Source organism: Polyodon spathula, chromosome 6 (assembly GCF_017654505.1).
Source record: "Polyodon spathula isolate WHYD16114869_AA chromosome 6, ASM1765450v1, whole genome shotgun sequence".
In the NCBI taxonomy this organism is placed as follows: Eukaryota; Metazoa; Chordata; class Actinopteri; order Acipenseriformes; family Polyodontidae; genus Polyodon; species Polyodon spathula.
Genome location: NC_054539.1, coordinates 12,498,226 through 12,559,173, shown reverse-complemented (window position 1 = coordinate 12,559,173; position 60,948 = coordinate 12,498,226). Strand labels below are relative to the sequence as shown.

The 60,948-nt window shown below is 39.0% G+C and overlaps 2 protein-coding genes across 2 annotated transcripts in view; both read left to right on the top strand.

Moving 5' to 3' along the window:
- The first annotated feature begins 2,721 nt into the window (after positions 1-2,721).
- On the top strand, positions 2,722-14,192 carry LOC121316642 (tubulointerstitial nephritis antigen-like). The gene is made up of 12 exons (XM_041251682.1): positions 2,722-3,191; positions 5,634-5,928; positions 8,312-8,385; positions 8,610-8,699; positions 8,846-8,960; positions 9,462-9,585; positions 10,246-10,393; positions 11,530-11,710; positions 11,970-12,015; positions 12,324-12,447; positions 13,817-13,862; positions 14,076-14,192. Exons 1-12 carry the CDS (start codon positions 2,722-2,724, stop codon positions 14,190-14,192), a joined length of 1,830 nt encoding a protein of 609 aa, XP_041107616.1.
- Positions 14,193-42,349: 28,157 nt separating this feature from the next.
- Positions 42,350-60,948, top strand: part of LOC121316848 (protein FAM83B-like) — a 22,498-nt gene continuing 3,899 nt past the window's right edge. Inside the window, exons 1-3 of the mRNA XM_041252117.1 lie at positions 42,350-42,527; positions 49,443-49,946; positions 58,753-58,917. Of these exons, the coding sequence (XP_041108051.1) occupies positions 49,500-49,946; positions 58,753-58,917 (612 nt within the window). The 5' untranslated portion in view covers positions 42,350-42,527; positions 49,443-49,499. The remainder of the gene's footprint in view (positions 42,528-49,442; positions 49,947-58,752; positions 58,918-60,948) is intronic.

The following is a 60,948-nucleotide window of genomic DNA, read 5'->3' as shown; positions in this document are numbered from 1 at the left end:
TTGGGCTTTTAAACAAGGTCGGGTTCGGCATAGAATTTTATTGTGCTCGCCGCGGACGGGAAGGACTGCAGCACAACGCAAACTGACACGGGAGCCTTTTAGACCACTGTGACAGAGATCGAATGATTCTTGATGTGTTAGATCTCCCTCCCGACCTGTGAGTGCACTAAGTACAAGGAACAGAGTACCCTTAACTAAATGGCACAACAATTTATTCCTTAGGGTAGGTGGAAGTCGGTCATTTAGGAAGGCGGCTGAGTTACGGCACCCAAGCTCAATGACTTGGACAGGAGATGGCGTGGCATCCGTGGATTGAAGGAGCGGATGCGCTTGTTAACCTAGGGGTCATGAGCGAGGGTATAAATAGGGGGCGTAGTGAAAGTGATCTTTTTCTTTGTATATGGTTATCAAAACAACCTAGAAAGTAACTGTGAGTGTTTGTTAGTTTGTCTTGTAACGCTATTTGTTTTGTATTGTCTGTTTCAAGATTACTAACATGATCCGGACCTGCAGCCGCAGGCCAACATCAAACCCGGATATCGCCACTCACTTTTCACAGAGGAACTGTCTTTGCACCATGAACACTTAATTCACGTACTGTAAGAACTGTGTCTGTGTTTGTGTTTTGTGTGGGTGAGGAAAGACGGGACTTTTTGGTTGCGGGTCAAACCCGTGGGATTAGAAACAGGAGTGATACACGCCGCTGTACCACTTCCATCATTATTATTTACAGGTTTTTTGCCCTAAGGCTCTGGACATTATATTCATTAATAAACACCCTTGCACCTGTGAATCACTGCCTGTGTGAATAATCCGCTCTGCCACATCCACATATGTAATGCTGGTTTACAATCTAGGGAAATTATGCCTGTTACCAGCCGTCAATGTGAAAACAGCCTCTGAAATTATTGGTCAGTTTCTCTTGAAAACCCAAAACCTGAGTAGGATCATTTTCTACACACATACACACAAAAATTAAAAACATTTGGAAGCTCCTCCCTTGATGTCAAGTGCCAGTGTAGTGTTTAGCTGCTCTGTGAATCCTCCTTCAGATGTGGGAAATCAGTCTGCTTTCAATTCCCAAATGCCATTTTACTATAAAAGGGAATGTTCAATGTAATATGAATAATAATATGTGTGTGTGTGTGTGTGTGTGTGTGTGTGTATATGTGTATATATATATATATATATATATATATATATATATATATATATATTATATATATATCTATTTATTATATAAATTATAAAAAACCATTATGTAATTTAATTTTTTTTTTTTAAAAGCCTTTTATAAGCAAAATAACCACTCCAGGGTGTGTGGTAAGAATGGTCCTACCGCACATCCTGTTGTGGGTTATTCCTTACGTAAAAAGCCACCATATCATAGAACTCCGAGGTGGATTTTTACAATCTGAATTAACTACAGTAGTATGTACTTTATTTTTTTTGTATAATACCAGCACTAAAAAAGAAACACACACAAATAAAATTAAACTAAAGTTTTCTTTACTAAAAATCACAAATCAAACAAAAAATTACTTTTTTATAATAATTAGTCTCTGTCAGAATAATTCTTGGATTTTTCTTTTGGCTAACATCAGAGCATTCATAACATTTCACACTAACTTTAAAATTCTTAATAATACAGTTATGCCCAAAAATGCCCTGGAGACTGTAACTTAGTGTTTCCTGTGAATGGTCATTAGGTGGTGCTGCGGCACTGACTGTGCCTTTGTCGTTGTTCACTTTGAATTTGAAGACGACCAACAACAATAGTTTTGGGATATGCTGGCACAGGTCAGGTATTTACTGAGCATTTTATGTTGGAGCTGCCATTAGGTCCTCAGTCCCGCCTACCGAGGGAATAAGTAGTCACTCCACGGAGATCAGTTCTCTTTTGCTTCTCAAAATCAGGTAGGTATACTAACCTCTCCAGTTGTGTGGTTGAATCTGTATGAAAGAGCTCTCACTACTGGTTTTCTGGTAGCTCCCCTGTAATTTATTGCTGGAAGTCGGCTTGCCACTTCCCCGGAATCAGAAACTCGGCTTCTGAAGACTGAGCTATAAACACTTAGCAACTCTCCTGGCGACTGTAGTCTGTTTTTCTTAACCCTACAGCTCTGCTGTTGTGTGCATTTTTCATCTGATTTTTGCAGCTCGGCTCTGCCGTGCCCGCTGTTGACTCAACACTGCTGGGCTGACTTGGCCCGCAGACTTACCCTTCTGTTCAGCTTCTACTGTGTATGTCAGAGTGTGCTTCCTCCACTTGGCCTGATTCCAGCCCCAAGGTCGAGTAGATTCCACAGATACATTGACCCATCCACCTCGCTGCACTGGGTCTTAAAATAAAAAAAAAAAAAGTTTCTTGCTATCTTTTTTCTCTCTATACTGTCTGTAGGCTGTGCTCCACTCCACTGTTGCTATGCGCTGCTCCGGTTGTGTGACTGCACATGGTCCAGACTAGACACCTGGCCCAGTACCCTCGGTGCTTACAGCCTCAGTACTCTGTGCCTCAGTGCCCCAGAAACTCAGTGCTTAAACAGGCAGGCTTCAACCCCCAGTCCTTCCCGGTGTTTCCGGATTCTACTTTTGCAGCCTGGTGTAAGCCTCTCTTGTAGGAGGTTTTGTCTAAGGACCCTGCATGCCCTATGCCCTCCAAGCCAATGCAGGATAACAGATGCCCACCTTAAAAAGTTGTATGTAGCTGAAGCGCAAGTAATGCACCTGGCCAACAAGGCAGGTCTCCTCATGGCCTACCTGGATGGTATTTTGCAATCAGCACCCCTCCTGGAACAATTAGCTTCAGAGCTGCACTTGGTCTCAAGCACGCTGCTGCAAATATCAGGTTTCCAAGGGCAAGCCCTGGGCCAAAGCCTGACAGATCTTGTAGTGGCACGCAGACAGCTTTGGCTGTCACAGGCCAGGGTCCCGGATACAGATAAGTTGGCCTTGCTGGACACACCTATCTCCCCTAGCCATACATTCGGGCCAGCAGTGGAGGAGATCCTGCAACACTCCCATCGACAGGTGGCCGCGATGCTCCCTTCTGGTGCGCCGGTGCGGGAGAGGATGAGACGTTGTTGTCAACCCGTGACACAGACTGTGAGGCATCGTCTTCAGGCTTCTGCAGCAGCTAATATCCAGGGCCAACTGCAAAGACAGGGAAACGCCAGTTGTGGGGCCCCAGAGTAACAGCGCCACGGGAGGTAATTCCAACGCTGTCCTAGTCATTTTCCAAGGCAGGCTCCACTCCTGCTCCAGGAGTGCCAAAAAAGGACTGTGGCCGTCGCCCCATCCTAGACCTGAGACACTTCAACGGGTTCTTGAGGGAGAGAGAGGAGGTTCCAAATGGTCACACACCGTTACATCCTCCAGTCTGTCCATCGGGCGACCACTGTGGGCTTAAAGGACGCGTATTTTCACGTCTTTATTTGTCACGTACACAGGAAATATCTCTACTTAGCCTTTTAGGGAAGTATCATCGAGTTTTCCATGCTGCCATTGGGCCTCTCCTTAGCCCCCCGTATGTTCTCAAAGTTTGTGGCTGCCATCCTAGCCCTGTGGCTGCAAGGATCTTGGATGTTGAACTACCTGGATGAATGGTTGATTTGCTACCAGTGGCCCAGTGGAAAAGAGCAGTGGCCCACACGACGATTGTGACGGAGCATCTGGCGAGACTGGCTTCACCCTCAACGATGCCAAAAATCAATTAATACCTGTACAAAGTGCGGTTCACTTGGGTCTCCGGCTGGATTCCCTTACAATACGAGCCTACCTGTCAGACGACAGAGTGGCCGCCATTCACAACTGTCTAACCCTGTTTCAACAGGAATCGACAACTGGTGTTGTGCCAGAAATGATTGTGTCTGATGGCCACAGCTTCATCAGCCATCTAACTGATATCTACTCCATATGCGCCCAATTCAAGTGTAGTTCAATGCATTCCGGCTACAGTCCAAATGCAACAGACACCATCGGCTGACCGCGTCTTGCGTATGCAGGGAGGCCCTGCACTGATGGAGGCAAGCCTCTCACCTGCGCAAAGGCGTAAGGATGGGAGTGATCCACAGCCGTCAGGTGGTGCTGACAGACGCAGTCAACTCGGGTTGGGCTGTGCTCTGGGCAGGCAGGGGAGTCCCCGGGTCCTGGTCGGGTCACTGGATATCCCTGCACATAAATGCGCTAGAACTGCGAGCGGTTCACCTCGCTCCCCAGCATTTTCTCCCAGTGCTCCAGAGGAGACATGTCCTTGTCCACACGGACAACATATCTGTAGTAGCATATGTCAACCGTCAGGGAGGACTTTGGTCCGGGGTTGCACCACGTAGCCTTTAGGCTATTGATCAGTGCAAAAAGTAACCTGCCATCCGTCTTCTAGCTGGGCTACTCCACATACATTCACCAGGTTCTACCGACTTAACATGGTAGATTCCTCAGTGCCTTCATTAGGAACAAGTGACCTTAAGGTTGAACGCTCACACCGCAAACATTAGTTTGGCAGAAGCAAGATGTCCCTCGTCTGCTGTCTCCACTCACACTCCCTCACAATGGCTTTGATATGCTTTACCAAAAGTATTGTTGTCGGTCGACTTCGAATTGAAAGGGAACGATAGGTTACAGATGTAAACTTGGTAAACCTGAAAGACAAGACGAACAATAAACCTTGCGAGGTCTCATCACTCGCATTCACGTGTTTGATGCTAAAGAGAACTCGATCTCTGTGGAATGGCTACTTATTCATCACTCCCCGGAGGGGCCTATCAGCAGCTCTGACATAAAATGCTCAGTAAATACCTGACCTGTGGCAGGCATATCCCAAAAGTATTGCTGTTGATCGTCTTCTCTTTCAGGGAACCGGGGTTACATCCGCAATCTAAGGTGTTCTTTCTCTCTCTCTTCCGGTAAATCAAGAGGACAGTTTTTAACACATAAGCCTTCACTGCATTGCCTACTTGAAACTGTCAAATTACTTTGAAACTGGCAGATATATAAAAAAAGTCTGAAAGTTTTCATTCCACTGATGTCAGATCGCGTCTGTAGTAATCAGATATTTCACGCGCAATCTGTCATCGTAATAGTGACTGCAGGCTAGTACTAACGTCAATAGTAGTCTATAATCAGAGAATTAAGCACAGGATTTTATAGGGAAATATCAGTCACACTGGAATTATACACATATTAAATTAAAGGGAAAGTCACTAGATTCCACCAGTTTATCAATTAAGAAAACATAAACTACTGTGGAATGTAGCATTGGCACTGCAAATTTAGCATATAGAAGTATTCATTATTGTTGTACACAAATACAATCAATATTCTAGAATCCCAACACCTTTACTGATCATTAGTTAACTTAAGCAAGGTTCAGTTTTTATGATACTATTTAAATTTATGGTGTTTGATAACAGTTTAGGAGCATGTGTAGGACAAGCATGGTTAAAGTTCAGCACAATAAATCCTAAGGTGCCAGCCTACTTATTTCTAGTGCCATTCAGGAGAGTCTGTTCATTAAAAAAAAACAAAAAAAAAAACAAAAAAAAAAAACATATAATGCCAGCTAAGTGTGTACATTTATTGCTGTTGGTTCTCATAACAACATTTTCTCTGAAGTCCTGTGTGTTCTCCAAAAGAAACGACACCATTAATGTCCACACTCAAAGAAGAGTGCGGTCTTTGCCTACAGGAAGGTATTGTGCAAAACACGGCTGCTGTCCTGGAAGAGATGATGACTGCATTGTTGCTTTTCCTGAGAGGAATGCCATGTGTTACTGTGATTTATTCTGTGGCAGATATTCAGTGGGAGCCACTGACTGCTGTCCTGACTTTTTGACTTTCTGTCTGTCTGGAGATCTAGCTCCAACATCAGCTACAGAAAAAACTCCCACATCAACCACCAGCCATCAACCAAGTAAGTTCACCCTGCAAGTCTACTAATTTGTTTAGCAAAACATGTTCAATGTAATGGTTCTAAAACAACTCAGCCTAGGAAACTTTAATTATGGTTAATCTGCAGTTTTAGAAGCAAATCACAGAATTCTTTTTTTTTTTTAATGTACTTTGTAAATGGTCCAGTACTTTGAATGATTAAGGTAGTTATGTTTTGCATATATTGCTGTCAGGACATATCAGGATTTCTGTACCAAAAAATGCCAGTTTGTAAGGTATTACAAAATTATATTTTATGTTCTCATGCATACATCCACTAAGTAATTGACTGTATGTTCACCTTTAATTTATAGTTTAAGGCTATGCAAATTGTCATGCTTATAACTTGAGAATGTCTGGATTAAAAATCCTATTTTATATACTGTGCACACAAAAAAACAATCATTAAGAAATTGCAATCCTTGGATTAAAACCAGGGTTTTTCAATTAATCTATATTATAATTGTCTAACGTTGAATTTCAGAAAAAAAAAAAAACATTACCATGCCTACTGTCATGGTAAATAAGATAAAATAAAATAAAAAAATAAAATAAATAATTTGCAGTTTCATTGTACCAGCCTATTGAGACAAGCATATACTAGAGACAACAAAGTTAACTTAAAGTTTGCTAAGCAAATAATTACCATTTAAACCATATCTGATTTACACCTTAACCCCAAACTGTTGCAGAAATATATATAAAACATATACACAAAATGATTTTTTTTTTTTTTTTTTTTTTTTTTGCCTGCATACCTACAACTGTATAAATACTGAGGCTATAATCATAAACTTGTTTTAGAAATAAGTGACATTTGGCTAATGTTAAGACATGTTTATAAACTCTAAAGAATGAACTGAAATGCAGGTGCAATACCCTATTAACCATTTACCAGAGGAAGCTTGTCACAAACAACTGAGAGCATTTTCAAGCAATTGCTCATGTTTTATTGAGGCCACGTCATACATACTTGTCAGCATTGAATGAGGACAGCCAGGTGCATGAGGGATATTAAGCCCTGCAATTCTGATCTACATTCAATCTGCTCATCATTCAACTCAATTGCAGTACTGTGGATATGAAGTTACAGCAGATCTCCTTTACTGGTTAATAAGATATACAATAGATGCATTTTCTTAAGGGGAAACTGGCCAGTTACTGTAAATCTGATGAGGAATGAGAGGGGACACCTTAATGCTCAACAGTAAAAAAGCAGTTCCTCTTGGTGCTGTGCACTATTTATCAAACTGACAGTTTTATTTGTTTAGGACCTAAAATGCTCCCCAGGCTTTTAGTATGCTTTTTATAGTTAAGGATACAGCATGTTTTTGGCAGATATCTGATTTTCCATATTTTTATATCAGTTTGCCTATTGAATTCCAGCCGTGTACACTTTTAATGAATTCTTTTTTTTAATTAATTCTTTTTTTTTTAAATGTCTTTCATAATAACAGTTATTGCAATAACATTAACAGAAATAAAGAATTCCAAAAGACAACACCACAAAACAGGACCACATGGCAAAACTGGTCCACTACAATCGCCTTTTGCAGATTGGTCTTCTTGTCGGGGGATGTGGTACACGTGTTTACCACATGTGGCAAAGTGGGATGTGATACGTGCAGGTGCAATAATGCAACAAGAAACGGCAAACAAAGTACGGGTGAAAAGGGGTTCTGTTTATTTTAATCCAGGGGTACCTGATGAACAAACAGCAACAAGCAATGATGGCTGGCAATACACCAGCAATGTGTCTTGCACAGTAAATGATGATGGGTTGCAGTCCCGTTTACAATTAACAATAATCCCAATGCTAATACCCAAACACAAACACGGTCACCTCTCCCAGAGTGCTGTAGTGCTGGTAGTGCACGTTCAATGTTATTTAGTGAACAGTTAGTGCGTTGTTGTCTGGGTTTTGTGCTCTGGATTGTGTTTAGCATAACCACAACAGAGGAACAGATTACGTTGCTTCGTCGCCTATTTATACCGTCACACATGACCCCTTGGTAAATAATTACAGCCGCTCCTCCAATCCGCAGCTGCCATATAATTTCTCTTCCAGGTCGATGAGTTAGTGCACTGAAGCTCCGCCCCCTTTCTAGATGACCGACTTCCTTTTAAATCTAGGATTGAAGGCCAAACAGTCCAGGGTACCCTGTTCCCGTTACTTAGCGCCTTCACAGGTCGGGAGGGAGAATTACCACTAAAGATTGTTCTAATTAAGTCACAGTTATGTACATAAATATAGGAGGATATGATTATTTACAAGGGAAGTCATTAGTTAAAACTTATTTCAAAACCAATGAATTGCATTTTGTTTTCTGGTTCTACATGAAGTAAGACCATTCTAATGTGAGCTGCCTTTATTTAATGCAAGTTTTTTTCAGGATGCATTAAAGATGGAATGGAATATGAAGAAGGATTTTCAATTAAGGATAACTGCAATTACTGGTAAAGATGATTTCACAGGAAAATGTTTTGTTTATTAGCTGCTAAAGAAATGACACTGGCATATATATTCAAAATCATAAATACAGAAAACAAGTTTGCTTACACAAGGTATATATGGTAGGAAATGAATATATTAGGTTAGCAAATTAGCTTTTTAAGTGTGAACTGGAAATAATGTGCTTGTGTATATCACAAAAAAATAAGTTATTTTTTTCTCAATTAAGCATATGTAAACAAAATGCATGGATATGTACAAAGAAGGTGTGCCTTGTTCGTCAAGAGATGATACAGTCTATCAATAGCAGGCATGTTGGGTAAGTAACTATTAATACTTTATTGTCTTCACCTAGCTTCTGTAAAAACAACATTACGGTATTGTTGCTATTGTAGTTTGAATGTCTTGAATGTGCTAAGGAACAATCTACTGTGTATACGTTGACATTATATTACTTTTTTGTAGCTGGACAGCCAGTAACTACAGTAATTTTTGGGGTATGACTCTTGATGAAGGCATTCGGTATCGACTTGGCACTATCCCTCCGTCTGCAACCATTTTAGAGATGAATGCGATTAAAGTAAGTTCAATGTAGCAGTCATACACAGTACAAATGACAATGGAAAACCAGTTAACAAAGTGTGAACTTCAAATTGTTAAGAAGTAAGCAAGCTCTAACAGTTTGATACCAGTAATTAATAATAAATCACAGGTTAATTATCAAGGTCAGAAAAGATATCTGTATATTCTTCAGGCTGGTTATTATAATTGGATATACTTATGTCCACATCTCATCAGAAATTAAAACAGTGATTAATATTGCCTTGAGGGGTATCCCAAAGGAAATAAATCTATAAAGTCATATACAATTATGTCATTATTAAACTATTTTAAATTGTGTTACCCTGATGGCAGTATTACAATGACCGTGGAAGCACAGGCATAAATGTCGAATATTCTCAGCTCATAGGGGCTATTAATACATATTTGCGCCATGGTGCTTTCTATTATCTCAAAACAGATGCCACTGGAAGCACAGGCTGTTATTTTACAATGTCTGTGTATGTTTTCTCATGGACAGGTTATTGCAGATTTAAAGTATGGCATGCCCGAGTTCTTCATTGCCTCCTACAAGTGGCCAGGTTGGATCCATGGACCACTTGACCAGCACAACTGTGCTGCTTCTTGGGCTTTTTCAACAGCAAGTAATATGTTCTACTGTTACAAGGCTCAAACTTTTGTATTAACTTTTTGGGACCTCGTCACACAATGTTAAAGACTCTTTAAAGGAATGCTTTGTTAAGGAATTTTGTTGCACCTGAAACTAAATTCCACATCAAATTCTGGTTAATCATTAATCAAATTTACTTTGACTTATTTTTATAGTTAGGCCTTTTCAACTGTTTAAGCCTCTGCATATTATGTTATAGTGTACAGGGCTCTAAATATGGCAGTTTAAACTGCTTGAGTCTGTGTTGGACAGCAGTGGTTATTTGTGTTCAACATGTACAGTTCTTGAGGTTTCTCGACATTAAAAACTTTTTGTTATTGTTGCTTGAAACATATAGAAAATACACATTCCGCATTTTACATGATGAGATGGATAAAACGTATATCAACTATCAAATCTCTTAAGTGGTGGATACAATCATTGCTTTCTCCAACTGACTAGCTGCATCAGTTTTTATGCATATTATGATTATGACAAGAACTGTGTAAAACCCCCGAAGGCATCGAACAGCTACCAGACAGATTCTCAATTACTTAAAAACTGTGAAAACTTAAAGATCAAATATAAAATACAATTACAAGTCTATACACTACTTGTAAATAAATGGTATTGATTTCAGCATGCTTTTTTTCAGCTGTTGCAGCTGATAGAATAGCAATCCACTCCATGGGTCGTAGAAAAGCTAACCTCTCCCCTCAGAATTTAATATCGTGTACCAAAAACCAAAATGGCTGCAATGGAGGAAGAATTGACAGTGCATGGTGGTACTTAAGGCACCATGGGTAAATATCTTTGCTTTTAGTTTAATCAACCAACAGAGTTAAGTATTTTTCTTTGTATGCCTTATTTTCCCAATTTTTATAGGGCTTAAAGAGTAAGTAGCAGGGTTTGGAAAAATATAAGGTTGCACATCCCCAGGTGATGCTACAAGTGTTTAAATAACATACCTGTCATTTTTCTTTTTATTGTTAACAACTTTTTATACTTATAACTTGAAAGTCTGTTTCAAGGCTGTTTTCCAAATGGCCGCTCTGGTGCACGGATTATTACCCGCATTGTCAGACAGGTAACACAGCATTAACGATCCGTGATTTGGTACGGAACAGAAAAACCAGAGCACTTTTTTTTTTTTTTTTTTTTTTTTTTTGCAATTGCTCTTCCCACAATGAAGTGCAGCAGAGCGGCCATTTTGAAAATAGCTTTGAAACAGACTTTAAAGCTATAAGTTTAAACAGTTGTCAGGATGTTAACAATGAAAAGGAGAATTACAGGTACATTATTTAAACAGTTGCAGCAGCACAAGGGGATGTATAACGTTATATTTTTATGAACCAGCTGCTTACTCTTTAATGGCTTTTATGAAAAACACAGTAAAATCATACTGAAGTTGTGTCCCACATTACTAAAGTTTTTAAATAGTTCAGTAAATTAGGATAAAACTTCAAGTGAAATTACAACTTCTGTTTAGTTTTGTCATTATTGCCTACTAATGAAAAAAGATAAAATACACGTACATACATTTTTGGGACATGTTGCTTAGTTGTATTTTCTATGAAACAACATAAAATGTTTTGAAAACAAATGATTATGTTTTCTTTTTATTATAGTGTGGAATACATTTTTTAAAATAACACTGAAGATAAAAGATAGACAACAAAAGTCAAAGGTTCATTTAAAAAAGTGACATATAAAATGTAGTTTTCAGTCAAATACTACAGTTTTAGACAGCAAAAAACTTTAATTATATTTTATTGGGAATCCAAGAAAAAAACCCGCTAAATTCACATTAACTTTTATAAGGACAACAAAAACACTATTTGAGGGAAACTAACATGTCAATATCTATTGGCAGGAGACTTACAGCACACATGTAAACACGATAAACACCATTTATTGTATTTCAATATTTTCTTTCTAGTTTAGTGTCAAATGAATGTTACCCTTTTTCAATGGACTACAAATATGGAAATGATATTTGCATGATGGCAAGTAGACCTGCTGGAAATGGAAAAAGACATGCTACCAAGACCTGCCCAAATAGTGTTGTGAATTCCAATGAAATATCCTTGTGTACTCCTCCATATAGGATTACATCTGATGTAAGCATAATTTTCTTATACAAATATATATTAACTTTTCCCATCGTCCATTACTGAATGAAAAAAAAAAAGAATAATCCTACTATATTGTGCATCCATTAATGATAACCTGTAATCAATAACCAAATAATTAATTAAATAATGGTGTTTATTCTTAGAAACTAACTGCTGGTTGAATCTTAACAACAATGATAGTGGCAAATCTCTATACACTGTATGCACGGTAGCCTTTAATTAACCTCTGTCGATTGATATCTAGGAAACCGAAATAATGAAAGAAATCATGGAAAATGGACCCGTCCAAGGTAAACCATTTTTGAAACTTATTAGTTTTTGTTTTTATTATTATTATTTAAGAAAATTTTCATTGGTAGGTTTATCCTCATCATTAATATTTGAATATATATATATATATATACTATATATATATAGATATATATATATATTATATATATATTATGTAAAAGATCGTGTACCACGAAGGAACATGGTGCTTCCTTGTAATCTTGTATTTTTTTCAGCATAAAAAACTACAGTATATTCATAATATTTTGTAATCCCCCCCCCCCCCCCCCCCTTTTTTTTTTTTTAACAATATATTTTTTATTTACAGCTTTGATGCAAGTACATGGAGACTTTTTTCTGTATAAAGAAGGAATTTACAGATACACCAATGTTGCAAAAAGAATTCCAGAAAATGATGAAAAACAGGGCACCCATTCAGTCAAACTAACAGGGTTAGTATACAATAGTATTCCTAGTTCCTTTGCCAAAATTCCATTATACTTTGTAGTCATACAGAACATTACTTTGTCCAGTCCTACAACATTAGTACCAATCAGACAGAAAAACCCAATGCAAAGGGTGCCAATAGAGGTTCAGACAGGACCCATTAAGAAACAAACTGAGATCAAACCATTTTAATCTGTCAACCCCAACTGGTATAGAGGCTGTCAGAAATCTAATTGGTTTAAAGGAGGAAGACCTGATAAGGGAATAACAGATAGAGGCAGATATCAAACATGGAGCTGCAGAAAATGTTGAATCAGCAAACAAACACCAGAAATAAGCAACTGGCAACCAGGTTTCAAGTGTATTTACTTCTTCATTTTGACCTTTTTCACCGAGGTCCGGATGCAGGAAAATCTACTTTTGAAGCTTGATTCATGGTGTAAACATAGCATTAGTCAATAGTATAGCAGGTAATGTCTGCTGCATCTGGTAGGCCTTATTCATATAGAACTGGAGATAAAAAAAAAAAAAAAATCCTTTAGATATTTTACAGGACTTGGCTGTTTGTGTACAGAAGAGTATACAAAGAATGTATGCTGACAGTTCAAGCCTGGGGTGAATTATTTCTGTCTGGAACAAAATAGTTGGAATCAATAAGATACATTCTAGATTTGATTAGTTCAATATTAAAGCAGGCAGAAATGCAACATGAATGCTTTGTCTTCTTCAAACAGTATCTCAAGTAAAACTACCATGTTTGTGACATTTTCAGTTTGAGTAACTTTACTTTGTTAACTCTAATCCCAACCCTAACCATGTAGCTGTATTACAAAGCATATACTGCATGTCCTTATCTAATAGTTGTGTGTTGGGTTGTGATTATAGAAAAGGGACAACAGTGTGAAATGTAAGGTGTTTAAAATTGATCTGTGTATAACTCCAATTATTACACCAGGGGTATGAACCTTCAGGTTTGAAGCAAAATGGACTATGTAATAAGGTTTAATTACACAAAGTACAGGTCTACACTTTTCCTATGGGTGACCTTGTATAAAAAGGGATGATAAGTTATTTTAAAAGCATAACAGAATTGATACTAAACACCCAATATTTTTAGTTGATGCATGTTTAATGACCTGCAAAGTAGTGAGTTAGTGATCCTTTTAAGAACACAAGAAGAAAGTTTACAAACGAGAGAATGCTATTTGGCCTATCTTACTTGTTTGGTTGTTGGTAGCTTATTGATCCCAGAATCTCATCAAGCAGCTTTTCGAAGGATCCCAGGTGTCAGCTTCAACAACATTACTGGGGAGTTGGTTCCAGACCCTCACAATTCTCTGTGTAAAAAAGTGCCTATTTTCTGTTTTATTTTAGCTGGGGACATCAAAAAGGACCAGATGGAAAGAAAGTTAAGTTTTGGGTGAGTCAGATATATATATATATATATATATATATATATATATAATATAATAATAAGATATATACATACTAATTCTCTAATGCATTCTGTACTGTAAATATTTATTCTAATAATTATTCTGTCCAACCATTATTTAATAATATTATACTGTACCAGTAGCATATACAATGCCTTATTACTAGTATAACTTTAAAAATAATTTTTCTTTCACAGATTGCTACAAACTCTTGGGGAAAGTGGTGGGGAGAAAATGGAAGTTTTAGGATTGTGCGAGGAGAAAATGAGAGTGGTATTGAACAACTAATTATTGGTGTATGGGGTCAGAATTAACCAAATTGATACTGTTACATACTTGTTTTGTAATTATTTTACACATTCATTTTATAATTTTGTTATGTATTCATTTTAATATTGTGATTATCGTGTATTTGTTATTGCATCGTGCCTCAGCAATATCCAGCAATCAGCGTTGTGCTATTGCAAACACATATTTTTGTAGTTTGATAAGATATGCATGAATGTTATGCTGTACTATAAAACAAATTATACCACACGTTTAACCAATTTATTGTTTTACCAATTTTGTAAATGTTTTTAAAATAGCATTTGCTTTATTAACTGTTGACAATTCCCAGTAATATTTAATAGCACATAAGTGTACAATATGTGCCATAACATAGGCTGCTTCATGCTGTAACACACCGAACAAATATTAAATGACAAGATATTTATTATATTTCCAAATGATTAAAGTTATGCAAAGTTCAGGTAGGAAATCAATAAATACACCTGCAAATGTGGTCAATTGACTGGTAGAAAAATTCAAAGACTGGATCAAGGAGGTAAATTACATATTGTAAAACCTCCAGTCAGTTGGCACAGTAACTACAACCAGTAGTATTTAAGTCATGTACATTTAAATCTACCTCTCACTGCATTTTGTGCTATGCTTTTGAGCTGACCTCCTTCCCAACCGTCCTTTATCATTCAGCCTCTTACGGCCCCAGAGTGGAATTATTAACATTTGTGTTACAATAGTTTCAGTTGTCATCTTCCCAGTAGCACACTTGGTAACTCAAGGCAAAGTGGTTTATATGAACACACAAAACACTCAATTACCAGCAGAGTGTGCCAGACAGCTTTAACAAATTAGCTGCAGTATTGATTTTTAAAGTCTTCCCTTAGTCAGCATGTTCCCAGGTAGTTTTCATCAGATCATGGGAAGGGGGGCACTACACACACACACACACAAAACTACAACAGGATTCTGCATTTCTGTATTATTTTCAAGTGGTCTTTGCATTAGCATTATCTAGTGAACACCATTCTGTATTGACAGCAAAACAAAATATAACTTATTGCACAGCAACAGATTATATTGTTGAAAATGTTGTTGACAAATGTACAGCCAGTAGATAGACTGGTAGTTAGTTACTCTTAACATTCTTTATCAGCGTCTCCATATGGTATTAAGATGTGAAAACATTTGTTTTAGAATATACAGAATTTACTTTTTGTGTTGTCTTATCGTTTTGTGTTTCTAAAGTTATAGTATTCAACAATAAAATTCAGCATTTACATTTAAAGGTTAGTCATTTCTAAATATGTATTCAACAAGGGTTTAATTATCTAAGGGATTACCCTAAAAAAAAAAAAAAAAAAAAGAATGTTGCATGAGAAATGCTGGGTAAATGGGCATATAGTTTTCTAGTGCTCTCCCTGTGAACTGGCATTTGTAAAATGTGTATTTTTGTTCGTTTAAGGCTGAATATTTTATAACATTCAATTTTTGGAACGATCCAATAAAAAGGCACAGTTTTGCATCTTTTCTCTGTTGTGGGTCATGGTAAAATGATGATCTTATTAAAAAGTGTTCGTTGGATTTTCACATTAATCAAAGTTGCCTTGAAAAATGAGACTCAGTTTATTAACTTATAATCACTTCTGAATCACAGTACTTGCCCAACTTCCCATGCAATAAAAGTATTACTATTAAAATTACTTTTATTAGTCAGTGTTCTACTAGATCTAAAACATTTATAACATGTAGAAATATTCAAATAAGAACAAGGATTCCCATTGCTGTTCATAAGAAAATCAATTGTGCTTTACAGTACACTTCTTACTGTTGAATTTGTATTTTATTTAGGACCCGTACCTCACTTATGTAAACAAAAATAAAAGCATTATGCATTTCTGTTTTATTTTTACAGTATTTACACAGAAATAAGGTACCCCTGAATCCAAATCACACCCCTAATTTCAAGACCAAATAAAAAGATATTTCACATAACACATTTACCCAAGGTTTCACAGACCCTAATTAACACTAATATCCGTCTAATGTTACTTTAGGTAAAGTAATCTAAGATTAGTGGTAATCAAGGTTTTTGTGAAACCACCCCATAAATGAAATAATTTGCCACTTTTCATAAAATGCAATTCGTTCATGAAATGGATTTAAACTTATTAAATAAAACTGTATCAGGCAAAGGAAAGGAAAAAGTATATAATTATAATAAATATACTATATATATATATATATATATATATATATATATATATATATATATATATATATATATATATCTAATGATGCGATATGATACGCATAACACACAGGTGCAGGTGAACGACTTTAAACGCATCTATTAATTAATAAGATTCTAAATTTTTATACCCCCACCGATATACTTACCTTTTGGCCAGCATGAATATTAATCACAAGCCTTGTGAATATAAAAAAGGTTAACAAGATTTTAAGCCAGCTGTTATTTCATATTTCAGTGTTAGCTAGAACAATGCAACATGTTTGTTTAATGATGTTTCCATGCATCTTCTAGCACATCTGCTGAGGGAGATAAGCCATTTAAATCTGTGAAGTGGTTCAGCATGATATTAAAAGCAAATAAACAACAAGAACATCGCCTATGAACGCCAGGAGCTGGCGCCACTGCCATTCTATTTTGCCACACATTAAATGTTAAAATGCACCATTGCTATCTTCATTGACAAATGCAACTTAGAAACAGAAATGTCTCCTCTTCATGAGGCTTCGGTATTATTTAGGCACAACTCTTTGCATTCAGCTCAGCAAATACGATGAAGCCACAGGAGTCTTTTTTTTTAATGGAAGTATTGATTTTCCTGTCAGCCAGGTATAACTGACATTCATATTAAATATACTAATTTGCTGTACTGTAGGACACTATGTAATTTGTGTACATCTTTATTTTAAATGTTTTACTAGACCTTGCAGCTGAAAATAAGAATGCTGCTCCTTTGTTCAGCTTAAGGTTTAATTTACCATTATAAAGCAGTTTCAAAATCTTCATCTTTTTTTTCAGTCTATGTTATACATCAGCAGCACCTCTGCACTTTTAGTAAAAATCTATGCATTATACAGTCATGTTTTATGTTCCCACAATTATTAGAGAATTATATTTATAAAAAACTGACTTTAACGCTCTTTGTAAAAAGATTCCTATTGTTAGGGGCCTAGCAATTCTTGTGTTTTATTGTTTTTCAAACCTCTTAAACATATCTTTACAAAAGCACTAAAAAGCATCATGTCATCTTAATTAACTTGGATTGCAAACACATTGTTCTCAACACAGAACCATCTCAAAGCAATAAGACCCCACAGGGTGGGTGGTATTGGGTGGTGTTACCAGGCCGCTCAAGGGCTTAATGAGGCCTGATACCAGTCTTGCACAAATTAAAAACTCAATAATTCAGACTCTGTCAATATATTTTAATACCGTACTGTGGCTGGTTGGCTGTTGGTTGCGTCAGGCCAGGAAATGCAGGTCAGAGTGATGAGTGATACGCTGGTGCGCAGATTTAATAAACAAACAGGTTTCACAAAACAGAAAACAAAAGGCACGTTGGCCAAAATAAACTGGCAAATACAAAACAAACATGAAACAAAAGAAGTATCAGGCTGGTGTAAATTGTTTTCTAATAATATTGACACTCTTGTCTCATGACACACAACCCAGTGTCACTCATGATCACCCTATTTATACACTTGTGGCTGGAGTCTTAATTAATCATTTAATCACTTATTCAATTTACGGGTCCAGCCACATTCCCAAGTGTTTTTGCAGGGATGATTTGAATTTCCTCCCTGTCACCCATTATTCCACACATACACACACACACACGCAGATATCCCCTTGCTCACATACCAATAAACCTTTTCAATCTACACGTGAAGTGATTGTGTAATCCCTGTGCCTAAATACAAATATACATTTTAAATGACATGCTACATAACTCACATTCTGTGCAACAATACATACACACCCCATAAAACACAAAACACACAAACACGCACAGGGATGGGGCACCCTGCCACATGTACTTAGATTTTTTTTTTATGTCTTTCAGCTGTCGCATTTTATTCTTGTGTAATTAATAAAAAATAAAAAAAAAAATCAATGTTTTAAGTCCAGCAGCTGGTGTATTGCATTGGTTACGTTCTGACAGTTAAATCAGTATGAATAATTATAATATCTTCAGGTGTAACACAAACAGAATAGTTGGTGAAGTAATATATGCAAATTATTGTGGTTAAGAGATCTGTCATGTGATCTACTGATATAAGCTGTGAAGAGTTATGTTCGTGTGAAAGCTGTCACGAAACAGGCTTTAAACTTTTGCAGAAAACAACCTATGAAATGAACTGTCACAAAGACGGCCGGAGTGGGTGACATCAGACCAGAAGCAGGAAATAAATGATAAAGAGAGGTGGAGTTTGGTGGAGCTGAGCGAATGGTTTCGCTCAGCATTTAATAAAAAAACAGAACAGAAAATAAAAAGGTTGTAAGACAAAAACACACAGGACACGGCACTCATCGCTAAAAGAAAAAGACAGACAAAACACGGTGAGCAGATATTTAACTACTTATTACTTTTACAATTACCTCCCTCTCCAATCCCGTTCTCCGCTCACCGAACACACAACCCAGAGTGGGTGAAAACATGTAGCTTTTATGCAGCTGTACCAAGACTCGATTGCTAACACTATGTAACACAATTTTTGTTCCTGGGTAGTAAGTGTTATTTCCTAATTGCTTATGCCTCAAAAGTATAGCAAATGGCTATTATTCCCCACAAACTTTGCTTTTGTGACCAGGACAGTGATATTTCAAAATATCACTATTTCCAATGGGAAAACGGGCAAATGTGTGCCTTTTCTTTCACATAAAGTCAGAAAAAAACAACATATGAATCCAAATTAACATGTATTTATACTAAAGTAATACAAAGATGACTACAAAAGATTTAGAAGTGAGTAGTTTTTCGAGATTTACGATTATACTGTATTTACTTTTGAGGCATAAGCAATTAGGAAATAACACTTACTACCCAGGAACAAAAAAAAAATAAAAAATTTGTTACATGGTGTAATCAATCATTCAATTGGAATTGCGGTACAACTGCACGTGAATTAATAAAGTGCAATTCCCCGTGCTCACATATTATTACTTTTTACTTGCACGTGAAGTGCTGTGCAATCCTCGTGCCTAAATACAAATTTACATTTTAAACACTTGTGTTACACAAACCCGTTTATATCCCGTATACCAATAACTATACAATAAACATTAACACACAACATATAATACACACAGGGGCGGGCACTTTGCCACAGGAACGTATGAAAAGTGATTCTAAACAAGATGAAGAATACATTTGTTGCGAAAGCTGACATTTGACATGAAGCTGGTTATTCTTTAATTATCAATGCCATTTAAAAATGTTTATTAAATCCTGTATCTTGTGTGTTTTTAGAACCTAAAGGTACATTGATTGAATTATTTTAATCTGTTCTCAAACTGCACCTCAAATGTGAGACTTGACATATCTGTTATCAATAAAGATTTGTTATATTGCTACTCATTCAGTAAGAGCTTATCTTATGTTGTAAAACATTTACCAAGCATTCAAATCAAGACCACTACATTTCCAGTAGCCACGGGGATGGGGTGGGGGGAGTCGTGGGACACATAACACACATCTGACTAAATTACAAAATAAAATAACTCCCTCTCTATAATGCACATATAGTTAAGCAAAAATGTAACTTTCTATGAATTAACCATGCATAAAGCACCATGCAATCAACGCTATATTTTTTACAAAAAAAAAGGGAGAGACAGAAACGGAATTTAGACTGAGAAGTTTGAACAACACCAGTACTGTATTTATTGTAGAAATATTGCATGAATCACTAGTATAGGGAATTGGGGGACATACTGTAGGAGAGTCATATCCAAGGCACATTATAATCGAGAGCCTTACAGATCACTGTATACACACAGGGTTGAAATTCCCAACAAAAAAGTACAGGATCTGTACAGCCAGATGTAAAAATTAAAAACATTAAGACAATTTCAGTGCCAATAAATAAACAATTTCAAAATGTATACATATTGGTACACGATACATTTATGAATACAAAATAAGCTTTACAGAATAACTGATCAATTATAACCAATTTTCCATAAACAAGGAAGCTGAAAATACTGTGTATACATACATGCACACACACACACACACACACACACAGTTGTCGTCAAAAGTTTATATACCCTAATGGAAATTTATAATTTCTAGAAATTTTCTCAAAAGCAAATTTAGAAAATAATTTTAGGAAAAATTTTGTAACAAAAGTTTTGCTTTAGTGGATGAGGAAAAAAAAAATACAAGAAATAGTTATCTACAATTATTTATTTCATCAACTTCTTTGCAAAACTCCAAAAATGCTAATTCAAAAGTATTCATACCCAGAGAAGGAAAATGAAATGACTAGCTAGTTGAGGCACCTTTAGCAATTATAACCTCTTTAAATGATTAGGCTATTTGTCAATGAGCTTTTGGTATGATTCTTTAGTGATTTTTCACCATTTTTCAATGCTAAATTGTTCTAGTTCATTCAAATTCTGAGGACTTCTCTTGTACACAGCCTTCTTCAACTCATACCAAAGATTCTCAATCGGATTTAGATTGAGGCTTTGACCAGGCCATTCCAGAACCTTGATTTTATTCTTCTTTAACCATTCTGAAGTAGATTTTGATGTGTGCTTTGGATCGTTGTTTTGTTGGTACGTCCAGTTGCGCTTTAAACCAATTTTTATAGGGGAGGGTTTCAGCCATATCTTTTGGTATGCTATGGATTCCATTTTACCATGTATTGGTGTGACAGGGTCTTCCTCGAGTCACGCGTGTGGGTCGCCGCTGTTCAAGCATACAGAGAGACAGAGGTTGGTGTTGAAACGCCGGCACAGGCGCGCAGGATTTATTAACAACAAACAGAAAACGAAAGTAAAATAAAGGCGGTCATGTGACGTTACCAGCGATGGTAAAAGTGATGGTACCAGCGAGGACAAATACAGCAAACTGTACAAAAAGTGCAAAATAAAACACAATACCCCAAACTATAACTCAAAAGGTGCCGTGAAAACGGCAGGCCTTGCAGCAGCCCCTCAGGGTTACCTGCGGTCTGCCCTTGTACCCCCCAAAAAATTTCAGGGGTTTGCTCCTCCTGTCTCTCTGTAGCCATCTAGCCTTGCTTCGGCAGGATGCAGCGGAATCCCACTTCTGACAATTGGATATAAATTTATTGTGCCATTAGAAGAAAAACAGCCCCATAGAAGGATATTACCACCTCCATGCTTGACAGTTGGTACGGTGTTCTTTTTTTTTTGGATGCATAACCAGACTTTCTCCAAAAGTAACGACTATCAACGTGACCAAATAGCAACATTTTTGTTTCATCACTCCACAAAACCTTTGACTAGAACTCATATCCATCATTCAAATGTCATTTTTCAAACTTTAAGCGATTGTCCTTGTGACATTTTCCTGCAATACTTTGACCTATGGTTGAAATAGAAACCCCAGTCCCATTTGCAGCCAATTCACTTTGAATATCTTTGCCAGTCAATCTCGGATTGTTATTAACCTGCCTCACAATTCTTCTACTTGTTCTTGGTGAAAGAACCTTCTTTCTTCCAGACCGAGGGTGCATTGTGACAATACCATGAGTCTTGTACTACTTGATAGTAGAAACAATAGCTGAAATTGGGATACTCAAATGCTTGGAAACATGTGTCTTTCTCCAGTTCTATGACAATAAATAATGTTCCTAAGGTCTTCAGATAGCTCTTTAAATTTTCCCATATTGGTAATGACAGCAATCGTCCTATGCCTAACCCTTTTATACTCTCTAAGAATGTGCATTAAAATCCAACATTTTCTAGACTTCTCTAGAATTAGGTTATGCATAATCATATTGAAATTTCTAGCACCTTGTAGACAATACTATCATAGTATGAATACTTTTGAATTAGCATTTTTAGATTTTTGCAAAAAATGATTGCTGAAATAAATAATTATAGACATTTATTTATTGCCAATTTAAATAAGCAAAACATTTGCTACAAAATATTTTTCCTAAAATTCTTTGTTTGAGAAATTTCTAGAAATGATATATTTCCATTGTGGTATATAAACTTTTGACTACAACTACACACATGAACTACTGTAGTTATACAAACGTAATAAAGTAACTACAATATAAGATAAGCAGGAGAACTGATTAGCTTGGAGTGACCAATACTGTAGTGTTTGCAGATTACATTTCAGTGATTTATACAGCTCAGTATTTTGTACAATAAAATGTCTTATGAAAAGGTGGCTTGACTAGCAGGTTAAATTATTAGCAGGTAAGTGGGTTTTGTGCCTTGCTGTTCCGCTTCAGCAGCTATTTGAGTATACCGAAGTTTCTTCCTCTCATACGCCTCATCCACAGCATCTTCTCATGGCACTGTTAACTACCAGATGAACAAGGCATGCAGATCCAGACCAGAAGACAATGTCTGGTTGAAGGTTAGTGGTAGCAATCACAGGTGGAAAAATAAGCTGTTGACCAACATCTGCCAGCATCTTCCAGTCTCTAGCAGCTTCCAGTTGTCCTGAGCGAGGCTTGATTTTAACACCTTTTCTGGTGGTTGCTCTCCTGGATGGAGGAATATCATCTTTTGTGTGTAATGCTTTGATGGAACTGGTGGCAACTTATTGGTCAGGTTATGCTTGTCTTCCAATGCTAAGGCCAAACATCGCAGCACCTGGTCATGGCGCCAAGTAAATCATCTTTAGCTAAGATCCACCTTACATCCTGTCAAAATGTGCTTTAATGTGCAGGTAATGAACACAAAGGACATGAGGGATCCTCACCCACCCAGAGGGTTAGGTTCTGTGGTGATGGGAGAACATCATATGCTGATCTGATGAGGAAACTGATCCTGCTCTGTTCCATTGTCCATAGGTCTTGCCAGCCGATCTTGCGTTGTTCCACATTCCCATCTCATCCATTCTCCCTGCTTGGCCTGGGAAACGGCCTTTACACACCTGATCCTCTCCTGCTTTTGCACCTCATTGACTACCAGCTTCCTCCGTTGAGCCGGGGTTGCCTTGTGCCATGTAGGAGGAGCTGAACTGAGACCAAAACCTCCTTTTCCATGCTGAACTTGCCCCATAATATCTCCGAAGGGACGCCTTAGCATCTTCCACAGCTTTCTTTGCCGTCCATTTTCTTCCAGTTTTCAACACAGGTGCTGCCTCCGTTATGCATTTGTCACGTGAATCTACTAATGTCATTTCCAGTCAGACTTTGGCGCACTTAAACTCCTCAGTCAGGGATTGATAGCTGCAGTATTCCTTTACCATAAAGTCCCACTCTGCTGAGGCAGCGTGGAACTCCCAACCATTTCCTGATGTATGCACGGATTAAAGCTTCCAGCTTCTCAACTGTTGTCAAGGAAACCTCGTACACAGTCATTGGCCACAGCAGTCTTGGCAGTAGACCAAACTGAAAGCACCAGAGTTTCAGTTTGCCTGGTAAAGCGCTGCTGTCTATGCTCTTCAATTTTCCACTGCTTGTTGTCTAACTTCTTCCACACGAACTGTGTCCTTTAGGTCCCCATCGTACCATCTCCCTAGACTTTTCACTGGCTTCTCGAACACTGTTGGTATTGGTATCCATTAATGTAGAACCTTTTATCTACTACTTTACCTTTAATTATAGAGATGCTCCTTGATTTAGTGGGCTTGAATTGCATTCGTGCCCATTCAATGTTATTGGTTAATTTTCCCAATAACCGATTAGTGCAGGCTACTGTTGTAGTCATTGTTGTCATGTCATCCATGTATGCTTGAATTGGTGGTAGTCACATTCCAGAAGCCAAGCGCTCTCCTCCCACTACCCATTTTGATGCCCTTGTAATTACTTCCATTGCCATTGTAAAAGCCAGTGGAGAAATGGTACATCCTGCCATTATTCCAACTTCTTGGCATTGCCATGTAGTGCTGAATTCCAAAGTTGAAAAACTAAATTGCAAATCTCCAAAGTAGGCTTTCACTAAATTTGTTATTGTCATCGGTACGCTGAAAAATTCAAATGCTGCCCAAAGAAGCTCATGTGACACTAAACCATATGCATTTGCCAAATCCAGGAATGTCACATGGAGCTCCTTTCTCTCCTTTTTTGCTGATTGAATTTGTTGCCAGATTACACTGATGTGTTCTAAGCATCCTGGGAAACCTAGAATGCCTGCTTTTTGTACTGACTTGTCAATGAAGCAGTTCTTTAATAGGTAAGTTGCCAATTTCTGAGCAATAATGCTGAAGAAAATCTTGCCTTCTAATTTTAATAGGGAAATAGGATGAAACTGACTGATGCATGTAGAATCCTTTTCTTTTGATATAAAGTCTCCACCTGCTCGGCGCCATGCTCTTGGTACAATCTGTTTTTCCCATGCCACTTTCATTCATTTCCACAGGATTCATAGAACTCCAGAAGCACTCTTGTATACTCTGTGTGGAACTCCATTTGGCCCTGGAGGTGATGATGCATTTGCTTTTTGTACAGCTTGCTCTACTTCTTTCCACTTAGGTGCACAGTCCTCCATTTGGTATTTGGGTGGATTGGTAGGTGGAATATCTGAATGAAATGACATAGGCTCCTGCCTTTTTGAATCTGTATGTGTTTCCTCCAAATATCTCTCCAACTCAAACTTAGATGATTTTAGTGTGCCATTTTTCTTGCTGGTGAATATCTTCTTTACAAATTTGAATGGATCTTTATAAAAGTTAGTTCTCGCAGACTTTCTTTTTGTAGCGTTTCCATAGGCGCTCAGCTCTGCGCAATGTTGCAAGCTTATCTTTTATGACCCTTTGTAACAGATTCAATCCCTCCTTCTGACTTTGTTCTGCTTTTTCCATTGCTTCCTCAACTGCCTCCTTTCTCTAACTAAGCGTTCAATCTCTTGCTGCTGTCTAGACTTTCCAAGAATAGTTTGTACTTTTTCCTTCCTTTTTTCAATTCCAAACCTCTCACTTCGATATGCGTAGATGATGTCCCCAAATTTATCCAGCTTCTTTTCAACTGTTCCATTTAACCTTTCCAAAGTAAAACAGAGATCCGTGTTTACTGTGTCCCACACAGTTTTCTCACAAGCTCTTGGCCATTTAACTCAGGGCTTGTGCCCATTGAGGTTCTTTTCTCTCTTATGCTGGTTCGTCTGACTGGATTCGCAAGGATCATTGGGTTCATCACCACTTGTATCCATGCAAGTCCTCCTCACGTCTATGACAGGGGTGCTGATATCCTGTGAACTGTGGTTTGCTTCCTGTTGCTGGATTTCATTTGACTGACTTGACTGACTTCGTAAGAAGTACTGATCAATGCGAGGCCCTTGTCCCTTCTCCCTCAAGCATTTCATTCTCCAATATTCCAATTATTTATTTAGCAGAAGCAGTCATACAAGTACAGCGCAAATGAGGATGCTATGTTTGGTATAAAGAGATACAAAACCAGCCAATGAAACAAAAATGTGATACAAAATAAAAGTACACCATTGGGTTACAAAAATAAAGATAGCAGTGCCTCTCTAATAGCAGGACCCTCTTCATATTGCTGTGGTACAATTCTTGCTTATGAGATTTAGTGTAGCAAGTCAAAAAAAGGATGTGTTAAACTTTGCAGATGCACATATAACCACCTGCATGCTATTCTCACGGCAGTGACAAACTTGGACTCGCTTGCACTCCATGTGGAAATCACACCCTTACCTTTTTTCTTTTAATAATGGTCTTATACTCTATCTTCCTTCAGATACTTTTGCGAGTAATAAATAAAAAAAAAATATGCCTATATTTAAGTATTAATATTTCGTGCAGTCGCCTCTCCTGACCACCTGCCAAGTTCACATTCACTTAACAACGTTTTTTTCTTACTGTTAGCTAACGTTAGCCACGCTGTAGACTTTGGGTCAAATCAATATGTTCATGTAGGGAGAATCTATTGTGATTGTTTATAAATGTGTCCCGTCCTCTGAATATTTTTTGATTTGTGTATTATATTTTATACCTTTTAAAAGACAAACCAATGCCAAACACAACAAGGTATAATACATATATAATGAACAAAAAAAAGTGGAGGGGCAAAATATATAGTTTGAACCCCCTGCGTATTCAAAGTCATGGGGCACATGCCCCTTCTGCCCCATGGGTTAGTCATCTATGGCAATAGTTAATTCATCAAGTACATTCATTATATTCATCTATCCATTTCTTCTACTGTTCTCTGTTCCAGCCTAACAGTGTTTACTGCATCTGTGATCATCTGCCACTTTTTTCTTTTGTGACTAAACTTCCTGACAGTTTGCCGAATAGAACGGATTTGTGTTGACCAACCATTTCAATAATTAAATAAATGTATCAATAGTACTTACAATGTGTTTTATGAAATGCTCATAACAATGACCTTTGGGTCCTCGCATGCACACTGCAAGCACATTGATAGACGTGTCTTTTAATATTGGCTTAGGCAGCCATCTTAATTGGCAGAATACTAACAAATATTGTTATCCAGATCTCAACTGAATCAGAAATTTTGAAGTAAACGTTTGAAACAGTAGGTAGATTTATAACTGTTACAGTAATTCTACAAAAATAGCACCAAACATTCAGTCACGCCATTCCATCCTGTTTTAGTTCTGATGCAACATGTGTCATTCATGTTTAAACTTGATGTTGAGTCATACTGCAAGAAGTTGAGATATACAATTCCTGGCCACTTTATTAGGACCTTGTTGGGTTGACTTTATCCACAAAAGTACATGTGGCAGGCTGGCGAGTGGATAGAGGCCCAGAGACAGACTGCAGTTCAAAAAAATAACTATTTTATTATAAATAAACAAAAATAAAGTGCACAAGGGCAAAATAACAGATACTCAAACACAAATAAAGCAAAAACAAAACTCACAAAAATAAAGTTTCCAGGCTGGGCAATGCCTTCACTGGATTTAGAAAATTCAAAAACCACAAAACAAACACCAACTTGCTTCCTCAGCTCCCTCTCTCCAAATGAGAAGCAGAGGCCTCCTTTTATATCAGGTGGCTGGGCGCTGATTGATCGTTAATCAACCTAATCAACTAATCAACCCCAGCCACCTGAACATAATAAACCCAGGCAGGTAGGGGAAGTTAACCCCATCCCTGCCAATTTAAAAAGGGCAGAGCTTTGCTCTGCCACACACCTCCCCCCATGTACAACGTACACCGGCCGCAATCGGCCAACTCCCCCCTTCCCCCCTCCCCCCAAGAGTCCAATTATGTCCCTTGGGTGGGCTGTTATGGTGGGTGGTGGTGGGCGGGGTTGATGTCGGAGCCCCCAAGCCTTCTTTGGTTGAGGGGGCCCCGAATCTCCAAGGTAGCACGGCGACGGCGGCCCGGCTCCCTCTGGTGGCGGAGGCGGCGGCGGGCGGCCCGGCTCCCTCTGGTGGCGGAGGCGGCGGCGGCGGCCCGGCTCCCTCTGGTGGCGGAGGCGGCGGCGGCGGCCCGGCTCCCTCTGGTGGCGGAGGCGGCGGCGGCGGCCCGGCTCCCTCTGGTGGCGGAGGCGGCGGCGGCGGCCCGGCTCCCTCTGGTGGCGGAGGCGGCGGCGGCGGCGGCCCGGCTCCCTCTGGTGGCGGAGGCGGCCCCTCCCTCTCGGGCTCTGAGAGCGGCGGCGGCTCCTCCCTCTCGGGCTCTGAGAGCGGCGGCGGCTCCTCCCCCTCTCTGGCTCTGGGAGCGACGGCGGCTCCTCGCCCCTCTCTGGCTCTGGGAGCGACGGCGGCTCCTCGCCCCTCTCTGGCTCTGGGAGCGACGGCGGCTCCTCGCCCCTCTCTGGCTCTGGGAGCGACGGCGGCTCCTCGCCCCTCTCTGGCTCTGGGAGCGACGGCGGCTCCTCGCCCCTCTCTGGCTCTGGGAGCGACGGCGGCTCCTCACCCCTCTCTGGCTCTGGGAGCGACGGCGGCTCCTCGCCCCTCTCTGGCTCTGGGGGCGACGGCGGCTCCTCGCCCCTCTCTGGCTCTGGGGGCGACGGCGGCTCCTCGCCCCTCTCTGGCTCTGGGGGCGACGGCGGCTCCTCGCCCCTCTCTGGCTCTGGGGGCGACGGCGGCTCCTCGCCCCTCTCTGGCTCTGGGGGCGACGGCGGCTCCTCGCCCCTCTCTGGCTCTGGGGGCGACGGCGGCTCCTCGCCCCTCTCTGGCTCTGGGGAAGGCGGCTCACCCCTCTCTGGCTCCCGGGAAGGCGGCTCACCCCTCTCTGGCTCTCGGGAAGGCGGCTCACCTCTCTTTATTGGAGTGACCGGTGGATCTCCCATGTCTACCGCCAGGTAATTAACCACCATGAGGGCAACCTCTGGGAAGGAGGCCGGGTGGTGCTGTTCCTCCCACTGTTCCCACCTCTCCCCATCTCGACGCCACAGCGTGTTGATAACTATGGGGAGATCGTGGACGAGGTCTGCCTCAGGGTGCATCAACCAGTCCCAGATCTCCTGGGACGGTGGTGAAGGTGGTGGTGCTGGAGGTAGTGGGGTGGCCCCTGATGCCCGGGGTGAACACGGCACCTCTTCCTGGGCCTGGTTGTAGGGGCATCCTGCCCAGTTGTGGCCGTCCTCCTCACACCGGCCACACCAGTTTGCCGGTGGCACGTCTGGGCAGGACCGCCAACGATGGTCCTCCTTCCCACACCAGGAACACCAGGGGAAGAGGCTGGCCGGGTCCTCCAGCGGTGGCTGCAGCAGCTTACTTCAGCTGCTGCTTGTCCTGCCTTTTCCACTGTCTGCTCTTCTTTCCCATTTTTTCAAAAAAAAAAAAAAAAAAAATAAATACTGCTCTGAGCCTCTAGGTGGCGCTATCACACTTCTGACACCAAATGTGGCAGGCTGGCGAGTGGATAGAGGCCCAGAGACAGACTGCAGTTCAAAAAAATAACTATTTTATTATAAATAAACAAAAATAAAGTGCACAAGGGCAAAATAACAGATACTCAAACACAAATAAAGCAAAAACAAAACTCACAAAAATAAAGTTTCCAGGCTGGGCAATGCCTTCACTGGATTTAGAAAATTCAAAAACCACAAAACAAACACCAACCTGCTTCCTCAGCTCCCTCTCTCCAAATGAGAAGCAGAGGCCTCCTTTTATATCAGGTGGCTGGGCGCTGATTGATCGTTAATCAACCTAATCAACTAATCAACCCCAGCCACCTGAACATAATAAACCCAGGCAGGTAGGGGAAGTTAACCCCATCCCTGCCAATTTCTAAAGAGCAGAGCTTTGCTCTGCCACAGTACACTACACCATTAATTTGGCTTTCCACACATGTCTGTGTGCTTAGTACAGAACAGTATATTGTGTTTGGTGGTAATCAGAAGTGGTTTCAACACTTCATATTCAGCTATAGAAAGTTGCAAATTAATGATAACATTTATTTAAGCTACATCTGTGCATGTTCAAAATAGTGTCTATCGAGTTTGTCAAATTTAACAAATAATAATGTTTAACCTGGAATAAAGCAAAGTCAACATTAGAAATTATGTGTACAATGGTAATCCACATCAGATCAATAACATTATAAAAGATACAGTAAAAATATTATCTAAACCTCTTGTATTTCAAAGGATGTACAGTACATTTCTAAGATACTGCATCAGTATTGCACTGTACTAATTTTAAAATATATTACTGTCTACAAAACCCTATTGTTACAACATAAGTTTGCTGTTTGCCAAATATTTAAATTCAATTGGGGACATATATTAATTATTTAATTATTTGTCTTTGCTGAATGATGTTTTCATTGCAGTTTGGGATGACAAACATTATTGTATAATATTGTATTTCTTGCTGAAATTTTTACAAAAGAAGGTTAAAAGGTGTATCTGGCAAATCTTAAATGTCCTTTACATTAAATGTGCAGTTCCCACAGTTATGCTAAGTTTTACATTATAGTGGTAACATGTTCACATTCCTAGGTGTATCACCTGCCCATCCTTGTTTTTAATGTAATATCGTCACAGATCAAGAAACACAGGATTTATTGATTTATAGTACAGCACACACCTTTATGCTTGAAGCATTTGGCACTCAATGCAGGTATTAACACAGAGACATGAACACATACATTATCCTGTCAGGAAAAGTATGGTACGAGGATTAGTAATTATAAAACAAGGCTCTCCTTCTACCAGGGGGTAGCAAGAGTCACCAAGCCCTAAAGTCAGCACACTATTGCAGAGGCGGCGGGGGGGGGGGGTGTCCAAGGAAGAATCACAGTCAAAGTAAAGGCGACCACACTATTTGTTTTTAAGTGAAGTTTTTAATGAGTTAATCATTATTTTAATGAGTGTTTCTCATTTAAAAATATAGCAGCCCCTAGCTCTCAACTCTATTGGATCTGAATTCCCAGGCCCTTCTAATAATAACCTGGAGACAAAAACGAGGTGTTCTGCTAGATTTTCTATTTTATTATTATTGGTCTGACAACAGTTTAAACTTAATGGGTTAATCAATTATATTAAATAATACAACACCTAAGCTAAAGTGTATTACTGACATAATGAAGTTAAATAAATATAAACATGACTTTCCTGTTCTAATCACATGCTGCAGAATTTTCAGCTAAATCTAAAAGTAGAACGATTTGCAATGCTCTTATGTCATAATATTATATGTGAAACTGCAATATTCCAGAATAGGTTGTGAGCACTTTACTTTGCCCAACCGAATTAACTGTAACGGATGTCAAACAGAAGTTAATTTTTTTTTTTTTTTCTTGTGTGTATTTCAGGCAGAAACAGTAAGAAAGCAGACATCAACTTTTTTTTATTTTTAAATACCCTGCCATTGTAGTTTATGCACAATAAACAAAGTGGCAACAAGACACATTTTCATAAATAGCTGAAGTTTACTTATAACTTTTTTTTTTTTTTAGCTGTACACGCAGATACAAACTGTTAGATTTAACTAGAATGCACTCTTCAAAAACAACTGCTTATTGGCGGGGACAAAGATGTGTATTTTTGCCTAACGATCAATAATGTGCAGCAATTTTCGTTCACATATTCAGCTCGTTTCTCCACATTAAAAAAATGATTCAATGTCATGCCGCTGTTTTTTTCACTCGCTTCTCTCGTTGATCAACCAATGAGAACCGAAACAAACCGAAATGGGAGGAGATTTGTGGAGCGTGCCAAAATGAAACTGCCTGATTGGTTTAATAAATGATTGGCACCAAAGCTGTTAAATAACTTGTCATGATCTTACTCAGGTCAACAGGTCATCCATTGGTTAATTTCAAGAATATTCTAATGAGTTTAGTTGCTGTGATGAGACTGCTTCCCAACGGAATACTAGTGGACTGTAAGGGTGGATGGAATGCAGGCGCCGAATAAAAAGCAGCTAAAATAAGTCCTGTACCCAGTACCAGGATCAAAATGAGTCCCGGGACTGGATTTCACCCCTGGCTCATGGATACTGTACATGTTTATTATAGAGAACAGTTTATGATTACATTTTAAAGTACTGTTTAAAAATTTTAACAGCAAAAAGCATTACAAGTGTATATTTGTTATATCTGAACCAGAACTCAGGAATGGTCATTAGAATAAAGAAATAAATAAGAACATGTGGGAAAAGCACTTTCTTTTAAATTTTCTTTACACCTTTGAAGTCGGCCAATAGACCAGACTCAACTGAAACATTGATTGACAGATGTAAGATAAAGTAAATAAATGTCCAGTAAGACATTTAAACACAATAAGAAGTAGTTTAGAATAACAGAATTAATTAACATTATACAACACTCAATATTATTTTAGCCATCAAGGACATGTATGAAGATCTATTGTGATTATCCCATGTAACCTTTGGTTTGTGCCATCCACCTTGTGATTAGTGTAATACTATGAAATTATCATCTGTGCACCATGATTTAATTAAGCACTTCCATCACAGATTCAACCCCCCAAACATAAACATGAAAAGCATATTTTTAAAACTACTGTAGCAGAATACAAAAAATTCAAGGGCAGGGGAAACATTAAGAAAATAAGTTACAATTTTTGAACTCTCAATGCATTGCAAACTGTATTTCTCGTTTGTCATTTATAGGCATCCTAAATCCTGTTAATTGTGTGCGTGTGTGTTAGGGTGACCAGATGTCCCAATAAAATCGGGATCGTCCCGATTTTCTAGGTTTTATTCCACGTCCCATTTGAGGTACTGTCGGGAAGCCATTTGTCCCAATTTTTTGAGTAAACGTTGAAAACCCAGGCGTTAGGTAATTTCGTATATGTAGCTGCTGTACTGTCTTGAGGTGCAACAGCATACTGGTTTAGGGCGTGTGTGAGTGAGTTGTTTGCATTGCATCTATGCGACTATCCAGCCACGTTAACCTGCAACCATAAGATGCGTCATGTGTTTTACTTGGTGCGTCTGGTTTTACTTCTTACTAGCGAAGTGTTGACGAGCCTGTCACTGGCGAGTTGGATGTGAAGCATCATGCCGATGGGACACATTATTATTATTATTATTATTATTATTATTATTATTATTATTATTATTATTATTATTATTATTATTATTGCGACTGTGAATTGAAGCTTGCGCAAGTAATCAAAGCTCAAAAGTAAAAATGAATTGCCGCATGCGCTGCAAAGGGTTCTGCAGTTATGTCACTGGCAAAAAGGTTGTTATGCGCATGGCCAAGTCCTCCAGTTAGGATTAGGGTTATAATTAGGATTTCACAGATATTTCGCAGACTTGTTTAAACATTAAATACACCTAGATAATATTTGGTGGTATTTGCTTCCTTAGTGAAACAGAGTGCTGTAATTTGTTAAAAGGCAAGCACGCAACATCTCCGAACAGTTGCTGACGACATTCTGTCTGATGTGGATTTGCCAATACATTGAGACTGGATGTCTGCATCCACTGAATTGGTTGGAAGTGTAAGGCAATGCTTTGCCAATTAGAAACAGTCCCAAAACTTGGTTACACCGAGGTATCTGGCATTGTTTATTAAAGTCCATATATGCAGCAGGTTCGTTGTCATGTTATTTTTCCCCCATCCAGGAATTTATTTTATCAGTACCGAGTCAAAACAGAAAACGTGCCTGTTCAGGTGTAATTTGCACTTTGTTTAAAACGTAAACAGCAGGTTGTTTGAACCGAGGCAGCTGTGCTTGATTGTACCTGTAGTGCTGACTTAACTTGGGCACAATTGACACAGGAATACTTTTTTTTGTCTGCGCTGACTTTCCAGTTTGTTTTCTGAAAGCTGTTGTTTGTTTTATGTTCTGTTCAGCAGCCTCTGTAGTAGCTTTTTGTTTAATGTGTGATTCTGAAGCTAAATAGCGATCGATCGTATTTTCTTTAAGTCACAAGAAGTGCAATACAATTTCCTCCATCTGCATGCAGTGTCTTTGAGAAATGTCCCAACACGATTCTCGGCCTACTTCTATTTGCCTTAACTATAGTACTTCAGTTGAGACTAATCTGTCTCTCATTCATAAACATTAGTGGTACTGGCATACTTGCTGCACACCGACATTCTTTTCCTATTGCATAACTAACAATTTATGATCCAGTACTTCAGGATAGTGCCGTGTTTGTATCTCAACAACCAGGGGAGTTATGAGGCCAAACTCTGCAGCTCATCATTCCACTTTGTTGTGCTTAATTAAAATATTACACAAGGTTCATCTACCTTTCTTTCATTTGAATAGCATCATTAGAAATATTTAGCTTAAGGGAAACTTGTCACATATTTATCATATTACATGGTAGGATAATCCAAAATGTTGCTTTACAAAAAGACATCACCACAGTGAGAAATTCTTGTTGTACACAAGCCACAGCTGTCTGGCACAGCAAAAAAGATGAATGAATGTTTGGCCATCTGGTGGTAAGTAATTATCTTCATCTGAAGTTATATGTTTAGATATCTAAAGCCACCGCTCTGCATTCAGATTTCTCATTGCAAGCTTGCTTTCATTATAGGGATAGACTTGGTCAGCTTGTGGTGTGATATTCATGGAGAGCAGGTTCAAACATGTATTTATTCTAACAAATGCCCAGTTTGATCAAATTCATGGAGAGACTTGCTCCATATATATTGCAGCCTTTATTAACATACGCAATCCTAAGACAGCGATCATGCCTATAGATGACCATTAACTACATTCTAGAACCTCATCATAAAATATGTAAGCGCTGTATGACTTTTTGTTACAAAGTTTATAGTTCCAACCTATAGCTTAAATTTGAATTTGATACACAGTAACTGACTGAATGTCCACATTAACTGGTTTTCTAGAAATATCAAAAATTGTAAGTTTGACATGACCTAAATATGCACAGTTACCTTCACTATATTCTCAGGGAGTGCACTGCTGTGAATAATGGCACTTCTCTGTGGTTGTAGGCAGTTAGGACTGGTGCCTCACAATGCAAACCTGCCATGGCTTATTACTTAATTAAAACAACATCAGTCGTTTTTCATCAGCTAAGAAATATACCGAACTCCCGGAATGGGCTTTTTTTATGTTTGGTCTCTGATGTTTTATGTTTGCAACTTAAAGTGTAAGTAGAGAGGTTCTGAAAAATATAGTGTTGCATGTCCCCACGTGTTACTACAATTGTGTTAGTGATACATCGTCCCAAAACCAGGTCGGCCCAAGCACTTTCGAACCTATCAGCAGTAAAGGTCTTTAAAATTTCACAAACACAAATTTCCTTGCATTGATTAATCAAGAAAGCAGGTCATGTTGATTGTCCAGTTTGTTTCCCACGACTGGTTCACAACCTGGGGTCCGTGAATCATAGAACGCCGAGCGGTCCACGAACAACACCTCGCTGTCATTAATCTGAAATGTTCATCACTAAAACTTTCAAAGATAATTTAATGCACCCATTCTTTCACTCTGCCATATCATTTGTTCTTACTGTAGGTTATTTCTCATATATATATATATATATATATATATATATATATATATATATATATATATATATATATATATATATATATATATATATATAACTCATATAGGCAGTTTTCATACCATTAATAAGACTTAACATTAATTCCAAAAATGACATTTTGTTCTGTAACTTTAAGGTGTTTAGTGAAAACCTACCAAAAAGAATTTACTGTTTTTGCATACTGTGACTGGGTACTCCTTGTCCCCATGCATATTATGATATGTGTTATGTATGTAATGTATTATTTTGCATTTTATTTCGTTTGGCAGGACAAGCAAGGTGCCATCCGCCATTATATGTTATTGTTTCCTGTTTTTAAATGACTGTCAGCTACTGATTGTTTAAACCAGCTGACAGTCACGCAGATTACTAAACCTGTGCAAATGTGACGAGGGGTAATAAGATAATTAACTAATTAATCCCTCAATTGTGACTATAAAGACCTGAAGCTATTGGCTGCACAGTGAAGCGTTAGTGAGTGGAGAACGGGAGATAGAAATGAAAAATAGAAATAACAGTTGCTACCTGTGCTGGCTTTTAAACCAGCACGATACTTGTTATTGTTTGTTTGTTTGTTTGGCCAACATGCTGTTTATTTTGAAAAGTCTTTTGTTTTTGTAAAAGCTTTTTATATAATAAAGAACTGAGCGCCATTGCGTCTCAGTTTCACCCTGGCACTAGCCTGTGTGTTGTGGTTTCTGTTTCTGGTCTGACGTCGCCCCTACAGCCATCCTTGTCACACATACACATTCTAATAATATTGGTATTACTATATTGAAGAACAATCAAAATCAGATTGGAATAGAACATACTTTTTTTTTTATTGCTTCTGCTTTCCAAGAGATTGCTTGAGTTTAGGTGGTTCTTCTGCAGTGATTGGGTGCTTTGTTAAATTCACAGCTGCGTGCACCAATGTAAAGCACATTTACCAAACCGTTGTTAAACTCACCAGGCGTTGCTCAATGAACTGTTGTGAAATTCACCGGTGGTCACTGCTGAAGAAGCAGATACACTGGGGTTGAGAGTCAGTAAACTGCAGCAAAACCAAAATGGCCTCTCCCACTGTGGAAGTCTGTCTTCTACGGAGATACTATTATCAATGTAATTGTAGATTCAGAGACGCCAAATCTTTTGAAAATGGACATGGAGTTGTGTATTTGTTATAAATATATAATAGCGCTAATAAACACATTGATAAACAGCACAATGCAAGCCAACTTATCCAGAGTAGCAGACTGAGCTGGTGGCGTACGAGAATTCAATGAGAGAGAGAGAACAGATTTTTTTTTTTTATCGTGTATGTTATTTGTCCTTCTATAATGCAAATATGTTACAAAGTTGCAAAAAGTAGGCGCACTGAATTTGAAAGTCTATCCATCAATATATTCATATGTATAAATATTTACAGTTGCAGGCTAGCTGCTTTCTACATTTTAATGTAACAACAAGCTAGCTCCTTAGTAGATTAAAGATAACTAAACCTTCGTCCCAATAAGCTTCCAGTTCGCACAGATCCACCACAGCCTTGCATGCCATAGCAGCAGCCTTTCTATTGTTATTATCAGCTATGTTGATTAACCAAACTGTTGTTAAATTCCCATCACATTCTGACTCAGTGATGCAGAGCAACAATTAATTTAACAACACCCATGGTATTCAAGACGCAGTGAGAAAACCAATATAATGTGTAAATAAAAAGTGCATACCTTCTTTTATAAAAGTAGAATGAATTGTGTTTTTTTAATGGGTTTAAGACCATGGAAGTATGCTGTATTTCACAGCCCAAAAACAACTGTACTGTATTTGTTCAACACCTTTGTTTTATATCAGCTTTGACACAAACCATTTGACAGCCTCGGGAGCTACAGGAGCAGTGCAAATGATTCACAGGGAGTTGTTTAAATCCCTTGCAGAATAGGGTGAGATAATGAGTGAGAACAAAACTGGAGTTCTTATTTGAGACAAAAGACCATAAAAACAATCCTTTTGGTGTCCAATTAAAAATGAGTGTGTGGATTGTGCTCTTCCAAATCTTGCATTGCTTGCGCAAAAATCAAGTTTCATAAAAGAGAATTCTTCCAATTTTCCAAGTTATTGTCAGTCATGGAAATGGCAGGACAACTAAAAATAACCCCTGAGAGTTTCCTGCACATCCTGATACACGCCCTTGAGAAAAAAAGAATATTCAATTCAAAAGGGCAACAATGTCATAAGTATGAAAATGCTTTGTACAAATTACACTCATAAAAGGATTAAGAATAGGTCAGCTCAGGTTAGTCATCTTAAACATGTCTGCACTTGCACATAGATTTAATGTGTTTCCACAGCTGTATCGTTTTAGATTTTGGTATTCCAGCAATGTGGCAAACATGATTTTGAAAAAAAAACAAAACACCAATAGATATTACACAGAGCCTTATTTATTTACTATTACATATGCCGTGTAATTTTTTTTGCCACTCCTGTTGTTTATTACATATTTACCAGTATATTCTATTCTGGCACATTCTCAGATCCAACTTCGCAATATTTCGGTTCACAGTCAACTCGTCCCAAAACCAGGTCGGCCCAAGCACTTTCGGCCCTATCAACAGTAAATGTCTCTAAGAGTTCACAAACATAAATTTCCTTGCATTGACTTATCAAGAAAGCAGGCCATGTTGATTGTCCGGTTTGTTTGCCATGACTAGTTCACAACCTGGGGTCCGTGAATTATTGAACGCCAAATGGTCCACAAACAACACCTTGCTGTCCTCAATCTGAAGTGTTCATCACTAAAACTTTCAAAAGATAATTTAATGCACCTATTCTTTCACTCTGCCATATCATTTGTCCTTATTGTAGGTTGTTTCCTTTTTATTAAAAAAATATATAAATCTTGAGTACTGGTATATGACTCGTACAGAGTACCAGGGCAGTTTTCATACCTAAGGCTAAAGAGTATCTGTAGTGGTAGCGAATATAGAATAATTTCAATAGAAAACTAAAGCTGAAAACTTTTAACTTAATTTAAAGCCCTTGCTCTGCCAATTTACGATATAAAAGCACTAAAACAATGTTAATGCATTGGGTTTCTCATATGGCACACAGGATATGACGTGAGGTAGTTGACTTCCCTATTTCCAAACACTGATAGTCTATAGTTGCAGCTAAGAAAATAATTTGCAACAGCATCTATCTGATTATTATGGATGAAAAAAGTAAAATAGAAGGGTACTTCTATGAACCGTTGAGGTCGGACTACCCCAGTTTAACTTTGTCAGGCAGCAATAGTGAATATTCAGATGAGGATAACAAGGAGGAGTCTGCAGCCATGCCCAGTTCAATCTGGTGGCCCGTTTGTAAAGATGGACCAAGGAGGAGAAGGCTCTCCAACTCTCCAGGTGTTTGGCAGAGGATGCGCTACCCTGCCTGCTCACTCTGGCCCCGGAGCAACAAGCGGACTTCAGGGCAGTGAGTGAAGCGCTCCGGAGCCGGTTTGGCAGCAGCCAACAACCAGGACTGTTGTGCAACGAGCTCCGGGACGGACTCGGAAGCAGGGGGAGACCCTCCGTGAGCTAGCAGTGGCGATATAGGTGTTGACGGCTGTGCCTTTGCGCACATGCCCCCTGCGGCACAGGAAGAGCTGGCCAGGAAAAAAATTTGTGGAGGCAATCGGGAGCGGAGAACTGCGGGTGCAAGTGAAACTCCTCCAACCCCAAAGCCTCTGGGAAGCGGTGGAACTGGCATACGAGAGGGAGTTGGTCTAAGCCACGGAGAAGCAGGGACCTGCGGGACGGGGTCCACCACGAGTCAGCGCAGATAGAGTCAACGGAGGCTGTTCCCTGTGAGGGGTTGTCTGACTGACTCCCCGAGGTCGTCGCTCTTCTCAAGGCAGTAGCGGCCCAGAGCCCGGGAGTCCATCTGCAACCACCCCTCCTGTGCTGGAGATGTGGACAGTCTGGCCATCGATGCGCTGTGTGTCCAGAGAGCCGCCGTGCTGTGAACGCCAGCAACCTTCGGCCAGTGTTGGGAAATGCCCAGAACGCCGCTAGCTAAACAACCGGAGGCAATAAAGATTCGGTGGGGAATGGTGGATGCTGCCTTGGTGGAGCCTTCTGAAAGCCCTTGGATGGCCCTGGTAGTCATGGTATGTAAAAAGAACGGCGATGTGGAGGACTACTGCTAAGCTAACAGCTGCACTGCTAAGAAGGGACCGGCAGACCAATCCTGTGCTCCCCTCCAGCAGTTTCCCATCGGCAGCCCTATGGAGGGTTGAAGTCAACATCCTGGGCCCCTTTCCCTGCTCCAAGAGAGGAAACCACTTTGCATTAGTCACCATGGACTATTTCACGAAGTGGTCCAAAGCGTACGCCCTGTCGAACCAGGAGGCGGTGACGGTAGCAGAGGCACTACTGGAGGGGTTTGTCTTCTAGTCCCTAGTTGAACGCACCGCGGGTCTACTTCTGATTTGTCTTATCCAACATGTAATGTATCCTAGCAACGCACAAATTTACCGTACTAGCACTTGAAGCAGCACACTCACACTCAAAGTTTTAATACAAACCGGCAACTGGAGACTTAAAACCGAGTACTAATTCGATGCATCGATTCACCAAAATGTAATCGAAGCTCTGTCAAATTTAAGGACAGATAATCGATGCATTGATTAATTATTGCCCCTCTAAACCTTACTATTTTTTAAAATCCTCAATTGTGGAGCCATGCCTAACAGCGACACACTCAGACGACGAGAATATCTCCCTAAAGTGTATGCAGCTCACGAAGAATATTTAAATGGCAAAATTAATGATTGAGTCTGTTTGCGTTGTATGCTACGAGGCCACTGATCCTCTAGGCAACTTCGTTTTGTACATAATTTTTAATCCACAGAGTTTACAGCTGCTAATTCTGCTAATTTAAATATACAAAAGAAACTGTAAATGTCAAATAAACAAATGTATCCATAGTGCAAGTTGAGGTGCAGTCATACAAGCAATCAAACAAACAGCATCTGATGTTAAAAAAGGGACGTTTCGCCAAACACTTTCTAAAATGTAAACAGTTAATTTTAATTGACTGAGCGAGAGCTTTGCTGTCTTTAGATTCCTCACTCTATCCTCCTTGGTCACAAAATATTTGTTTGATATAGACCATAAAAACAACGACAACAAAAAAAAAAATCTATTTAAATGGAATATTGTGCTGTTTGTGCAGCTCAATCTTGGTATTATGATAAAATTCAATGCTGAGAAGTATAAGACAAAATAGTCCTGTGATCCCATTACGATTTTTTTTCACTAACTTCAGTAAAGAATATTGTAATGTGGCCTAATTACCAGTTCATGTGCTTAAAATATGAATGGCTGTAAATCTTAAATACAGTACTAAGGTTTCAATGGCTTTCAGAAACATGAGCATTACACTTTTGTTTTGTTTCACTATCAATAACTACATCTAAAATGCTTATTATTTGTACAATTGCATAATTATTTGTGCTATACACTGAGTGTACAAAACATTAGGAACACCTTCCTAACATTGAGTTGCACCCCCTTTTGCCCTCAGAACAGCCTCAATTTGCTGGGGCATGGACTCTACAAGGTGTCGAAAGCGTTCCACGGGGATGCTGGCCCATGTTGACTCCAATGTTTCCCACAGTTGTGTCAAGTTGACTGGTAGTGGATCTCTACTCCAAATAGCTTGTTCCATCTCATCCCACAGATGCTCAATTGGATTGAGATCTGGTGACTGGGCAGGCAACTGCAGTGAGCTGAATTCACTGTCATGTTCGTGAAACCATTCCTGGACAATCCTAGCCTTGTGGCATGGGGCATTATCCTGCTGAAAAAATCCATTAGCAGATGGATACACTGCTGCCATGAAGGGATGCACTTGATTGGCAATGATGTTCAGATATCCCGTGGCATTCAAACGTTGCTCCACTTTTATCAAGAGGCCCAATGTGTGCCATGAAAACACACCCCACACCATCACACCACCACCACCAGCCTGCAATGTTGACAGCTGGCATAATGGATGCATGTACTTGTGCAGTTTTCTCCATACCCTGTCCTCCCATCAGCGTGAAACAGCAGGAACCGGGATTCATCAGAACAGGCAATGTTTTTCCAATCCTCCAGTGTTTTCGTTCCTTAGCCCACTGCAACCACAGTTTCTTGTGTTTTGCTGAAAGAAGTGGAACTCTGTTAGGTTGTCGGCTGCCATACCCCACTCGTGTCAAGGTACGACGAGTTGTGCATTCTTTTATGGGTCTTTCGGCACAATGTTGTACTGGACTGTCAGTTGACTAACTGTAGCCGGTCTGTTGCTCTGCACAATTCGTGTCAGCCTCCTTTGGCCTCGTTCATCAATGAACCGTTTTCAACCACTGGCCTGTCGTTGGCTGAATATCCTTTTGGTGGTGGACCATCCTTGATACACATGGGAAACTGCTTATCGTGAAAATCCCAGCAGCATTGCAGTTTTTGACACACTTAAACCGGCACGACTGGCACCTACTACCATACCCCGTTCAAAGGCACTTAAATCTTTTCTCTTGCCCATTTACCCTCTGAATGGCACACATACACAATCCATATTTCAATTGTGTCAAGGCTTAAAAATCCTTCTTTAACCTGTCTCCCCTTCATCTACACTGATTGAAGTGGATTTAGCAGGTTACATCAATAAGGGATCATAGCTTTCACCTGGATTCACTTTGTCAGTCTATTTCATGGAAAGAGCAGATGTTCCTAATGTTTTATACACTCAGTGTGTGTGTGTGTGTGTGTGTGTGTGTGTGTATATATATATATATATATATATATATATAATAACCCCCCCACCCTCCTTAAAAAAACAGGAACTTTTTGTGTTACGTAAAGTATATATTGTATCTGTTATTTAATATATGCATTTATGTCTTCTTTTTCCTCCTGGCCAGTCAGTTAATGAGGCCTTGGTGTTCTGTCATACTGCTGTTATCTGTAATGTTGGTTGAACTCCTCCAACTTTTGAAGGGGTGTGGTTTCTTTTTTTCAAAACAGGTTCTGCAGTTTCCAGCCTCAGCAGGTTTCATGTTGCACTTATTTGCATGTGAACACACGTATCCACACCCATCCTTTTATTGGTAGGTGCTTTTTTCGGGTGACCTCAAGTAGTCTTTTGTTGCTGGATTTATGGAAAACTACTTGTTTTTATATTTGTATCCTTTTTTTTTATTTTACTACCCAAGTTATAACATTCTGTGTAATCAGGAATCCCCATTGGAGACCAACCTCTTATGCCAGCTAAGCATGAAAAAGTAAGTTTTACTGCTTGTAACCTTTTTAAGCATTTTAAAAATGTCAGGGTTTAAGGACCTTATAATGGCCAAGTCTATTACTTAAAGATTTGTCTGGTGTTGTATTATCTTCTGATTTTATACAGTATGAAACTATTCATTTTATTTATACCTCAATGTATACTTTCTCTGATGACCTAAAACATATTCTGCACTAACTGTATTATTTAAGTTGCTTGTGGAAAATCACTCTGCAGGTTGTACAACAGATAGAAAAGGCCAGATTTATAAAACTGTTGCATATTTTGAGTAGAAACTCCGATTTAGGGAAATCTCTGAGGAAATGTTGATACTGTTTCCAGTAGAGCTTGAATACAAGGTTTTCTATGAAGTAACACAGTTTCTTTTTGTGCATTGCAAAGTTCCATAAGTCTTAAAATCAAACATATAAAAAGTATTTGTGGACTTTATTTTATTATGGGTGTTAAGTAAATAATACTTTGGTACTGTATGATTTTTTCATATCTTGGATGGTGCAATCTGTTCCACTCCCTGTAAATGAGGGTTTGGTAATGCCAGGTATCTATCCAGTATCTGCATGCCCAAACACACAGCATGCCAATATAAATAATGCTTGAACAAATGTACTATGAAGACATAACAAAAATAATTTTCTTTTGATAAGTGTATATGCTACTGTTGCAGCTCAACTGCTTTTTTAAACACATTACAGTGAAAATATGAATCAATAACCACCTTATAAATAGCTTATTTTCAAATAAAATTACATATATATTTATATATTTATAAACATATTTTAACTATTGTGGTAGCACATTGTCAAATATTGGCTACATTTGCAATGACAATAGAGGCTTCATGTTATGATAGTCATGCTATTATTCCTAAAAAAAAAAAAAAACCCTTGACCTTGTCCCTTTTTTATTTTTACAAAAGTTTATAAAAAGGACTCCTTACTGTGCTGTGCTAAAGTTGTGTCAATATGTTAACACTACTACTAATTAAATGAAGTTTATTTTTGTAACTAATATGTGTTTGTTTTTTTGGTTACTCAGCATTGTGACCATCAGAATTGCTACAGTGTAACATGAACTTTATAAAAAATGTCTCCTGTAAAATACTTACGATTCTTAACTTCAAATCAGTACATTTTCAAAGAGATGGCTATAACTCTTATTATTATTTATTATTATTATTATTATTATTATTATTATTATTATTATTATTATTATTATTATACGAGAAGTATTTTATATTCAACTATTTTTCATCAGCGGGAGCTCAGCCTGTTGTTGAGATTTCAATCATTTATCAGCCACGTCTGTAGTTAGGTATATCAACTTTTACATTATATTGCATTTACAGTGCGTATATATACAAAAGGTGCAGTATAAACAGATGAATGTGTTTTGGCATTACTGAGAGATGTATGTTTTGAAATCTCTGAGTATGTATTTTTGAGGTCGTGGGGAAGCACCAATGGAGCTCTGCGGCCTGTCCCTGTTCGTCTTTCTTTCATGTCAACTTTAATTGGCCTTCGTTATTTGTTTTGATGTAGTGCGATATGCATTTCTAAATATGAGACCTGCAGCAGGATTACAGGTGATAAGGAAGAGTATTTCTAGCTCAGTAAGATGGCTACTGAATTGGATGCATTTTGACCCATGGAACAATGTTAATCGTACCAAACTGGCACCGGCCTACCCACTCCAGGCATTCCATGCTTGAAACACACATTTCAAAAATCTAGAAAACTACAGCACAATAGTGGTTTGATGACATCATAAACCGAGAAAAATAACATAACATTCTGGGTGCCAAAAGTTGTTGTAAATGTAGCCACTTTCATGTTCCAGGAACAGCCATGCATTCAAAAGCATCTACATATAAAACTAATCCAAACCTGCACAATTTTACCATAAAACCTAATTAATGTAATTTTAAATTCACTATCAGATTACCAAATTGCTATTCAGACCAGAAGCGGGTAAATACATAATTCTCTATTCAGCACAGATGCTTTTAAACTGGATGTTCGCAGAGTAATCGTAGTGGACAAATAGACGACCTGCACGGTTTCAGCTTTTAAAACCATAATAATATAACATGTAGTTTCAGATATATTTAATGTAAAAAAAACCCACTGCAATAATCAAGCACTCTTCAACTAGTATCCAATAATCATGTTCTGTTCTTCCAGTGCTTCCCTGCATGATACATAATCAGAAAGCAGGCATTTTTGGCTTTTCAAATGGTTTTACATCAATTTGTTAAAGATGGTTTTGGCTGCAGGTACACAAGCTACCCTCCTGGTACAAGCTGTGGTAGAAGGAGGTCATTATTATGCACTCTACAAGCTCCACTGCTGGAGACAATCACAATGCTCAATGCAACACAGCAACTTAAAAATACTTAACATTATAGCATTTACAGTAGGGAAACTACAGTCAAACACAGTGCAATGTAAACATATCAGAGCATCTGAAGTTACTGTGTTGGGGTGTGTTGCCCTGTGATTGTTTTTTTTTTTTTTAAAGGAAGTTTCCTTTAAGGTGTAGAAGAAACTGAAAATAGTTATAACCACTTTTTAAAAAGTGCATTCTGCTTTGTCCTGTAAACTGTTTTATGTAACCAAAGCATATACTACCAAGAACATGTCTGTTTGGATTGCAGAGGGAAATAGGTTTGAAAGAGTAGTGAAATGTTTGCGTTACAGCAGCCAGTGGTAGTTGCCTCCAGTCTTGCTTTATATATATAATTCAATTGTTAGGTGCATAGGATCGGGCCAGAGGTTTATTTGGTTGTATGAAGTGATTAAGGAGATGGCTTTAAGAAACCTGGACTGGAAAAGCTAATGTTTTCTGTCTTGCTATAGCTGCTACTACAACTGCGGCTACAAGCAGTAAAAACAAACTTCCCGAAAACTGGTCTACAGAGTTTTCTTTCAGAAAACATTGAATGTACACAAGGCTAAACAATATCTGGTCAAATTAATAATTAAATACATGGTGTGTTATTCACCAGTAGGCTAAACAATAGAATACAGCAGTAGAAATAAACAGACACGAATGAACTGTAGATATATTTTTAATTGAACTTGAACATGAGGTACAGTATACTACAACCTTAAGGCTAGCACTTCTGGATAAAAACGAAATGATTATATGACTTCATTTAACAATTCTGAAAGCTTGACATTGATTGGCATATTAGTTCTGCACATTTAATTGGAATAGCCTCAAAAGAAATAGAGCTTGGCAGCTCTTCATAATGGCTTACAGGTACCATAACGAAACACATACATGTAGATCTTAAAGTCTTTGTAAAAGCTTGCTTACATGTTAAATTATAATGAGCCAGAGTTATGTACAGGGTTTGAGCCTTTTTTGCCTTGCCCACCAAAAAGACCATTCAAACTCAGTAGACTGCATTAGCCAAACAAAGAGGTAGAATACAAACAAACAAACAAAAATAGTTTGGTAGGGGTCACCTTGTCAAGAGACATTGTTTTTTACCCAGAAGCCTCAACTGGGCAAACCAAGGAAGTCTATAATTTGAATCCTGATAAGGAGATCCCTAACTAAAATACAGCACAGGAATATTAACAATTCCGTGATACCTAAAATATTTGCTTAGACCTGTCCAAGCTGTTATAGCTGTTTCTTAAAATTGAAATGGAACACTTAAGAGGAAAAGAATAGTCTAAAGCCTGATTCACACTGGTCTAAAAATCACAGCAAACCGTCCATTTCTTTTTATCCAAAGTAATTCTCTCAGAAGTCCTCCGATTTTTTTTTTTACAGGATATCGGGACCTTTGGTAAAATATCAAACTCAAGCATCCTGTGTCTTTTTTTTTTGTTTGTTTTTTTTGTTTTATCCATTCGGTCATATCCGACTCTTGGTGATCCGATGGATAAAGTTCCTCCAATGGTTTCGGTCATTGATGGCATTCTTTAGCTCTTGGAAACTTATGTTCATATCGTTCTTGATACCAACCACCTTGATCTTGGTCTTTCTCGTTTCAGTTTTCTTTCCATCTTTCCAAGCATAATGTTTTTTTTTTTTTTCCAGGGAGTCCTCTCTCCTCATTATGTGTCCGAAATATGAGAGCTTCAATTTGGTCATTAATGATTCCAGTGAATGTTCTGGCTTGATTTGGTCTAGAATTGATTGATTTGTTCTTCTGGAAATCCAGAGAATGCGTAAAAGCCGCCGCCAACACCAAAGTTCTAAGGAGTCAATTTTTTGATGATCATTTTTCTTGATTGTCCAACTTTTGCATCCATACATCGCTACAGGAAAGACCATTGCCTTGATGATTCGTATTTTTGTTGTCAAAGAGATGTCCTTGGACTTCATCAACTTGTCAAGGTTCATCATTGCTTTTCTTCCAGGAGTAGCCATCTTCTGATTTCAGGGCTGCAGTTGCCATCTCGACTTAGCTGCGATCCCAGGAAAATGAAGTCTTTAACTCTCTCTAGTTCTTCATCGCCATTCCTGAGGCTTTATAAGATTCCCGCCGACATGAGTTTAGTCTTTTTCACATTCAGCTTTAGTCCAGCTGCGGCACTATCTTCTTTGATCTTGACAATCATTGCTTTGAGATCTTTTGCACTTTCCGCAATTAGGGTTGTGTCATCAGCATACCGCAGGTTGTTGATTTTTCTTCCTCCAAATTTGATTCCACTTTGAGCATCATCGAGTCTGGATTTTCATACAATATGTTCAGCATAAAGGTTGAACAAATATGGCAACAGGATACAGCCTTGTTGGACGCCCTTTGAAAACCTGAACCAGTCCGTTTCTCCATAGCCAGTTCTCACCATCGCTTCTTGATCAGTGTATAGGTTCTTCATGATGTTGATCAGGTGGCTTGGCACCCCCATGTCTTTGAGTATATTCCACAGTTTTATATGGTCAACACAGTCGAAGGCCTTGGTGTAGTCTATAAAACAGAAATAAATGTTGTTCTGGAATTCTCTGGCCTTTCCAATTATCCACCTGATGTTGGAAATCTGATCATGTGTTCCTCTTCCCTTTCTAAATCCAGCTTGCACATCTGGCAGTTTTCGTTCCATGTACGGTTGTATTCTTCGTTGTATGATCTTCAGCATGATCTTGCTGGCATGTGATATCAAGGCTATTGTGCGGTAGCAGTCCTTTGCCTCCCCCTTCTATGGGATAGGTACAAATATGGATCTCTTCCAGTCTTTTGGCCATTGCATCTTCTTCCAGATCTGCTGACAAACAGCTGTCAGTACTTTGACCGTGGCATTGTCTGTTGTTCTGAGTAGTTCAATTGGTATTCCATTGGTTCCGGCTGCTTTTCATTTTGCCATGCTTTTCAATGCCCATCTAACTTCACTTTCCAGAATTTCAGGCTCCAGCTCACAGGTTTCATCTTCAAACCTCTCTGTCATGTTTTCTTCTCGCTTGTACAAATCTTCTGTGTATTCTTTCCTTCTTCTTTTAATATCTTCCCCATCCATGAGATCCTTTCCTTGTTTGTCCATCAATATTCCATCCATGGGCAGAAATTTCCTTTTATCTCCTTGATCTTTTAAAGAAGTCTCTTGTTCTGCCTTTCTGGTTGTTATCCTCGATCTCTTGGCATTCTTGCTGTAGATATTTTTCTTTATCCTTCCTCGCCTTGTGCTGGAATTAAGCATTTAGGCTGGCGAATGTATTTCTGCCTCCAAAAGCCTTCGCCTTTCTTCTTTGATTGGCTATTGTCGCTTCAACGCTTCATTGGAGAGGCAATTCGCCGCCTTTTTGCGCCTCGCTTGTGGAATGTTCTTCTTGGCTTCTTGGAGTACTATATCGCGTATTTCTCCCCAGAGTTCGTCAGGCTGTCTTTTTACTCCCTTGTAAATCTGCCATGTCAGTGTTATGTTAGAATTGATACAATCTGTCCTGAGATTCTACAGTTCAGTAAAATGCTACTCTTGGGCATAACCAACTTGGGGATGGACGAAAATAAAAAATATAATTGCTGCTTTGAATGATGCATTTAAAGATCACTCAAGGGACAAAATGGTTATTCTAGCCTTTGTAAAACAAATTACAACAAAATGAAAAGGCGCTCAGTTGATACGCTTCGTTCTTCTTCCATCTTGCACAAGTTATTTATATCCAGCTCATTGTTTACAAATCTCTGGCCACAACATCCCATTTAATTTTGAATTTACCAACTTTCCTTCATGAAAATGAATCCATGTTGTTTACTAGATGTCCTCTGCTTTTGACAAACTTGGAAGACATCTGATTTTTAGTCTAGATGAATAACATGACATCACATGAAATATAATGCCACATGACGTGCTCTATAGGTGTTATCTGCAAATGGTTGAGTACCACAGCATACCTCAAACACAATACACAGGTCTCCCACATACAAAGGAATGCAGTGCAAATTAACTTTTGATACGCAGGAATACCAGTAAAGAGACTTTCAAAAACAGCAGCAAAGATAAACAGTAACTTAGAAATAATTTATTAGATAAACCAGGTAATGTATAAGTCACATGCAAAGCAGTCAATCAGAAAAATCAACAAAAGAAAAAAAGTTAAATGATCCAAATACATTGTATTGGTCTCCTTTTATACAATTATTAAAGTATTAAATAGCAGTTTTGATGTGTAATGGTCGGCATGTAGTAACAACCAATTATATATCTATTGATTTTTTCTTCATTAGTCTGTAGCCTAGAGTATGGGACATGTTATTATTTTGTAAAGAATACATGGTAAAATAATGCAGAAATACACTCCAAACCAAAGTCTTCTCCCAGCTGTTCCTTTTTATGTAGAAACCCTTGTGTGTGAACAGATAGAAGACTACAAGATATTGTACAGCGACAAATATATAAAGATGTTTGTGGAGGAATTCTAATCTTTGTGTTCTTGTTTGCAGGCATTAAAGTTGGCCCCTGGATATCCGATAAATGTGCTGCATTAAAGAATTGTGAAGATGGAACCCTTTTCACAGTTGTCTTCTTTGACAGGGGAAGTCAAACCCGAGGAATATATTCTGCCACATTACAAAGAATCATATCGCTTAGCTATTGATGCTTTAGTGGATGGAGGTCAGCAAAGTTATCAGGAATTTCTCACAAATGAAAAGCTTGGCGATTTTCTGTCAGAGGAAGAGCTTGCATTTATCACAGAGAATGCAGAGAAGCCTCCTCAGGTAAACCCATTAGATCCCTGCGAGGACATTCAGGATGACTCATCCTCCACTGGAACCTACTGGCCTGTTGAGTCTGATGTGGAAACCCCAGACCTGGACCTTGGCTGGCCATGTTTTCTACCTGAACTGTCAAACAAGACCAATGTAGATCTGTATTTCCACCCACCTCGTCAGAATTGCCCCACGATAAAAGAAGTGATAAGAAAATCAATACAGGACGCAAGAAAGGTAACACTCCTTTACTGTTTGTTCACATTTTAATATCAGTTTTGAGTGCTTCTGGTATCACAAATAAGGTTACATGTCACATGAAAATGTGCATAAGAATAGGACTCCAAACATACTGTACATCTGTTGAATGTTATACATTATGCAGTGTCTCTCAGCACATCAAGATTCCCATTGTTTTTTTAATATGTAATAACAGGCATATACTATTTTCAGCAATTTTTTCAGCAGCAATTCCTATAAAATTATTATTATTATTTATTTCCTAGCAGACACCCTTATCCAGGGCGAATAATACTATGAAAACATGTATATGGCTCTTATTTTAAACAGAGGATTCAAAATAAGTTATTGTTTCTTCAGTCGTGACAATATAAAACACTGCACTAAACCTACCATTTTTAAAAGAGAAATGTATATTTATTGTTAATACATTAGTTATACTGTTAATTATAATGTTAATGGCTTGTTTTGTGTCACCACATGCCACACATGATCAATTGGAATTGGTGTTCATGTGTACAACCTGTGAACTGTACCTTTTAATTGATGTAATTGATTTAATTGATGCTTCCTTGTTAACATGATTCAAACTACCTGGGTATCCTGCTTGAATGCATTCCTATTTTGTGAGGATGTGAGTCATTTAATTGAAGATACTCATGTATATAACATGTATTGCATAAATCCTCAGGGGACTGCAGTTTAGTAATGGTTATGCTTTCTTTTCTTTCTTTTTTCTTCACAAAAGCAATTATTTAAATGTTGTGATACATTGTTCTCGTTATTCTCAATAACGTCATATTTGAGATATATATTATAAATATTCTATTAATCACACGCCTATAGCTAGACTTTTTTAAATGTACATCTCTGCATGGTGTGCTCGTCTGGCTATGTGGATGCTATATATTCATAACTGGTAAGGTCTACTTATTAAAAAAGACACATGCAAATTTTAGGATAAGACAACTATAGAGGAGAGTTACATTCTGCTGATGAGGAGAGTAACACGTGACATGACTTTCACTCTGATGATGTCCAGATCATCCTCTCCTTTCCCTCCTATGACTCTCACATTTCCTCCCATATCTCAGAATCTATCTCAACTTGGAAGCATTCACATAACCTCAAACTCAACCTCTCTAAAGCTGACCTCTGCTTTCCTTCTGCTTCCTCTCCCTTCTCTGACCTCTCCATTTCAGTCTCCCTTGACTATCACTCTCTCCATCTCCTTCTGCTAAAAACCTTGGTTTTACTCTTGATCCCTCTCTCTCGTACTCTCAGCACATCTCCTCCCTGCCACACACTTGTCACTTCTTCCTTAGCAACACCTACAGAATCCATCCTTTTCTCATTCCTTATTCCACTCAACAACTCCTCGTCCAAGCTCTTGTACTCTCCAGATTAGACTACTGTAAGTCTCTTCTTGCTTGTCTCTCTGCGTCGGCTATCCGCCCTTTTCAGCTTATTCAAAATTCTGCTGCTCGTCTTGTTTTCTCCCAACCTTGCTACTCTCATGATACCCCTCTGCTTTACTCTCTACACTTGCTAACTCTCTGCTCGCATTCAATTCAAGACCCTTGTTCTTGCCGACTGCTTTCTTCACCACACTGCCCCATCCTACCTTTAATCCCTCATATCTCCCTACGCCCCCTCTCGTGGCCATGCCTTCCCTTCACTCTCAATCCTCCCGTGCCCACTCCTTCTCTTCTATAGCCCCCCTGTGGTGGAACCAGCTACCCGAGAACTTCAGGACTGCTTCATCTCTCAATGCCTTCCACTGCCTCCTCAAGACCCACCTGTTTAGACTGCACTTGTAGATCTCTCTCTTGATCTACCCCTCCTACTATGTACAGTACTCGCCTGACCTGTTTACCTCAGTTGAAATTGTGACATTTGAAATTTCAGTCATATTGCACCTAACAGTAGTTAGACAGTAAAACAATTGACAGTGAAGATACCAAGATGTATACAGGGACTGAAAGATAGACTTCTGTGTACTTTTGCTGGTAGTTCACCTGATGACCCTGGTTGGGTTATAGTTCATCTCATTATTAGAGCAATTAAAAAAAAAAAAAAAGAAAATAAACCGCACACTCAAAAAGCAATCCCTTCAAAATAAAATCATTTTGTTTGAATCGTTTTCAGCTCAGAGGTACAATTTGCATCATCTGTTATGGAACAACACACCAGTAATGAGAATGTTTTATTATCTATATAGATAGATTTTTGTTTTAATACAGTTTTAGCCTAAAGGCAGAGAACCAAGTTAGAGATTTTTTTTTTTTTGTGGGATGTCTTTAGAGACCTAGTAAATCAAGTAAAAAAGAAAAACACAAAAAAAAAAAACACATGTATACTTTTGAGTCTTTTTTTATTGACCGCAACACTGTCAATCTAAATGTGTTTGTTTCTTTGTTAAAGGAGATAATACATAATAGTCAATGAAGAAGAATTCTTATAAAGCTTTGCATAATGTAGGTGGGATTTAAACCTGGTAATATATTACATTATACTTTTATAAATAAAAGGCTACAGCAGTAATTTTTTTTTTTTTTTACAGTAGATGGTATTGTTAACATTTTAATAATACAATATAAACAACACATTTGTAAGTAAAACATAAAGTTATTGTATCTGTTTGGAACATCGCCAGTGTTTGCATGTGGTTTATGGTGCTGCCTTACGTTAAGTGGATTTTGACAGAAGAAAGACAGACCGTAAACAGTTTGTCTTTATATTCTTTACAGTTTTTATTCAATACAATTCTTAGCAGTCTCTAACATCCCCTTCAGTATACTGTACTGCTGCATGCTGTCATAACCCTGGTTCCCTGAAATAGAAACTTAACCATTACCTAATGGATGTTAGATGGATGGATCTTTACCTCCTAAAGACCCCAAAACCTGAATAAGATCTCCACCAAGCCTGTGACGCAGTCATCCCTGCCCCTGAGGGCTTACAGGGACTGCAAGCACATATCTCATCGTCATTTTTCCTTCAAGTTGCTGTAATCATGGACGCAGTGACCTTGAAGGTGACCTTCTATTTCAGGGAACCAGGGTTATGATAATAACCTAATATTCCCTTTCAAGTACGAAATGTAACCATTACCTAACGGGTGAGAGTACCAAAGCTATCGCAAGGGAAGATTGCAGAACGACCGTAATGCTACCAGGCTAAACCAAAGGCTACCTTGTGCGTTATCATTAGGAACCCAAGTAACAAGTAGCTAGGGCTACAAAACTGAGAGAGAAACTCACCTTTATGTGTATGTTGTAAGGGTCGACACAGAGGCCACCCTTAACCCTCTGGGACATTGAACCCAGCCCCAGTGACAGTTACGAAAGTGTATAGCTGTCATGACTACTGTATGATATTCCAAACAATCAAGCCAATTTTAAAATAGGAGAAACATGTTTTAATGTCATAACTACAGCATGATCCTGCAGAAAAAAAGTAAAATAAAATAAATTGGAGATTCACAAGTACGTCATCTATTGTCTGATTAAACCTGGTACCCTACATTTGTTTTCCCTCTGCACTAAAAGTAATACTTAAGCATATTGCGATGTGGTTATTCATACCATATTTATGTCAAATGTTATTTACAAAGCCTACTACCTTTTGTAGGTCTATTTATATGAATCTACAGAAATCAGTAGCCTAGTATCTGTGGTTATTTATATCACAGGCTTTTGTTTCAATAATGTAATGCACAGACAGCAGCAATTACCTGGAGGATAAGTGATGAACAGTTAAATACAGTACATCGTGTGTAAGTAGTATGCAGCGTTTTATGTTATATGTATATGTGGGAGAGATGAAATATAGGGGTTATGGTTTTGGGATAAAATAAGAGTTGGTCCTTCGACGCCCCACTGCTCTCAAAGTTCACCAGCCGCTACTACCATTTGGACAGCCTCTGTTTAGACAGGTCTTGACCATGGGACTTCATCCCAGAACAGACAAAATATTGTTCGGACTGCCTCCAACTTTTTATCCTGTCAACGTAGTACGCCAGAGCCCGCACTGGGCAGAGCGTATGGAGCTGCAGCTCCCTTCAGACTGGAAGGAGGTAGACGTAAGCCTCCAGTTCCACATACTATTTGACATGGAATACCAAGGCTTACGCAAAAGGCAAGATTGGTACGTAGCGTAAACCACCTCCTGGCCTCTGTAAAAATTAAGCAGGCTCTCGCTAAGGAGAAAACCAGCATCTTACTCACCTGCTTTGCAAAGGTGATAGCAAGCAAGAAAGTAGCATTTAGCAATAATATTTCAGCTCAGATGAATGCCAGGGCTCAAATTGAGGCTTCTTGAGAGCTTCAAACACCACGTTAAGCCTCCAGGAAAAACAATATTGAGTCAGTTTTGACATGGCAAGCCGAATGGCTGCCAGATCTTTAATGTAGAAGGGGATTTCCCCTCATCAAAGGCCAGACCCAGAGCTACAGGCTCAATGGGTTGGTATGCCATAAGGTCCTCTGTGCCTGACTAAGCAGGTCACGGCGCTCGGGTAGTCTCTATGACTGACTGCTCAGGAGCTGCATCAGGGTTTAAAACCAGAGTCTCCTGGGCCAATAAGGGGCTACTAGGAGCACCTGGGCCCAGTCTTGCCTGATTTTCTCCAGATACAGTAGGTGCAAGGCTAGTGATGGGAAGGCATATTGCATATAACAGTTGCCTCGGCCACTGTTGTGCCAAGATATCTACTGCCAGCAGGTCCCGTCTCCTATTATGGTGAGCCAGAGGGTACAATGGGTTGATTCCTGGGAGGCAAGAGAGCTATCTCTGCTCTCCCAAACTTCTCCCAAATGAGGCTCACCACCTCGGGGTTAGCTTTCACTGAGGCGCTGGTAACCTCCTTGACCCTCCCGGAGGTCTGCCCAGAGGAAATGCTTGCAGGCCACAAGATGGAGACCAGGATGACCTGAGGCTGCCCTGGTGGTTGACGTAAGCCACCACTGTTGTGTTGTCTGTACGTACGTACAAGTACATGTCTCCCTCAAACATTCTGCAAAAAAAGTGCTGTAAGGTTAGGTAAACTGCCTGCAGCTCAAAACATTTATGTGTAGACCCTGCCATGGGAGGTTCCAGACCCTCTGTTCCCCCCTGCCATTCCACACAACACTCCAGCCCTTCTGTTGACATTATCAAATAATACACTGAGGCATAGATGGGCAGGCTGTTTCCTTTAAAGAGTGACGAGACACTGTCAATAGGTGGTTGTGGTTCAAAACAGGCTGAAAAACCTTGCTGTTGAACCAGGCTTGCTGAGGGCAAGTGCAAAGGAGCCCCAAAGGTAGGGTCTGAGAAGCTGATGCCATCAAGCCCAGAAGTTTCTGGAACGTCACTACCATGAGCACTTTGTTGATCTGAAGAGCTCTAAACAGGCGGCTATTCTCTGCAGTCTGCCATCCGACAGAGTGGACATCATGGACCTTAAGTCCAAGCATGCTCCTAGACAGGAGGCTGTCTGAGAAGGCGTGAGCTGGCTCTTCTTATGATTCACCGTACAATCCAACCATAGAAGGTGGCCGGTGACAAGTTCCGTGTGAGCTGGAGACTGGGCACAAATGAGCCAGTCATCCAAATAATTGAGTACTCAGATGCCTCTGAGTCTCAGTGGAGCCAGGATAGCGTTCATGCACTTCGAAAAGACACAGGGAGCTAGAGAGGGGCCAAATAGCAAGACCTGGAACTTGTACACTGTTCCCTGAAAGTACTTCCTCTGCGCTGGTTTACGGGGATGTGGAAATAGGCGTCATTGGGGTCCACCATTGTGAACCAGTCGCCTACGGGGATGTGGAAATAGGCGTCATTGAGGTCCACCATTGTGAACCAGTCGTCTGGTCTGATTGACTGCAACAGCTGTTGAATCAACATTTGAACCTTCTTCAGCTCAGATACAAGTTGACCTGTCTGAGGTTGAGGATTGGTCTGTGGCCACCATCCCACTAGAAGTACCTAGAGTAGAACCCTTCCTCCAACTCGAGGGGGTGTATCATACAAATAGCCTGCTTTTGCAGCAGAGCTGTTACCTCCATACACCACAGCAGCTTCTTGCAGGTCCGTGACTGATGTTGGAGTCACACTCCGAAAGAGAGGGGGACCGTACTTGAACCGCAGAGAGTAGCCAGTTTGAATGGTAGTAGGCACCGAGATGTCCGTGGTGCACTGATGCCAATACTCCAGAAAAGGGGCCCTGGACTTGTGGCAGCAAGCTCCTAGGGCTGCTGAGCTCTTGGATCGGTGACTCTTCCTCTTTCTTGGAGAAGGAGGAGAGGCAGAGGAGGATGAGGAAAACCATGAAGATGGCTTCCTACATGGGCTCTCTCCCCAGGCATGTCACCTGCTCTACCTTGGAACAGGGTTAAGTGGAGAGGACACAACTGCCTCTTTAACAGAGGTAACGGGGAAGCGCTCTGTCCTGCTGTAATGGACACTGAGTGCTCTGTACACCTGCAAGACACATGCTTCTCCAGCGTACTATTCGAGAAACTTGCACAAAACTCGCAGAGACTGCAGTTAGTTAGTGCCTCTTTGGTGTGCACTAGCTCCAGGCAGGAAGAACACCTGTCGTGCTTGTCCTCAACTGGCAGACTGACCTTGCATAAGTCATAGGGATGATGCAAGTAGCAACGCAGTGTACGTTAATGTTCAAACAGCCACGGGGCAGGTCAAGACCCGAACTGAGTACTCTGGTACTGGACCAGGGATGGTACCGGAATTTTTAATTTTTTTTGTGTAGGTACCTAGGTACTTTGCGTCATGATGGAATAGTATCGGTTGGTTTGGTACCAGTTTAGTGCCTTAGTACCGGGTCGGTACTGCACCAGTGCGGTAACCCCAGTCCCTGTTCGGTATGGTACTGGGTCAGGAACGGAGTGGGTCATTGATCTCGGTACTGGTACGGTATGGGTCTACTTGGTTAGCGTTACCGCGGGAAGCAGTATATAGGGAAGCTTCTGGCAAAACCACAGTCAGTACGAGTACGAGAATGAGGGAAGCCTGCTTCTTAGAGCCCTAACAGCCTTCGTAATGGTGCTGCAAGCAGTCACAAAAACAGCAACAAGATATTGTGGGAGAGACTGCAAGCAATCTCAGCCGAAGCATCTGTCTTGGTCAATGCAGAGCTGTTGAGCACAGCAGCCGTGCTTGTAATTCTGTGAAAAAAAGACAAAAACAAGAGAAAAAAAAATGTTATATGCAGATAAAAGCAGCAAATAATATGTATAGGCTCTCCTATCAGGTTCAGTTCTTTCTAAAATGAAAAATTATGCTGACTTCTGTGTGTGAAGTCCCTTTATGCCCTTGGGGTCAGGCATGACTGCATCACAGGGTCAACGGATCGGCTTTTATAGATCTTATTCAGGTTTCAGGGTCTTTAGGAGGTAAACACCCACTAGGTAATGGTTACATTTCGTACTTGAAAGGGAAGCTACAGTTTACTAACTTTGACAAATTGTCATTGCACACTATTTATCTAAATATACATTTAAAATGATGGCCCATATTAAAATTGACATTTTCTACCTGTGGGCATATATATTGATAGATAGATAGTCTGAAATCAGATTTTTGTACTTTTTGATATTTTTGTAACATTAATAACATTAAAACATGTATTTTTTCTTATAATTGATACATGAAAGCCATGCTTATGCAACACATCTTGTATGCCCTGTCTCTTCTAGCATTTGAAATAACACACTCAACTGTTGCAGAATAGATATTCCACATGTAGAACTATTTTATAATCGCTGCATATTTTCTTTTATGAAGTGAATATCTTGGTAACCTTAATATATCACACCCCTAGAGCCAGACTATCATTGCACATACTGTAAACACATGGGATAGCACTGCTTTGATGTAGCTTGTCCGATGTGGCTGCATTTAGCTTTTAGATGTTTAAGTGATCATTTTAAGGCTGGTTAAGTATATGAGGAAATACACTGCTGATCTGGTTGAGAGCTGTTTGCTAGTGAGGGAGAAGGGTTTTGTTGACACAGAATATTGTTGGTGCCGGTGAATGTCAGCAGTAGAATCTTTGACTGAGCTGGTAGTAAAATGTTGTGGGTCACCAGATAAAGGTGCAGACCCTATTGTCTGGGTGCCTGGTGAGCTGAAGCGGACACCTGCAGGGCTAGCCTTTGTACTTTAGGGGCCAGTAGCTCACTGACACGTATCTATAGGATATAAAGCTTACCACTATATATCTACCTTGGTTACCTGCACTGTACAATAATTTCACTGTGATTTTATTTTGCTTTTCTGCACTTTGCTATGCTTTTACCATGGTATACCAAAGTAAGGATTAATGCTATATAAAATGGAAGTAAAAAAAGTAATTAAGATGTATTTACTATAAGCATTAATATGTTTAAGTTGCAAGATCTTACCTACAGTGTGCTCTAAATCAAAGCTATGTTGCCACCATAATATATTTGCTCATTATAACCCACATCAAGTACAATCTGGTATTTGTGGCTCCCACTTGTTTGATGAATGCTCATCAACTATTCCTTCATTATTAGTATTGCATTACTTCTGTAATTGGGATAGACAGAGATTTGCATTTATCTGTCTTATTCGCCAGGGGTTATGCATTTCAAATGCAATTTGAAAAATCAGGGTCTATTTAATAATAATGAAAGCAAACCTTTAAAACCATAAAGGTATTGACATCCTAATAATATAGTTTTCAATGCATCTCAAATTAACCAATTATTTTGAGTAAAACTTTTGAGTTCTTATACACCTTCAGTTTACCAATGTTGTGTTTGTTTCCTGACAGGTCATTGCAATTGTGATGGATGTATTCACCGATGTGGACATATTCAAGGAAATTGTAGATGCTTCAGTCCGAGGAGTTCCAGTTTATCTCTTGCTTGATGAATTTCAGTTTAAAAGCTTTCTTACTATGGCTGAGAAACAAGAAGTTCAAGTTCAGAGACTCAGGGTAAGATTTTTTTTTGTTTGCTTTGGATTTGTTATTGATTTATGTATTTGACCTGAACAATCAAACCTCACACTCAGGTGTCAGTCTTTTGTGCCAATTGTTCCCATGTTTGAGATGAATTTGAGACTCACTTTGGACTGCTTTGAGCCTTTCAAACCCATTTGACTTTACAATCCTTGCTTGCAAATGTCTATTTTGAAGTACCTGCAATACCCATAAAAAAAAAAAAAAAAAAAAAAAAAAAAACTTTCAATGGTAGTATTCTTAATACAATCATTTATTGAATAAGCTGAAACATATTATGCCCCCTCCCTTATGTTGTAAAACAAAGACCTTTGGATTGGTTTGGGATTTTTATCATTAGTTGTGCTGATACTAGATGGAAAACCTGTCAATACTTGTGCCTATGCATAGTAACAGTAGGGTGTGAAGGAAGTGTGTTATAATGAGATATTGCAGGGTATTTCACTTCCAGGAACCCCATATGAATAACAACATTTCACAATGCGCTCCACAGAGCACTGTTTTCTAGGATTGTAGTAATATCAACACATTTGTGTTATTTTTGTCCGTCATTTGATTCTCTCTATAGAAATAACAACTCCTTGCAAATAGGTGCTACAATGCCCTTACAAAGGTCATGTTATTGCTATAGTAATTCGCTGGGAAGTTAGTTACCTGTTCGCAGTGGCTATTTCGTTACTGAGAAAAAAGCAGCCAAGACACCCCTTGCCACACCTATAAAAGGCCTAAGGCAGCATTACTCTGTGTTCATGTACAAACTTGCAAAGTTCTTAACAATTCAGATCTTATAAATGTTATTCATGCATCATATACTTAGAAGATACCAATAAGAAAGAATTGATCCAATTGAAGAGTTTAAAAAAAATTAAAATGTAACTGTCTAGATCAGTCTACCAATGCACAGGAGTGTAGTGGGGCTGGAGTGTACTAAGTCACTTATTTATTACCTAAAGCCAACATTTTATATTGGTATTTGTATTTAAATAGTAGAGACTCTATTTTCTGGATCTCAGCTGCAACTTACATTAGTCAAGGGTGCTAACATTAACTACTGTAACTCACTGTCAGACAGCTCAGATGCTTCAGTCACACAGCACATGTATCTCTTAAAATATAGATTGGCAGATTATGGAGTGAAACACAATTATCTACATGGCATTTCAATAAAGCAAAAGTAAAACTTTGGAAATTACCTATTTACCTTTGAAAAAAAGAAAAAAAAATTGAAGCTACTAAACCATAATCCATACAGTTTACTTTAACTGAACGACTGACAAATAACTAATGTCAAGTGTCAGAAAATGTATAATTTCGTTTTTTTCTGAAAGCTTCACCAGAAACAGCCTAAAGGGTAGTCAAAAGACTTTTCACGTTTAGTGAAATACATTGATTTGGCAGTTCATGATAGTTCTGGATAATGCAAAACGAAACTCCATGCTAAACAAATCAAACACACACACCAACAAAACATGTTAACTTTTCAGTCTTTGAATAATGTTTTACTGGATAGGAGCAATGCCTGTGTGAAGTAAGATAGGACTGTATATGAGTGGTTTTAATGGATTTGGCCGTGGGTCCCCCTTGAGGAGGTGCTTCTGCATTCTTATCAATAAAATCACTTGAAGATCAGTTTTATAAAAATCCTACCACTGCCAAGAGGAGCATACCTATTTGGACTACACACTTTAGTTGCAAGTGGGCTTTAGTGAGAGAAGAATCTTTCAGAGTATAGTGTAGCATACCCTGTGGATGAATATTGTAAATAGGCAACAAGGAGTTATATTTTAGTGCAAAACTGAACATAATTTAGGGACACAGCAGGTTTAATAAAACCCTTTGATAAGATGTTTTGTAGTGAATTGATTAAATGTGTATTTTATGGAAAACAATGTTTTCTGATCTACCATAAGGGTGTTTTGGATATTATTACAATGTTACAGTACAAATAAACTGTAATTCATAAAATAAACCTTTGCCATGATTTATTACCTTATTGACGATTGTCTT

Bases quoted from the DNA above. Each gene is read 5' to 3' on its own strand.
- LOC121316642 (XM_041251682.1), top strand. From the start codon at position 2,722: ATGCACCTGGCCAACAAGGCAGGTCTCCTCATGGCCTACCTGGATGGT. The intron at 5,929-8,311 runs GTCTACTAATTT...ATTTAATGCAAG, and splicing joins CAAGTAAGTTCACCCTGCAA to TTTTTTTCAGGATGCATTAA. The intron at 8,961-9,461 runs GTAAGTTCAATG...TCTCATGGACAG, and splicing joins TAGAGATGAATGCGATTAAA to GTTATTGCAGATTTAAAGTA.